Source organism: Salvelinus fontinalis, chromosome 20 (assembly GCF_029448725.1).
Source record: "Salvelinus fontinalis isolate EN_2023a chromosome 20, ASM2944872v1, whole genome shotgun sequence".
In the NCBI taxonomy this organism is placed as follows: Eukaryota; Metazoa; Chordata; class Actinopteri; order Salmoniformes; family Salmonidae; genus Salvelinus; species Salvelinus fontinalis.
This window is the reverse complement of record NC_074684.1, coordinates 4,730,993-4,781,814: the sequence shown is the minus strand read 5'-3', so window position 1 is coordinate 4,781,814 and position 50,822 is coordinate 4,730,993. Positions and strand designations below refer to the sequence as shown.

Below are 50,822 nucleotides of genomic sequence, written 5' to 3'. Positions count from 1 at the left end.
CAGCCTGTTACCAACCGTTAGTAAAGTTTTGGAAAAAATTGTGTTTGACCAGATACAATGCTATTTTACAGTAAACAAATTGAAAACAGACTTTCAGCACACTTATAGGGAAGGACATTCAACAAGCACAACACTTACACAAATGACAGATGATTGGCTGAGAGAAATTGATGATAAAAAGATTGTGGGGGCTATTTTGTTAGACTTCAGTGCAGCTTTTGACATTATTGATCATGATCTAATGCTGGAAAATGTATGTGTTATGACTTTACATCCCCTGCTATATTGTGGATAAAGAGTTACCTGTCTATCAGAACACAGAGGGTGTTCTTTAATGGAAGCCTCTCCAACATAGAATCAGAAATTCCCCAGGGCAGCTGTCTTGGCCCCTTACTTTTTTCAATCTTTACTAATGACATGCCACTGGCTTTGAGTAAAGCCAATGTGACTATGTATGCGGATGACTCAACACTATACACGTCAGCTGCTACAGCGACTGAAATGACTGCAACACTTAACAAAGAGCTGCAGTTAGTTTCAGAATGGGTGGCAAGGAATAAGTTAGTCCTAAATATTTCTAAAACTAAAAGCATTGTATTTGGGACAAATAATTCAATAAACCCTAAACCTCTACTAAATCTTGTAATAATTCATGTGGAAATTGAGCAAGTTGAGGTGACTAAACTGCTTGGAGTAATCCTGGATTGTAAACTGTCATGGTCAAAACATATTGATACAACAGTAGCAAAGATGGGGAGAAGTCTGTCCATAATATCTTCTTAACAGAACTATCAACAAGGCAGGTCCCTAGTTTTGTCGCACCTGGACTATTGTTCAGTCGTGTGGTCAGGTTCCACAAAGAGGGACTTAGGAAAATTGCAATTGGCTCAGAACAGGGCAGTACGACTGGCCCTTGGATGTACACAGAGAGCTAACATTAATAATATGCATGTCAATCTCTCCTGGCTCCAAGTGGAGGAGAGATTGACTTCATCACTATTTGTATTTGTGAGATGTATTGACATGTTCAAAGCACCGAGCTGTCTGTTTAAACGACCAGCACACAACTCAGACACCCATGCATACCCAACAAGACATGCCACTAGAGGCCTCTTCACAGTTCCTAAGTCCAGAAGAGACTATGGGAGACGCACAGTACTACATAGAGCCATGAGTACACGGAACTCTATTCCACATCAGGTAACTAATGCAAGCAGTAGAATCAGATTTAAAAAACATAAAAATACATCTTATGGTACAGCCGGAGACTGTAAAGCAACACAAACATAGGCACAGACACAAGCACAAGCATACAAAACACACACGGTAACATACACACTATACATACACGTACAGATGGATTTGGTGTTGTAGATATGTGATAATGGAGTAGGGGCCTGAGGGAACACAGTTAGTGTGCTGTGAAATCAGTTATGAATGTATTGTAATGTTTTAAAATTTGCCAGAACTCAGGAAGAGTAGCTGATGCCTTGGAAGCAGCTAACGGGGACCCATAATAAATACCAATACAAATTACAGTACTTTAATTTCTGAGCTCCAAATTCAAGTTCAAGTAGAACCCTTGTATTGTCTGAAAGTTGTAACATGGAAAACAAAATATATTTGTCATGTTATTTCAATACTAGATCATAATGTGAATAAGCCCACATGTTTTGTCATTATATCCAGAATAATTTAAATTAAATCACATTTTATTGGTCACATACACGTACAGTCACAGTCGAAAATTTGGACAAACCTACTCATTCAAGAGTTTTTCTTTATTTTTTACTATTTTCTACATTGTAGAATAATAGTGAAGACATCAAAACTATGCAATAACACATATGGAATCATAGATAACCAAAAAGTGTTAAACAAATCAAAATAGATTTTATATTTGAGATTCTTCAAAGTAGCCACCCTTTACCTTGATGACAGCTTTGTACACTCTTGGCATTTTCTCAACCAGCTTCATGAGGTAGTCACCTGGAATGCATTTCAATTAACAGGTGTGCCTTGTTAAAAGTTAATTTGTTGAATTTCTTTCCTTCTTATTGCATTTGAGACATTCAGTTGTGTTATGACAAGGTAGGGATGGAATACAGAAGATAGCCCTATTTGGGAAAAGACCAAGTCCATATTATGGCAAGAAAAGCTCAAATAAGCAAAGAGAAATGACAGTCCATCCATCATTACTTTAAGTCAATCCAGAAAATGTCAAGAGCTTTTACATTTTTTTCAAGTGCAGCGCTATGATGAAACTGGCTCTCATGAGGACCGCCACAGGACTGGAAGACCCAGAGTTAGCTCTGCTGCAGAGTTCATTAGAGTTACCAGCCTCAGAAATCGGCAATTAACTACAGTTCAGATTGCAACTCACAGAGTTCAAGTAACATCTCAACATCAACTGTTCAGAGGAGACCGTGAATCAGGACTTCATGATCGAATTGCTGCAAAGAAACTACTACTAAAGGACACCAATAATAAAAAGAGACTTGCTTTGGCCAAGAAACACGAGCAATGAACATTAGACCAGTGTAAATTTGTCTTTTGGTCTGATTTGTCGTCCAAATTTGAGATTTTTGGTTCGAACCACCGTGTTTTTGTGAGACAGAGTAGGTGAACAAATTATCTCTGCATGTATAGTTCCCACCGTGAACCATGGAGGAGGTGTGATGGTGTGGGGGTGCTTTGCTGTTGATACTGTCTGTGATTTATTTAGAATTCAAGGCACACTTAACCAGCATGGCTACCACTGCATTTTGCAGCGATACACCATCCCATCTGGTTTGCACTTAGTGGGACTATCATTTGTTTTACAACAGGACAATGACCCAAAACACACATCCAGGCTGTGTACGGGCTATTTGACCAAGAAGGAGAGTGATGGAGTGCTGTATCCGATGACCTGGCCTCCACAATCACCCGACCCCAACCCAATTGAGATGGTTTGGGATGAGTTGGATGGCAGAGTGAAGGAAAAGCAGCCAACAAGTGCTCAGCATGTGGGAACTCCTTCAAGACTGTTGGAAAAGCATTCCAGGTGACTAACTCACGAAGCTGGTTGAGAGAATGCAAAGCTGTCATCAAGACAAAGGGTGGCTACTTACATATTTAGATTTTGTTAATGCTTTTTTGCTTACTACATGATTCCATATGTGTTATTTCATACTTGTGATGCCTTCATGTAAAAAATAGTAAAAATAAAGAAGAATCCTTGAATGAGTAGGTGTGTCCAAACTTTTAACTGAGGGCCCTGGTGGAGTGGTGCCAGGAAAAATCTAATTTGAGTAAAATGCTACCGGATTTCTATCCACACATGTAGTACTCACGCTACAAAAACTCTCGACCATTGTTACCCCCCTCCCAGGATGGCTGCAACCCGTCCTCCCTTTGGCAAATCAGATCACGACTCCGATCTGCTCCTCCCTTCCTATAGGCAGAACCTCAAACAGGAAGTACCCATGCTAAGGTCTATTCAACGCTGGTCTGACCAGTCAGAATCCATGCTTCAAGATTGTTTTGATCACGTGGACTGGGATATGTTCTGGGTTGCCTCTGAGAATAACATTGACATACACAACCGTTCAAAAGTTTGGGGTCACTTAGAAATGTCTTTGTTTTATAAAGAAAATCATTTTTTTGTCCATTAAAATAACATCAAATTGATAAGAAATGCAGTGTAGACATTGTTAATGTTGTAAATGTCTATTGTAGCTGGAAACGGCAGATTTTTATGGAATATCTACATAGGCGTACAGAGGCCCAATATCAGCAGCCATCTCTCCTGTGTTCCAATGGCACGTTGTGTTAGCTAACCCAAGCTAATCATTTTAAAAGGCTAATTGATCATTAGTAAACGCTTTTGCAATTATGTTAGCACAACTGAAAACTAATGTCCTGATTAATGAAGCAATAAAACTGTCCTTCTTTAGACTAGTTGAGTATTTTGAGTATCAGCATTTATGGCTTAGATTACAGGCTCAAAATGGCCAGAAAGGAATACCTTTCTTCTGAAACTCGTCAGTCTATTCTTGTTCTGAGAAATGAAGGCTATTCCATGCGAGAAATTGCCAAGAAACTGAAGATCTGGTACAACGCTGTGTACATCTCCCTTCACAGAACAGCGCAAACTGGCTCTAACCAGAATAGAAAGAGGAGTGGGAGGCCCCGGTGCACAACAGAGCAAGAGGACAAGTACATTAGAGTGTCTAGTTTGAGAAACATACGCCTCACAAGTCCTCAACTGGCAGCTTCATTAAGTAGTACCCGCAAAACACCAGTCTCAACGTCAACAGTGAAGAAGCGACTCCGGGATGCTGGCCTTCTAGGTAGAGAAATGACCAAGAAACATGAGTAGTTAATTATGAAACACACACCACAGCCTTTCTTCTTCCCGGAGAGTTTTTTATTGCTGTCTGTGCAATGTACTGAGAACCCAGCTGGCTGTATGGACAGGGACAGTATATCTGGGGAGAGCCATGATTCCGTGAAACAGAATATGTTACAGTCCCTAATGTCTCTCTGGAAATAGATCCTCGCCCTGAGCTCGTCTACTTTATTATCCAAGGACTGAACATTTGCGAGTAAAATACTTAGAAGTGGCGGGTGATGTGCACACCTCCTGAGTCAGACTAGAAGTCCACTCCAAATACCTCTTCTCCACCGGCTGCGTCTTGATGTGCCCATGAAAACAGCTTTCACCCGTAACATAAGGAGACACGAAATGTTACCTAGATACACTGCATGTCTGAGATTTCTATACAAAGAACTGTCCAAACAGTTAGATCCAGGATTCTTAAAGGGTTCAAGTTCAATGTCTAATTTAACTGAGTAATACTTAATAGGCCTATATAACTTACACTGACATAAATGCAAGGACAGAAAGGGACTTGTGAATTTGATTAAATAGAGCTATTTTCCCCCTTATAACTTAATGTAATGACATTTAAAAAAAAATTGGTAGATTATTGTCAAGTAAGAAGTTGTCCAGCATAGGAAATCCTCACTGGTAACCTAGTTTATAGAAAGATCTTCATGCATAATTTGTATGGGGCTATGAGTTCTATTTTTCCTCAACCATACCAATGAACCAGACCCTCCAATGCAATATGCATCAAATACGAACCCTGTTCAAAATGTTTTTGATAAAATTACTTGGCTAATAGGGTTTTACAGTTTTAGATTAATAACAAAAAGAAAAGATGGTGCAACAGTGGATATTTTGTGTTATTTTTTTACGCTGATAACTTTTTTGTACATACTGTCTCCACCATCATTTCCTAAAATGGAAAACAGCTTCTGGACATCAGAACAGCAATCACTAACCTCGATTTGGACAAAATGCTCTGGATGTTCTGCTTACTCCAGCCAGGCCTTAATCCCCGCGGCTCGAAAGAGGAAGCGGCAGCTAAAGAGAGGCAGGCGAGCAGGCAAACTGACAAAACTATGTTGGCGAGCAAATAGACCATCATTCTATTGGCGAACGTGCAATCACTGCAGAACAAACTGGATGAGCTCCATTCGAGACTATCCTATCAATGGGACCTGAAAACTGTAATATCCTATGTTTCTCAGAGTCGTAGCTGAACGAGGATATGGATATACATCTTGCTGTTTTTCTATGCATTACCAAGACCGGACTGCAGACTTGGGTAAGATGAAAAGAAGGAAGGGCGTGTCTTTCTTAACAAGTAACAACGGCTTGTACGCAATCTCTAATGTTAAGGAAGTCTTGGGTGCAGACCATACTATTTATCGTTTATATACCACCAACAAACCAATGCGGGCACTAAGATCGCACTCAACGACTTGTATAGGGCCATAAGCAAATAAGAAAATATACATTCAGAGGCTTCTCGTGGTCGGTGATTTTAATGCAGGGAAACTGAAATCCGTTATACCTAATTTTTATCAGCATGTCACCTGTGCAACTATCGATGACAAAACTCTTAGTCATCTTTACTCCACACATACAAGTCCATCCCTTGTCCACCCCTTTGGCAAGTCAGACCATAACTCTATCTTCCTGCTTACAAGCAAATACTCAAACAGGAAGTACCAGTGATGCACTCAATACGGAAGTGGTCTGATGACGCGGTTGCTAAACTAAAGGACTGTTTCGGTAGCACAGATTGGAATGTGTTCGGGGATTCATCCAATAACCTTGAGGAGTTTACCACATCAGTCACCGGCTTCATTAATAAGTGCATCGACGACGTCGTCCCCACAGTGATTGTACGTACCAGTGGAGGCTGTTGAGGGGAGGACGGCTCATAATAATGGCTGGATTGGAGTCAATGGAATGGTATCAACCACATGGAAACCATGTGCTTGACACTCCATTCCAGACATTATTATGAGCGTCCTCCCCTGGTACGTACATACACCAACCAGAAGCCATGGATTGCAGTCAACATCCGCACAGAGCTAAAGGCCACTTTCAAGGAGCGTGACTAATTCGGACGCTTATAAGATATCACGCTACGAACTCGGACGAGCCAACAGGCAAAGCATCAATACAGGACTAAGATCGGATCCCACTACGCTGGCTCTGATGCTCGTCAGATGTGGTATGGCTTACAAAAATCACAGATTACAAAGGGAATCCCAGCTGCTAGCTACCCAACAACACGAGCCTACCAGACGAGCTAAATACCTTCTATGCTTGCATCGAGGCAAGCAACACTGAACCATGCATGAGAGCACCAGCTTTTCCAGAGGACAGTGTGAACTTGTTCTCTGTAGCCGATGTGAGGAAGACCTTTAAACAGGTCAACATTCACAAGGCCAGACAGAATACCAGGATGCATACTTAGAGCATGCACTGACATCTTCACTGACATTTTCAACCTATCCCTGATCCGGTCTGTAATACCAACTTGTTTCAAGCAGACCACCATAGTACCTGTGCCCAAGAACACCAAGGTAACCTGCCTAAATGCCTATCGCCCCATAGGACTCACATCCATGAAATGCTTTGAAAGAGAGACTGGAGGCTCTCACTGGCCTACCAGGACCCAGAATACAGGTAAGGCACCACATTTCAAGTCGGTTAAGACACAAAACAGTTTCCATGACAACAAAATGGTCTTGGACTACTAGCCACTAAACCACAACTTTAAAATGCAATAAGGTGTGGTTAAAAAACCGACGAGCCAAATCCCATCACCAGGAAGGGTTGCCTTTGTCCATGAATCTCAACGGTGTTGCTGCCAACACCCCTGTGGCCCCGTTCACACAACCCAATAACCTAATGCCCCAAGAGATTCAGTAGGGGGCAAATTCCGACCACCACTTCACACCCGGTTGGAAGAAACCCACGCGAAGGCAACACTACCCAGGAAAACGGGCAACTACATACACTCGACTATCGTTTGTGTTTACGATGCATCCGGGGGGGGGGGGGGGGGGGGGGATAGGAGCAAAGCTGAGCAAATGAGACTCGACGAGTTGAGCGTTGCGGTTCCGTGCGACAACACTCATCTGTATCACAAGGAAAATGGACATTACATCAAGTCTTTAAACAACATAAGCGTTAGCACAGGGCCAAAACATGTCCTGGTTGAATATGACAACTTTCCTTCAAATGAAACCATCGGTCCCGAGACGAGTTGTAATCCCTCAGAACAACTTCGGCAGGTCCTCTCCAAAGCATGTCAAGTCCAGCATCCTCAAGTGAAGACCAGACACATTTGGCCACTCCTTTCCTATTTGTGCCAGGGAGGAGCAAGAGTTTTCTGATCGATATTCAGAGTGGGAAAATAGTGCCATGTCTGGCTTTTGAAATTTTATGGGAATTTTCTGTCACAGCAACAACAAAAAAAGTGGTGGGTTCATAATTTCAAAATGAACTGATGTCAGTTTGTTATAAAGAAACACTTTTGTATATTTCCATAAATATTTTAATTGTCTTTGTTTGTAAACATGCAAAATATATACGACATTTAATGTACCAGTGCTGTGTAGTATTTGTTTTACCTATCCTTATCAAATTGTCACAATTGCATGTAATCAGTTTGCTTTGCTATATGTTTAATACAAAATGACAGCAAGGAATATGTACAATTGCCCTGGGCATTCCCATATACAGATTTACAAAACCAATGGTGAAATGGAGAAATTCTGGTAACAAACTTTACCGACTCAGTTTTATGTTTGAATTTCGGTTACGTCAGTGATGTAGGCCTGAGCTTTCAGCAACAGCAATGCCCTGTTTGAGACTGTCAAACCGCCTTTTACAAAAATACAAAAATCTCTTCTCAGTGCACACAAAATTACAAAAGCCATCTTTGAGTATGTTACAGAAATGTTGATGATAAATCCTAGTAATCATAAAGGTATTTTACATATATCTACAATAAAGAAAATGTACAAAACATTCTTTAGCCTCCCCTGTGCTTACTACCAGTTGAGTAAAGGAACACAAAACATTGACTCAAAGGGAAGCGCCAAATGGTAAATATTGTTATGTCACTCAAAAATAAATAAATATGGATTATTATAGAAACTGCTTAACGTACTGTTTGGCCCATGAGACTATAGAATCATCTACAACAGGACATTTTTTGACATTAAAATGTCAGTTTTCATTATAGTAAGCAAATAATTTTCAAAGACATCCACAATAAAAGTGGATGACAGTGGATGACATTTCTCCACAACCTAAAAGTGGATGACATTTCTCCACAACCTAAAAAATACATTGATCCAGATCATTTCAGTGGGGCCTTTTTTGGAGGGAAGTTAGGGGATCCACAAAGGACATCTTTTCTTTCAGTCATTCGAGATGGTGTGTGTGTATGTTCCACTTAATTGGTGCTGACCAGTCTGCTCTCTGTGTGTGGTAATGATGCCGGCTTCAGACCGTGTTGGTGTTGTTGGCTGCAAAGGCATGGAGGTTTCCCAGCTGACTCAGGCCACTCTGGATGTGTGCTACGTGGATCTCTACGTTGTTCTGGAAGCAACTGCACAGACAAGACACACATTTTGACCATGTGAACATGCACCTGTCATCTTGGCCATATTCATAGACCTTTCCCTGAAGACATCTATCACCGCCATCCATCTCCCTGCATAACTCTAAATAGGACAACACATTGGGGCAGAGAATGGGTGTGATATCTAGAGGCACTCACCTGAGGTTGGAGGGGTCTATTGAGCTCTTTATGTCATTCAGAGAGTCCGTCAGTGATTTAAATTCAAAGGAGTTCAGGTCTCCTCCCTCAGCCAGACACTGGAGCGCAAACAAATACATGATCAGGCAAACAAATAACTTGAGCAGGGCTGTGAGGCTGTGAGTGTATCTTACACTAACCTTGATCTGAAGCAACAAGGCGGTGAGGCCTGAGATGAGGCGTGTGAGGCTGGGGTTAGAAACACACTGCTGGTCGTCGCGGAGGGAGTTGCTCTGCTGCACTATCTCCTTGGCCTCTTCCTCACAGTGATGACGCAGCTCTGTGGGCCGGGCCGCAGGCGCCATGCCCTGATCTGGGGCCAGCTGGAGAGGGCGCAGGGACATACATACTTAGATTCATGTTGTTGCAAAACTGTTCTGGGAGCAGCCGAAGAGAAAGAAGTTCATATAAGCTTTGGAAACATTTTATTTACATTATTATTAAGACGCCATTTCGCTGATGACAAATCTAAAACGACTATTGCTGATGTTTTGCTAGTCTTCGGTATGTCTTCTCACTAAGTACCCTCACAAGAGGCAAGGCTACATGTTACACATCTAGCTGCAAAACGATCAAATATAGCCCACTTATTTGATGAGCCCGAAAGAAGTCGTCACCTCGCAGCAGAACTGCTGGACCTCGTGCAGCACCTTGTTCAGGTCCTTATTGAGCTGCTCCAGCTCCAGTACTGTGGTGGCATAACGCTTCTGGAACTCCAGGCCTATAGGCATGGAGTGTGACTTCTACAAAGACAAACAACACACACATCAATGTCAAGTGGTATACATTTACTTTTTGTCACTTATTTCCAATTTCTTTGACTGAATATACTGTCATGAAAATATTCTGTTATAATATTGTTATAGAATTATCTATGACCATACCAGTTTTTCAGCCTCTGAGTTCATATCTTTCAAGTGCTTGATGTGTTCCTTCTTGATCATAAGGATCTTGGAAAGCCTCGTCTAGGAGACAGAGGAGAGGGAGAGATTTTAGTGGGACATATTTACACTATGATACATGATCCTAGAGGCAAAGCCAAGACAGGAACTCACCACTTGAACGAGGAACTTGACAGGGAATTCGCCGAGTGTGTCCCCTTCCGCTCCGGAGAGTTTTCTTTTCCATGGAGACTGGCCGATGAGGGGGTCGTTGTCCTGTCACAGGACGCGTCAATTCCAAATAAACAAAACAATATTCAATTTAAGTGTCCGTCATAATCATCTTATAGCAATAGAAGTACATGAAGTGCTCACCGTAATCTCACATGATCACAAATAAAACTGGAAAGGCAACTATAATGTGCACTGAAGCCCTTGTTTCACGCTTACCATGAGGACGGGTGTGGTGGCAGAGGGGTACGTTTCCCTAGGTGGGGTCATGAAGTTCTGGAAGCGGGAGGGTCTCTGTTTCTGGGCAAAGGCTGAGATGGGCATGGTCTCGTTAGGCTCGTTACTCTGGAGAGAGAAGAAACACAACAGATATTTTAAATAAACTCTAGCTGGTAATGCAATAAATCACCATGGTATTGGCAATATCTTGTACATGTTCCCTCCCTTGCTGCTGATTTTCCGAAAGCATATGAGCGTGATCGAGGAAGAAAAATGTATCGTCTTCTAGGTTGGTAATGCTTTCTTGGGGTTGACAGAACTGCTCGTGATGGCCAAAGACTTATGTGTTCATGTCTGTGATGTCTGATGAGGTTAGAATCCCAGTTCTAACATATCAATGCTGAATGAGTGTTATGAAGGCTAGGCAGGCATACCAACACTTCGTAGTCAGGCACAGTGTGTGTGCCCAGCCTATTCTGGTCAAAGGTCACACGGTAAGTGGCAGCGCCTGTATCCACAGCATCAATCTGCCCAGTGAACAGGCCGTCATGGACTCCCCTGAGACATGCTGGAATACACACAGACATTATCAATACTCAAAGCTGGCTGCACATACAAAAACGAGGAAATCTAATCTGGAGATATTTGCAGGTGACTTTGGCTACAGGATTGTGGATATTTTACCAGTGACTATGATAGCTACTTCTAGGGTAAGGGCTGCTGATATTTAACAAGTCACTTTGGTTGCCATGACAACAGTGTTGTACCGGTGACTTTGGTTCCTATGACGAGCGGCAGGGGAATCTCATCGGGGAGGTCTTTGCAGTGTGACACGTCGGCAAGCTTCCTCTGCTGCAGCAGACGCATCTTCTGCCTCTTCTGTCTCAGTGCAGTCCGCTCCTCCGAAAAGAATGCAGACGAACACCTAGAGGGGAACATTTAAGTTAATTTCATTATCTACACACAGTATTGCATAAATGGAGCATGTGCATGGTTAGGCTCCGTATCCATCATCTTGTGCTAATTCATGCATTGGTTGTTACGTCCTGTATCATCTGCACATAGTCGTTATGGCATGGTTGCTATTATTGCTATTGCCAATAGCACACGATGTTGTGGTGACAGATGCCAACACTATCTACCCCTTCAATAGCATCTGCTTATAGCATCTGCTTGGAGCATCGCAGTACGATGGCACACATTTTTAGGATAGTGGTAAGCAAGTTTACGTGCATTTTCACACATGCTTGTACATGGTGCGTACGCAAGGCATCTAATACCCTGATGCAGCTCACACTGCTAGTCATTTTAGTGGAGCGTGACTCATATCTACCACCATTGTGCTGGCCCAAATGCTGCGGGCCGCTACACACACTGTTCAGCACTCGAGCAGCGTGATATCTTGTGCTACTCGGATGGCGTAAGTCTGTCGTCGGCTAAACTTTTCTGGGTCTTTCCATCATTAAGAATATATTCACAGAAGTACAGCTTCATTTGAAATAGTTACTACTGCCTAACCCAAACCATAAGCTTTCTTCCTCAGATTTCAAGTTATCACCGTGTACCTTAGTGGGGAAGCTGACGCTTTATAGCTGTGAGATGACCAATCAAGGCTTGCTATATTTTCAGCTGTGTTGGATGAGCAGTTGATACTAGCATTACCTAGCATGCGGTTGGCTTGCTAAACACCCATATGGCGATTAGCTGTTAGCGATCAAGCAAAATCCAAATAACTTCACAGATCTTCATTGTAAAGGGTTTAAACACCGTTTCCCATGCTTGTTCAAGGAACCATAAACAACTAATGAACATGAACCTGTGGAACGGTCGTTGAGACACTAACAGCTTACAGATGGTAGGCAATTAAGGTCACAGTTATGAAAACTCGGGACACTAGAGAGGCCTTTCTACTGACTCTGAAAAACATCAAAATAAAGATGCCTAGAGTCCCTGCTCATCTGCGAGAACGTGCCTTAGGCATGCTGCAAGGAGGCATGAGGACTGCAGATGTGGCCGGGGCAATACATTGCAATGTCCGTACTGTGAGACGCGCAAGACAGCGCTACAGGGAGACAGGACGGACAGCTGATTGTCCTCGCAGTGGCAGACCACATGTAACAACAACCGCACAGGATTGGTACATCAGAACATCACACCTGCGGGACAGGTACAAGATGGCAACAACAACTGCCCGAGTTACACCAGGAACGCACAATCCCTCCATCCGTGCTCAGGCAGGCCTACAAGCCCTATTGCGGACAGTTGTAAGGCAGGTCCTCACCAGCAACGTCGCCGCCCATGGGCACAAACCCACCGCTCTTTACTGACGAGTCGCGGTTTTGTCTCACCAGGGGTGATGTTCGGATTTGCATTTATCGTCGAAGGAATGAGCGTTACACCGAGGCCTGTACTCCGTAGCGGGATTTGGAGGTGGCATCATCGGACTGAGCTTGTTGTCATTGCAGGCAATCTCGACACTGTGCGTTACAGGGAAGACATCCCACCTCACGTGGTACCCTTTCTGCAGGCTCATCCTGACATGACCCTCCAGCATGACAATGCCACCAAGCCATACTGCTCATTCTGTGCATGATTTCCTGCAAGACAGGAATGTCAGTGTTCTGCCATGGCCAGCGAAGAGCCTGGATCTCAATCCCATTGAGCACGTCTGGGACCTGTTGGATCGGAGGGTGAGGGCTAGAGGTCGACCGATTAATCGGAATGGCCGATTTCAAGTTTTCATAACAATCGGAAATCTGTATTTTTGGACACCGATTTGGCCGTTTTTTTTGTTTTGTTTTTTTACACCTTTATTTAACTAGGCAAGTCAGTTAAGAACACATTCTTATTTTCAATGACGGCCTAGGAACGGTGGGTTAACTGCCTTGTTCAGGGGCAGAACGACAGATTTTTACCTTGTCAGCTCGGGGATTCAATCTTGCCTGTTACGGGAATGCAGTAAGAAGCCACAGTAAGTTGCTAGCTAGCATTAAACTGATCTTATAAAGAACAATCAATCATAATCACTAGTTAACTACACATGGTTGATGATATTACTAGTTTATCTAGCGTGTCCTGCGTTGCATATAATGGATGCGGTGCGTATTCGCGAAAAAGGACTGTCGTTGCTCCAATGTGTACCTAACCATAAACATCAATGCATTTCTTAAAATCAATACACATAAGTATATATTTTTTTTTAAACCTGCATATTTAGCTAAAAGAAATTCAGGTTAGCAGGCAATATTAACCAGGTGAAATTGTGTCACTTGTCTTGCGTTCATTGCACGCAGTCAGTGTATATGCAATAGTTTGGGCCGCCTAATTTGCCAGAACTATACATAATTATGACATAACATTGAAGATTGTGCAATGTAACAGGAATATTTAGACTTAGACACCCGTTAGATAAAATACGGAACGGGTCCGGATTTCACTGAAAGAATAAACGTCTTGTTTTCGAGATGATAGTTTCCGGATTCGACCATATTAATGACCTAAGGTTCGTATTTCTGTGTGTTATTATGTTATAACTAAGTCCATGATTTCATAGAGCAGTCTGACTGAGCGGTGGTAGGCACCAGCAGGCTCGTAAGCATTCATTCAAACAGCACTTCCGTGCGTTTAGCCAGCAGCTTTTCGCTGTGCTTCAAGCATTGAGCCGTTTATGACTTCAAGCCTATCAACTCCCGAGATTATGCTGGTGTAACCGATGTGAAATGGCTAGCTAGTTAGTGGGGTGCGCACTAATAGCGTTTCAAATGTCACTCGCTCTGAGACTTGGAGTGGTTGTTCCCCTTGCTCTGCATGGGTAACGCTGCTTCGAGGGTGGCTGTTGTCGATGTGTTCCTGGTTCAAGCCCAGGTAGGGGCGAGGACTTGGGACGGAAGCTATACTGTTACACTGGCAATACTAAAGTGCCTATAAGAACATCCAATAGTCAAAGGTATATGAAATACAAATCGTATAGAGAGAAATAGTCCTATAATTCCTATAACAACTACAACTTCTTACCTGGGAATATTGAAGACTCATGTTAAAAGGAACCACCAGCTTTCATATGTTCTCATGTTCTGAGCAAGGAACTTACCGTTAGCTTTCTTACATGGCACATATTGCACTTTTACTTTCTTCTCCAACACTTTGTTTTTGCATTATTTAAACCAAATTGAACATGTTTCATTATTTTTTTGAGGCTAAATTGATTTTGATGTATTATATTAAGTTAAAATAAGTGTTCATTCAGTATTGTTGTAATTGTCATTATTACAAATACATGTAAAAAAAAATAATTAAAAAAGCAGATTATTCGGTATCGTTTTTTTTTTTTTGGTCCTCCAATAATCGGTATCGGCGTTGAAAAATCATAATCGGTTGACATCTAGTGAGGGCTAGGGCCATTCCCCCCAGAAATGTCCGGGAACTCGCAACTGCCTTGGTGGAAGAGTGGGGTAACATCTCACAGAAAGAACTGGCAAATCTGGTGCAGTCCATGAGGAGGAGACGCACTGCAGTACTTAATGCAGCTGGTGGCCACACACCAGATACTGACTTACTTTTGATTTTGACCCCCCGTTTGTTCAGGGACACATTATTCCATTTCTGTTAGTCACATGTCTGTGGAACTTGTTCAGTTTATGTCTCAGTTGTAGACTCTTGTTATGCTAATACAAATATTTACACATGTTAAGTTTGCTCAAAATAAACGCAGTTGACAGTGAGTTTAGAAACAGTTGTGATAGGCACGGAGATTAAATTGACAACCATTAGAAAATAGACACACATGCACACAACCTGTCCATAGCCTAATGATCAATTTTAGTGAAGCAGTGGGTGGCTATGATGACACTACATTTTAATTTAAGTGAGCGCTTTATCTAAAATAACAGACTTGGTGAGAAAGGGCCTTTACTGAGAAAAGGCATTTTACAAGATTAAGCCATGATAGGAGCATTTGATTATTTCAGTCCGGAAAGGCTACTTTAGGACACATGTGACTCGTTTCAGTTAACTAGGCGTATGTCGCAGGTCACAACTTCACAGGGGATTCAATATAAACATACATTTTTTATCTAAATCCTTTTTTGGCAGAAATGCCTTTTGGAACATGTGAACTTTCATGTACCTTAATAACAAACTTGTATTCCATTGATAAATACAATTGTTAAATTACGACCCTAGTTGGTTAAGCCATGGAAAGACAGGATCATTCCCCACTAGCCATGATTGGCTGAGAGAATGTATGGGCTGGACATGTTTGGGAGATAAGTTCGGATTGGTCTGCTATGTAGCCGCTTCTGTCTATAAAGTGAGCTGTTCAGTATGTGTTGACAGTCCATTCTACCGCCCTGTTTAACTATATAACGTTAGCCATCGAGAACCACAAAAGATTAGCATTTGTTTTCAATAACATAGATGCCCTGAATTTAGCAGGCACTATCGACAGATAAGGAAAAAGTGATGGGCTACTTTCTGCACACGCCACAGTCAGTGTGAACCGGAGTGACTTGACACAAAGCTGACCAAACAATTTGTACCTACAATGGTTCCAGTCTGCCGTGAAGCATTCATCCATGTATACGGTAAGAGTAGCTATATTTTCCAGATATACTTTTCTAATACTGTTAGTTAGCAGGCAAACGTTAGCTTGCTGGCACGCTAGCTAAAGTTACGTGTATGATCCGTGTAGTAATATTATATGACTCAGAAACACATTTGCATTGCTAGTTAACATGGAACCTAGTTTGTTAGCTTTAGCTACCTTCAGATTCGTACTACAGCTATGACAATGTTTGTATTAATAGTAGTATGAGTTGTGGTTACGCCGGTTCATTGTTTAGCTAGCTAGCTACATGTTTAAAACAACAGACTCCACTTCGGCCGGATTATTACATGACCCATCAAGTTAGCCAGGTGTGTCTGGGGGTGATTACGGCCATCTATTGTATTTCATGAACATGTATACATGTCTAGACAATAGTTACCCATCCACTTAGCTAGATGTGGGTGGGGGTTATAGCATTTCCTTCACATGACCGATCAATTTAGACAAGCGAGTCGGGTAAGCGTCATCTAATAACAATCAAAAATATTTTTATCTTGACACTTTCTGTTTTTGAGATTGCTACTACGCAAGTACCATCACTGTACGGTTTACACCTTCTGTATCCTGTGCCTCTGACAAATATATACATATATTTTTTGATCTAGCGCGTGTTAACCACATGACCACACATATGAATCCTTAAAGAGATGGGTTGGACTAAGGATTAAGAGGGTGGGAACGATCCTGACTGGGTGTAGACAAAGAAGAGCTCTCTAGTAGGTGTAACAAAACATTCAAGGGCCATTTTCTCAAAAGTGGGGTTACAAGTTTATCAACTTTCAAAGCAGAATTACATTCCCATTGTTCCTCAACTACAGTGTATGATATACCATTTTCTAGAGTCTCTACTTTTATTCAATGTAAAAAACACCATTACAAATGTTGATACATAAGACCGAATCGAGGCAGTTGGTCACATACAGACCTATATAGAGAATCTGCTAACTCACACACCTCTGTAAAAGGACATGTCAATCAAAGCCACCAGCTTATGTAATACACACAAGCAAATATTTATCCTTTCCTTAAAAAGTATTTTAAAAACCTAGGCCTGCCTTAGGCTCTGAAAGTAGGCTACAAGATAATGAATTGACAAGTATGAAGGGGAGAGACAGCTTTGCGATAATATGACATTGATAATCATTGAAGTGCCATAGCCAATAGGCTAGTGCTTCTACATCCCGTGCATTAGCTGCTCGAGCATCAAATTACAGAAAGAGGAGATGTAGACAGACTTTTGCTTATAATCATTAGTAAACACTCCTGCTATTAGGTAAAGTGTATCTACATGAAAATAAAATTCATAAAAATAATGAATGTAGGGCTATTTAAATGGTTTTGAAAGTTATTTTTGTTTAATGGTGGTCTTCATCCATTACCAACAGTTACATAGTTATTCAATTACAGTCACAGCACTAATCAAGCGATCATTGCTTATAATGGAAACGGCTTGCCTTAAGCGGGGGTACCTGGCAGTGCGTCATTAGAAATAAGACATACGTTGCACAGCTCATGGTTAATATTCAGAGTATACAGTTGTCGTGACGTTATCGTGATGACATGCTATTTATCGAATAAATAACTGTTTATAATTACGTGATTAAATTAATCATGTAACCATTAACTCAATAGCCTGGGGCACCACGGGAAAAGTTTGTTTAATGAGTTTCCCGAACATTTCCCGAATTAACTCAAAGAATATCGATTTCAGAGCAGTCACTAATTAATTTCCTCAGTCTCATTCTGAACGTCGCATAATTTGTAAATCTGCACAAACCCGGGTCTCATTAATCATTCCATACCACACAAATTGAGTTGATTATTTATTTACTAACATGCTAAATGAACCTAGACTGTTTGTGTATGTGTCTTGATTAGAACTTAATTCAAGGCAACAGGTCCCTAGCAGACCAGCACAATATGACACGTTACACAAGATGGAGCTTTAAAGCAAGAGAGAAAAGCAACACTTGGATGCATTTGTAAACTATCCTTAGTGTGGCCTAACACCTTTCCCCGAACTAACGCTCTTATGGGTCAGAATTGTAACGCATGTATTTACGTGTTGAAAGTGTCCGTTGGATATTTCTGATGGTCTGGTCTTCCGTCTTCAGGTGTAAGTCTCCGATTGTGACATCTTGTGAACTATGTCCTTTCTCTTCATTTTTTTTTTACCCCAATTTCGTGGTATCCAATTGGTAGTTACAGTCTTGTCTCATCGCTGCAACTCCCGTACGGACCCGGGAGAGGCGAAGGTCGAGAGCCGTGTGTCCTCCGAAACACAACCCAACCAAGCCGCACTGCTTCTTGACACAATGCCCACTTAACCCAGAAGCTAGCCACACCAATGTGTCGGAGGAAACACCGTACACCTGGCGACCGTGCACCCGACCAGCTACAGGAGTCGCAAGTGCGCGATGGGAGGACATCCCTACCGGCAAAACCCTCCCCTAACCCGGAAGATGCTGAGCCAATTGTGCGCCGCCCCATGGGTCTCCCGGTCGTGGCCGGCAGCGACAGAGCCTGGAGATGAACCCAGAATCTCTAGTTGCACAGCTAGCCTTAGACCACTGCGCCACTCAGGAGAGCCATGTCCTTTCTCTTAGTTGTCTGTTTCCTTGTACTTGTTCTGTGAGAGTGAGCTTCTGAGGAGGCTAATCAGCCATGTCGACACTCCCATCGTGGGTAGGAGGGCCGTGTAGACAACCAGTGACTTGAAAAGAATAACTGGGTGGTCCTGCTTGAATTCACCTTCCTAGATACAGTAATCAACCGTAGCATTGATTGTTAAGAGGTTCCTTTGTCTTCCTCAAACTCGTGTTGCATTTCACGGCTGCAGCGCATGGTCAACTTAGTCTGATATGTAAATTCTTAGCGCACATGTTTTATACCCTCAGGTCAAAAGAGGTGTTTCCGTCTTTATGAAATGCTCTCTGGGTTCCCTGGGGCGTAGCTAGTTAGAAGGCAAGGTATTAGAACTTACTATGATCTCGTTTAGACAACTAAAAACAGTTCTCTTTGATCTGGATATTTTCTACACAACAAAAATGATGTAAACATCATATACACATGATAACTCTTCAAGTTACAATGTTTTCGTTATAACGTCTTCATTTAAGTTAATGACATCACAAAAATCGACATTAATTTTCATATTCCATCCATGATTGTTTTACCACCATTTTAGCTGAAATATAATGTCCAAAAGTCAATTTATTTGATGTTCTGGAGTTTTGGGCTGTAAACTCTTCCTAAGGCACACAGACATTCCAGTCTCTCACGTTACTGACCAGAAGGGAGTTGGCTGCTGCCTTAAAATGTACGATGGGCGTGAGGTCATAAACCCCCCGACCAATCCCTCTATACCTCACCCCCTGTACGGGAGGAAGAGATCTCTCTGTAGAACAATGATCCACTGTAACCTGATCCTCATAGGCCAGTCAGGACACAGCCTTGTAATGGTAGAATGACTTAGCTGGATCATTTGACAATATCTAAACTGTGCTTTCTGCCGTAGCTACACAGTAGTCTGGTTCTGCTGTTTTGGGGAATTTGTATAGCTTACCACACTCACTGCTTGTAGTTAATTGTATATATTGATGCTGAAGGAGCAGAGCCTATATCGCCAAGACCTGCATTATTCAATAAATGGTTAAACATGTTTCTATGTGGTGTTTCCTTTCTGAAATAAGATGTATCATTGGTGGCTAGGGATCAGTGTTTTCCACAAGTACATAACCAGCCAGGCCACCCCCGGGTTAAAATTTTTAGCAGAAGGAGCTCTATTTTGGTGGCCTCTGGTACATTCTAATGCCTTGATTCCATCTGAAATACACAGCTAAATGATTGAATACTTTATCAAGTTTACCTCCCAGATTGGATACATTAGTAGTGGTATTGTGTAGAAAGACATGACTTTACAATTTAAAATGACAGAAAATGTATGAACTTAGTGTATTTTTTTGTTGTTTTAGACATGGTCTAGGCCTATATGATCAGGACAATGTTCTATGTAAGAGAGCTTTGAAATAAAAATCTGATTTGGAGGGCCAGGCTTTGAAAAGAGAATATGCTGTAATAATAAACAATACCGTCTGGGTTTTCCCATCAGTCTCCTGATTGTCCCCCACTCCACACGGATCAACTTCCTGGTCTTCAGGTTAGGAAAGGACTCTTTCAGACACAGGCAGAAGTCATTGTCCCCTTCAAATAAAGGTCTGGAAGGAGAAAAAGTTGGCAGAGCTCAATGGAATAAAGAACTTAGAATAACTCACTGTGAAAGTATGTAATACAGCTTACCTGTCTATGTTAGAGTAAAACCACTCGTAGATGCACCATTTGTGTGCTTTAGGCAGTTTGAGGAGGTTTCTCAATCGCTGACGGATTCTCTGAGACACTTTCTTATCTGGGGTTGTCACAGCAGTAAACTTCTACAAGAAAACATACCAAACAAATTAACAAGAATTAAGTTAGAGACATCTAGGTTAATCAGATCCTGACAAGTTGATAAATGATAGGCAATGATTCACGTTACTTCTTTATGGTTTAAAAAGACATGCAAATATACTAAAATGGTGTTGGAGAAGGCAGACGTTTTACGTGTCCAACCGATTGTGTTTTTTTGGTCGTTTATTTGCGTTTTCTGTAACACATTTTTTAAAACTTATTTTGTACAGTTGAAGTCAGAAGTTCACATACATTTAAACTCAGTTTCACAACTCCTGACATTTAATCCTAGTAAAAATGTCCTGTCTTAGGTCAGTTAGGATCACCATTTTATTTTAAGAATGTGAAATGTCAGAATAATAGTAGAGAGAATGATTTATTTCATATTTTACTTCTTTCATCACATTCCCAGTGGGTCAGAAGTTAACACACTCAATTAGTATTTGGTAGCATTGCATTTAAATAGTTTAACTTGGGTCAAACATTTTAGGTAGCCTTCCACAAGCTTCCCACAATAAGTTGGGTGAATTTTGGCCCATTCCTCCTGACAGAGCTAGTGTAACCGAGTCAGGTTTGTAGGCCTCCTTGCTCACACAAGCTTTTTCAGGTCTCCCCACAAATTTTCTATAGGATTGAGGTCAGGGCTTTGTGATGGCCACTCCAATACCTTGACTTTGTTGTCCATTTTGCCACAACTTTGGAAGTATGCTTGGGGTCATTGGCCATTTGGAAGACCCATTTGCAACCAAGCTCTAACTTCCTGACTGATGTCTTGAGATGTTGCTTCAATATATCCACATAATTTTCCTCATGATGCGATCTATTTTGTTTAGTGCCTCATGATGCTGCCACCCCCGTGCTTCACGGTTGGGATGGTGTTCTTTGGTTTGCAAGCATCCCCCATTTTCCTCCAAACATAACGATAGTCATTATGGCCAAACAGTTCTATTTTTGTTTCATCAGACCAGAGGACCTTTCTCCAAAAAGTACAATCTTTGTCCCCATGTGCAGTTGCAAATCGTAGTCTGGCTTTTTTATGTCGGTTTTGGAGCAGTGGCTTCTTCCATGCTAAGCAGCCTTTCAGGTTATGTCAATATAGGACTCCTTTTACTGTGGATAAAGATACTTTTGTACCCGTTTCCCCTAGCATCTTCACAAGGTCCTTTGCTGTTGTGCTGGGATTGATTTGCACTTTTCGGACCAAGGTATGTTCATCTCTAGGAGACAGCACGCGTCTCCTTCCTGAGCGGTATGACGGCTGCGGGGTCCCATGGTGTTTATACTTGCGTACTATTGTTTGTACAGATTAATGTGGTACCTTCAGGAATTTGGAAATTGCTCCCAAGGATGAAGCAGACTTGTGGAGGTCTACAATTATTTCAGGTAATCAGGTCTTGGCTGATTTGTTTTGATTGTCCCATGATGTCAAGCAAAGAGGCACTGAGTTTGAATGTAGGCCTTGAAAAACATCCACAGGTACACCTCCAATTGACTCAAATGATGTCAATTAGCCTGTCAGAAGCTTCTAAAGCCATGACATCATTTTCTGGAATTTTCCAAGCTGTTTAAAGGCACAGTCAACTTAGTGTATGTAAACTTCTGACCCACTGGAATTGTGATACAGTGAATTATAAGTGAAATAATCTGCCTGTAAACAATTGTTGGAAAAATGACTTGTGTCATGCAAAGTACATGTCCTAACCGACTTGCCAAAACTATAGTTTGTTAACGAGAAATTTGTGGAGTGGTTGAAAAACCGAGTTTAAATGACTCCAACCTAAGTGTATGTAATCTTCCGACTTCAACTGTACATAATGTTGCCGCTACCGTCTCTTATGACCGAAAATAACTTCTGGACATCAGGATTGTGATTTCTGCCAGTCCGTGGTGAGTAACCTTTTTTCCCCTTTAACGAGCCCGACGTGAATGATACACTGCGTTCTCTGAACAGGCACAGATCCCCGTGATTTGCGTGAAGAGGAGGTGGAGAAATAGGGGCCAAATGGTTGGCTGCCTTCTGAGTAATCGTAGGCGATCGAAAAAACTTCCTTCCATTTTGATAGCAATCTTTGGAGAATAAAATCAATGACCTACGCACAAGATTAAAATACCAACAGGACATTAAAAACTATAATATCTTATGCTTCACGGATTCGTGGCTGAACGACGACATTATCAACATACAGCTGGCTAAAAAAGTGGTCAGATGAGGAAGATGCTAAGCTACAGGAATGTTTTGCTAGCACAGACTGGAATATGTGCCAAGATTCCTCCGATGGCATTGAGGAGTACACAACAGTCACTGGCTTCCTCAATAAGTGCATCGATGACGTCCTCCCCACAGTCCCCGTACGTAGATACTGCAACCAGAAGCCATGTATTACATGCAACATCCGCACTGAGCTAAAGGCTAGAGCTGCCGCTTTCAAGGAGCGGGACTCTAACCAGGAAGCGAATAAAAAATCTTGATATGCCCTCCGACGAACCATCGAACAGGCAAAGAATCAATACAGGACTAAGATCGAATCGTACTACACCGACTGACACTCGTTGGATGTGGCAGGGCTTGCAAATCATTAGACTACAAAGGGAAGCACAGCCGAGAGCTGCCCAGTGACACGAGCCTACAAGATGAGTAAGGGTGTGTTCACACTCTCCGAAACAGATGTGAGTAAGACCTTCAAAACAGGTCAACATTCACAAGGCCGCAGGGCCAGGCGGATTACCAGGACTAATACTGCGAGCAAGCGTTGACCAATTGGCAAGTGCCTTCACCGACATTTTTAACCTCTCCCTGTCTGAGTCTGTAATACCAACATGTTTACAGCATACCACCATAGTGCCTGTGCCCAAGAACACCAATGTAACCTGCCTAAATGACTACCAACCCGTAGCACTCACATCTGTAGCCATGAAGTGCTTTGAAAGGCTGATCATGGCTCACATTAACACCATTATTCCAGAAACTCACTCCAATTTGCATACCGACCCAACAGATCCACAGATGATGCAATCTCTATTGCACTCCACACTGCCCTTTCACACCTGGACAAAAGGAACACCTGTGTGAGAATGCTATTCATTAACTACAGCTCAGCGTTCAACACCATAGTGCCCTCAGAGCTCATCACTAAGCTAAGGATCATGGGACAAAACACCTCCCTCTGCAACTGAATCCTGGACTTCCTGATGAGCCGCTCCCAGGTGGTGAGGGTAGACAGCAACACATCCACCACGCTGCTCCTCAACACAGGGGCCCCTCAGGGATGCGTGCTCGGTCCCCCCGTTTCTCCCTGTTCACTCACGACTGCACGGCCAGGCACGATTCCAACACCATCATTAAGTTTGCCGTTGAAACAACAATGGTACCCCTGATCACCGACGACGACGAGACAGCCTATATGTACATATTACCTCAACTAACCGGTACCCCCGTGTATATAGGTCTCGCTATTGTTATTTTACTGCTACTCTTTAATTAATTGTTACTTTTATTTCTTATTATACTTTTTTTACTGCATTGTTGGCTAGTAAGCATTTCACTGTAAGGTCTACACCTGTTGTATTCGGCGCATGTGACTAATTTGATTTGAAGAGAGATTGCATTGCCCAGCTGTGTGAGCTGGAGCCCTTACCTGGGGCACAGAGGTGACCCTTTGGCTCCTTCTAGGGGATCTGGATGGGAGGCGCTGCTCCTCCTCTTCCCTGAACAGTCTGCTTCTCTTGGAGCTCCGCGTCGGCTGGACACAGGGAGGGCAGGGTCAGCATATAGGTAATAATGTTTTAACATGTGCAGATAGTTTTTCTTATTAAACTTTCCTACCCCATCTAAGATGAAACTGGGGCACTGATTTGTTGAAAATACAAATGAAGTGTCAACATGGTAGAATTGATTGTGCAAATCAGACCAATGATGGTTATTTGAACAGAAAGACAAACTGCTCAAGGGTAGTAAAAAAACTAAAAGTGATAGTTAAAGTGATATTATTTGACAATTATATAGACAATATCACATTCTTGCGCTAGTTGGCTATTTTTCCTTCATAGCTTGTTCCCCATCTTTTTAAAAAAGGTAGCCAATTTGTTTTCAGCACTTTGAATTCCATGACTGATAAAAAAAGTGTTCTCTCATGGCTATCTTGTCCCTCTGCAGCAGAGACATGGTGACCAATATGTTTGGAACATTGAATCGCAATAAAATCACAGCATCAAATTGCAATACATACAGTATACAGTTTATTACTATTTCCTACATTGTAGAATAACAGTGAAGACATCAAAACTATGAAATAACATATGGAATCATGAGGTAACTTAAAATTATAAATATTTTAGATTCTTCATAGTAGCCACCCTTTGTCTTGACAGTGTCGCACACTTTTGGCATTCTCTCAACCAGCTTCACCTGGAATGCTTTTGCAACAGTCTTGAAGGAGTTCCCACATATGCTGAGCACTTGTTGGCTGCTTTTCCTTCACTCTGCAGGCCAACTCATCCCAAACCATCTCAATTGGGTTGAGGTCAGGTGATTGTGGAGGCCAGGTCATCTGATGCAACACTCCATCACTCTCCTTCTTGGTCAAATAGCCATTACACAGCCTAGATGTATTTTGGGTCATTGTCCTGTTGAAAAACAAATGAGTGGGACTAAGTGCAAACCAGATGGGATGGCGTATTGCTGAAGAAAAGTGTGGTTGTCATGCTGGTTAAGTGTGCATTGAATTCTAAATAAAATCAGACAGTGACACCATCAAAGCACCCCCACACCATCACACCTCCTCCATGCTTCACGGTGGGAACTACGCATGCGGAGATCATCCGTTCACCTACTCTGCGTCGCAATTTGTACTCAGACCAAAAGGACAGATTTCCACCGGTCTAATGTCTATTGCAGGTAGCCTAGTGGTTAGAGCATTGGGCCAGTAATCGGAAGGTTGCTGGATCGAATCACTAAGCTGACAAGGTAAAAATCTATCGTTCTGCCCCTGAACAAGGCAGTTAACCCACTGTTCCTCTGTAGGCCGTCATTGTAAATAAGAATTTGTTCTTAACTGACATGCCTAGTTAGATGAAGGTTAAATAAAAAATTGCTCATGTTTCTTGGCCCAAGCAAGTCTCTTTCTTATTGGTGTCTTTTAGTAGTCGTTTCTTTGCAGCAATTCAACCATGAAGGCCTGATTCAAGCAGTCTCCTATGGACAGTTGATGTTGAGATGCGTCTATACTTGAACTCTGTGAAGCATATATTATAATATGTGGGCTGCAATTTCTGAGGCTGGTAACTAATGAACTTGTCCTCTGCAGCAGAGGAAACTCTGGGTCTTCCTTTCCTGTGGAGGTTCTCATGAGAGCCAGTTTCACCATAGCGCTTGATGATTTTTGCGACAGCACTTGAAACTTTCAAAGTTCTTGAAATTTTCCGCATTGACTGACCATGTCTTTAAGCAAAGAGAAACAGTCCATCATTACTTTTTTGAGCTTTTCTTGCCGTAATATGGACTTGGTATTTTACCAAATAGGGCAATCTTCTGTATACCACCCCTACCTTGTCACAACACAACTGATTGGCTCAAACGCATTGAGGAAATAAAATCCACAAATTAACAAGGCACACCTGTTAATTGAAATTCATTTCAGGTGCATACCTCATGAAGCTGGTTGAGAGAATGCCAAAACTGTGCAAAGCTGTCATCAAGGCAAAGCGTGGCTATTTGAAGAAACTCAAATGTAAAATATATTTTGATTTGTTTAACACTTTTTTGGTTACTATATGATTCCATGTGTGTTATTTCATAGTGTTGATGTCTTCACTATTATTCTACAATGTAGAAAATAGTACAAATAAAGAAAAACCCTTGAATGAACAGGTGTGTCCAAACTTTTGACTGGTACTGTATATAAATCGTGAGAATCGCAATACATATCGTACCGGCACCAAAGTATTGTGATAATATCGCATTGTGAGGGCCGTGGCAATTCCCAGCCCAACTCATGGGAAGTGCTGATAAGAGTATCAGTGCCGACTTAATCAATAATGGTTGAATTACCAGAGATAAAATCCATAAGAGCCCTAAAGAGTTCCAAGGCATAGATGGGAGGAAGGGCTACATTGGCCATCTCACCGTTTCCATGGACACCAGGGTGTGTCGTCCTCTCGTGTTGTGAGCTTTTGTTTGCTTCTCATTCAAAGTATTTGACAGACTGCCCTCTGGAAATGTACAACATATGGCGTTATCAAAAATAGATTAAATTCACAATACCCTGACAAGTCACAACTGCTCCCTCATTGTTTAGGTAGTCTATTTTCCCAAACTTTGAAGTGTCCTCCTTTCCCAGTCTCCTTCTTTCATGACCATTGATACAGTGGCTTGCAAAAGTATTCACCCCCTTGGCATTTTTCCTATTTTGTTGCCTTACAACCTGGAAGTAAAATAGATTTTGGGGGGGGTTTGTATCACTTGATTTACACAACATGCCTACCACTTTGAAGATGCTAAATATTTTTTATTGTGAAACAAACGATAAATAAGACAAAAAAATCTGACACTTGAGCGTGCATAACTATCCCCCCCCCCCCCCAAAGTCAATACTTTGTAAAGCCACCTTGTGCAGCAAAAACAGCTGCAAGCCTCTTGGGGTATGACTCTATAAGCTTGGCACATCTAGCCACTGGGATTTAAGCCCATTCTTCAAGGCAAAACTGCTCCAGCTCCTTCAAGTTGGATGGATTCCGCTGTTGTACAGCAATCTTTAAGTCATACAACAGAATCTCAATTGGATTGAGGTCTGGGCTTTGAGTAGGCCATTCCAATAGATTAAAATGTTTCCTCTTAAACCACCCGAATGTTGCTTTAGCAGTATGCTTAGGGTCATTGTCCTACTGGAAGGTGAACCTCCGTCCCAGTCTCAAATCTCTGGAAGACTGAAACAGGTTTCCCTCAAGAATTTCCCTGTATTTAGCGCCATCCATCATTCCTTCAATTCTGACCAGTTTTCCAGTCCCCGCCAATGAAAAACATCCCCACAGCAAGATGCTGCCACAACAATTCACTGTGGGGATGGTGTTCTCACGGTGATGAGGTGTTGGGTTTGCGCCAGACATAGCGTTTTCCTCGATGGCCAAAAAGCTCAATTTAAGTCTCATCTGACCAGAGTACCTTCTTCCATATGTTTGGGGAGTCTCCCAACTGCCTTTTGGTGAACACCAAACGTCTTTGCTTATTTTTTTCTTTAAGCAATGGCTTTTTTCTGGACACTCTTCCGTAAAGCCCAGCTCTGTGGAGTGTACGGCTTAAAGTGGTCTATGGACAGATACTACAATCTCCACTGCGGAGATTTGCAGCTCCTTCAGGGTTATCTTTGGTCTCTTTGTTGCCTCTGATTAATCCCCTCCTTGCCTGGTCTGTGAGTTTAGGTGGGCTGCCCTCTCTTGGCAGGTTAGTTGTGGTGCCATATTCTTTCCATTTTTAAATAATGGATTTAAATGGTGCTCCGTGGGATGTTCAAAGTTTCAGATACTTTTTTACAACTCAACCCTGATCTGTACTTCTACACAACTTGGTCCCTGACCTGTTTGGAGAGCTCCTTGGTCTTCATGGTGTTGCTTGCTTGGTGGTGCCCCTTGCTTAGTTGTGTTGCAGACTCTGGGGCCTTTCAGAACAGGTGTATATATACTGAGATCATGTGACACTTAAATAAAGTCCAACTGTGTGCAATCTAACTAATTATGTGACTTCTGAAGGTAATTGGTTGCACCAGATCTTGTTTAGGGGCTTCATAGCAACACATGCACACACCACTTTTCATTTTTTTTTTTTTTTTTTTTTTTTTTTTTAACAAGTTATTTTGTTTTCATTTCAATTTACCAATTTGGAATATTTTGTGTATGTCCATTACATGAAATCTAATAAAAATATATTTAAATTACAGGTTGTAATGCAACAAAATAGGAAAAACACCAAGGGGGATGAATACTTTTGCAAGGCACCGTAGGGGACAGGACTAGTTTCCACACTATTGCTTTATCAAGTCTCCTGCGATCATTGGTCATACAGGAAAGGAGACAAGAAGAGTAAACTACTTATTAACAGACTTTCACCACATCATACAATGAGGATGACATAAGTTAATGAAGTCCATCAACTTAGTTACGGGTCTATGACACGTCCCTTGCGTGTTGCATTTATAAGCCAGTCATTCGTAAATCTACTAAAGACGCCTAATCCAATGAGGTACTGACATCTCCAACCTCTCAATCTCCGTGGGGTCTCAGAAAGTGGATGTTTCCGGTTCTCAGGGATACAGTATTTTCAACTTAACTTCCGTTTCCCCTGAAAAACGGATGTGGGAACTCTACTCAAGTGTTGTTTTACGCCTGCTACGTTTGTTTGCCTCTTGAAGAGGTTGGTAACCTCAGTTCAAACACATATGCAATACATACAGTGCTTTCAGAAAGTATTCACATCCCTTGACTTATTTCGTTTTGTTAAAGCCGAATGTAAAATCGATTAAATTGAAATTGCCTCTCACTGGTCAACACCACATATCCCATAATGTCAAAGTGGAATTATGTTTTAAAAAATATGCAATTAAATGAAAATTGAAAAGCTTAAATGTCTTGAGTCAATAAGCATTCAACCCCTTTTATGGCAAGCCTAAATAGTGCTGATTTAAAAAAAAGTCCCATAAGCTGCATGGACTCCCTCTGTGCAATAATAGTGTTTAGCATGATTTTTTTATGACTAACTCATCTCTGTACTGCACACATACAGATAATTGTAAGGTCCCGGAGTCGAGCAAAGAATTTCAAACAGACACAACTACAAAGACCAGGGAGGTTATGCAATGCCTCGCAAAGGGTACCTATTGATAGATGGGTAAAAAATAAATAAAAGCTGAAATGTTATATTCCCTTGAGCATGGTGAAGTTATTAATTACACTTTGGATGGTGCATCAATACACCCAGTCACTAAAAAGACAGGCGTCCTTCCTAACTCAGTTGCCAGATAGGAAGGAAACAGCTCATGGATTTCACTAGGTCAATCAATTGTGACTTTAAAGCAGTTTTCTCCTGAGGATGGATCAACAACATTGTAGTTACTCCACAATACTTATCTAAAAGAGAGTTAAAAGAAGGACGCCTGAACAGAATAAAAATCTTCCAAAACATGCATCCTGTTTGCAATAAGGCACTAAAGTAAAACTGCCAAAAATGTGACAGAAAGATGTCTGGGGAAAATCCAACACATCACTAAGTACCACTTCATATTTTAAAGCATGGTAGTTTCTGCATCATCTTATGGGTATAATTGTCATCGGCAAGGACTAGGGAGTTATTTTAGGATAAAAAGAATAGAGCTAAGCATGGGTAAGATCCTAGAGGGAAACTGGTTCAGTCTGCTTTACAACAGCCACTGGGAGCCAAATTCACCTTTCAGCAAGAAACTAACCTAAAACACAAGGCCAAATCTACACCGGAGTTGGTTACCAAGAAGACAGTTCCCGAATGACAGAGTTACAGTTGACTTAAATGTGCTTGAAAATCAATAGCAAGAAAAATGTCTGTCTAGCAATGCTCAACAATGAACTTGACAGAGCTTGAAGAATTAAAAAAATAATCTGCAAATATTGTACAATCGAGGTGGGCAAAGATCTTAGACTTACCCAGAAAGACTCTCAGCTGTAATCACTGCCAAAGGTCATTCTGTATTGACTTAGGGGTGTGAACACGTATGTAAATTAGATTTGTATTTAATCATCAATCAATAAAAAATAAAAATAAATCAAATGCGGAATACTCAAGTGGTATGAATTCTTTCTGAAGGCACTGTATACATACACACAAGGAAAATCAATGCAATGTGTTACGATACAGTACCTTTCAGACTGACAAGTGCCTCGGCTGAAGAGCATACAATCAAGAGAAGAGAGGGAATTAGGCTAGACTTTACCATGGAACTGAACATATACATATATTTTTTTAAATGCAGTAGGGTTGTGCGTCTTTCCCTTTCAAGACGATTCATTACGCATATGGGCTCCGATAAGTACAGGAAAAATCTATTTCAGTTTGAAACTATTCGGTGCAATCAGAGAACGAGTTGTGCTTGGCTACGCAGTCATCGGTGAACAGAGAGTACAGCAGGGGACTAAGGATGCACCCCAGTAAGGCCCCGTGTTGAGGATCAGCGTGGCAGGTGTGTTGTTGCCTACCTTTACCAACTGGGGTAGCCAGTCAGGAAGTCCAGGATCCAGTTGCAGAGGGGGGTGTTAAGTCCCAGGGTCCTTAGCTTAGTGATGAGCTTTGAGGGCACTACGGTGTTGAATGCTGAGCTGTAGTTAATTAGCAGCATTCTTATGCAATAGAGATGGCATCCTCTGTGGATCTGTTAGGGAGGTATGCAAATTGGAGTGGGTCTAGGGTTTCTAAGATGACTGCGTTGATGTGAGCCATGACCAGCCTTTCAAAGCATTTCATGGCTACAGACATGAGTGTAACGGGTCGGTAGTAATTTAGGTAGTTTACCTTGGTGTGCTTGAAACATGTAGGTATTAAAGACTCAAACAGGGACAGGTTGAAAATGTTGTTGAAGACACTTGCCAGTTGGTTAGCGCATTCTAAAAGTACACGTCCTGGTAATCCGTCTGGCCCTGCGGCCTTGTGAATGCTGACCTGTTTAAAAAAAAAAGGTCTTACATCGGCTACGGAGAGAGTGATGACACAGTCATCCGGGACAGCTGGTGCTCTCATGCATGCTTCCGTGTTGCCTCGAAGCACGCATAGAAGTCATTTAGCTTGTCCGGTAGGCATGTGACAGTGGGCAGCTCGCGGCTGGACTTTTTGTAGTCCGTAATAGATTGCAAGCCCTGACGCATCCGACAAGTGTTGGAGACGGTGTAGTAGGATTCAATCTCAGTCCTGTATTGACATGTTGCCCATTTGATGGTTTGTCGGAAGGCATAGCGGTATTTCTTATTAGCATCTGGGTTAGAATCCCGCTCCTTTTAAGTGTCAGCTCTATCCTTTAGCTCAGTGTGGATGTTGCCTGTAATCTCTGGCTTCTGGTTGGGGTATGTACGTACAGTCACTGTGGGGAAGAAGTCATTGATGAAGCCGGTGACTGATACTCCTCAATGCCATCGGATGAATCCCGGAACAATTTCCAGTCTGTCCTAGCAAAACCGTCCCGTAGCTTAGCATCTGCTTCATCTGAGCACTTCGTATTAAGCGAGTCACTAGTGCTTCCTGCTTTAGTTTTTGCTTGTAATTATGGTCAGATTTGCCAAATGGAGGGCAAGGGAGAGCTTTGTACGCGTCTCTGTGTGTGGAGTAAAGTATTTTCCCCTCTACATGCTGGTAGAAATTAAAGTCCCCGGCCACTAGGCCTCTAGATGAAAATGTTCTTGATTCTGATGGCCTTATTCAGCTCGTTGAGTGCGGTCTTAGTGCCAGCATCAGTTTGTGGTGGTAAATAGACAGCTATGAAAAATATAGATGAGAACTCTCTCTGTAAATAGTGTGGTCTACAGCTTATCATGTGATACTACCTCAGGCGAGCAAAATCTTGAGACTTCCTTAATATTAGATTTTGCGTACCAGTTGTTATTGACAAATAGACACAGACCGCCACCCCTGGTCTTACTGTAGTTAACTTTTCTGTCGTGCCGATGCATGGAAAACCCAGCCAACTGTATATTATCAATGTCGTCGTTCAACCACGACTCAGTGAAACATAAGATATTACAGTTATTATTGTCCCATTGTTAGGATAGTCTTGAACAGAGCTCATCCAGTTTATTCTCCAATGATTGCACGTTGGCCAATAGGACGGATGGTAGAGGCGGGTTACCCACTCGCCAAATAATTCTCACCAGGCACCTGGACATGCGTCTCCTGTATTGGTGTCTTTTTTTTAATACGAATTACAGGGATCTTGGCCTGTTCCGGTATCAGCAGTAAATCCTTCGCGTCCGACTCGTTAAAGAAAAAAAATCTTTGTCCTGTAATCGCTGTTCTGATATCCAGAAACTCTATTCGGTCATAAGAGACAGTGGCAGAAACATTATGTACAAAATAAGTTTTTTTTTTTAAAGAAGTGAAAAAACACAAACTAGCACAATTGGTTAGGAGCCCGTAAAACGGCAGCCAACTCCTCCAATATCCTACTATTAACCCAGCAGCGTTACAGTTATTGACACAAACCGGTGCGCCTGGCACCTACAACCATACCCCGTTCAAAGTCACTTAAATCTTTTGTCTTGCCCATTTACCCTCTGAATGGTACACATACACAATCCATGTCTCAAGGCTTAAAAATCCTCCCCATACTGATTGATGTCACTTGTTAAATCCACTTCAATGAGGGATCATAGCTTCCACCTGGATTCACCTGGTCAGTCTATATGTCAAGGAAAGAGCAGATGTCCTTAATGTTTTGAACACTCAGTGTATATACATATAATGTATATAAATATACACAGTGTACAAAACCTTAAGAACATCTGTGGGGCCCCGTGTTGAGGATCAGTGTGGCAGAGGTGTTGTTGCCTACCTTCACCATTCTCCAAAATTCAGTGATTTTCACCGTTTGGAAGTTTTTACAGTGATCTCTTGCGCGTTTGCCATGTAGTGCGCCTAGGAAAATAGATTACTGTCATCATTATGAAATGATCAATTTTACCCGGTATACCTAAAAAATGACCATTAACACTGATTGTTTAAAGTACAAAACTGCTCCATACCCAATCAGCAGGTAGGCTATAGCCAGATGAGTTGTTTCCAGTAGCTTAATTTTATATACCATTTAACTTGGTAGTATGACAAGTTTTTTCTATTGGTCGCAAGAGTGCCAGCGGAATGTGTGTGTTGTTGGTCAACTTAGTTTTTGGTTCACAATTTGCTTTTTTATAATTTATTCACACCAAAATGTGCAATTAGGCAAAAATAAACCAATTTTCTGAAGAGCCAACAACGGCACAGAAATGCCCCAGCCTGTGTGCGTCAGGGATTGACATACTGGGGAGGTTGTGGAAACCCTAACGGCCAGTAGATCATCCCTGTCAGTGGCCCGCTTGGGCCAGTGGGAAAAAAATATTGTAATCATGCTATTTTTAATCTAGGCTAGAATTTAGTTAAAATAACAGACGGATACCCGAAGCTGTTCGTTATGTCGATTATTTATCACACGTTTGGTGCACACATACAGCTTATAGATAATCTGTCAGGCAGAGAGATCGTGCAGCTCTCAAACAGCTGGTTTTAGCATGAAGCAAAGACCGACAGCGGTAGGGGTAGGAAAGTTGTTCCATGTTATGATTAGTGGTGTAGTATTCTTCTTCTTTTTTTAGGTGAGGGAGGGCACACTTTAAATGATGTATCATGATAGGCCCATAAACAATACCTAGTAATGTGCATACTCCAAGAAAGGTTAAAATCTCACCTTTCTGGTAAAAATAGTTCGAAAATTGCTGAGGTGTACTCACTTGAGGACAAGCTCAAGTACACAGTACAAATATGACAAAGAAAATATTTAATTTGATCCATTTCCTATTCAACAAAACTGTATGAATAAGGTTTGAAATGACTTAAGCTTTCTAAATAAAAACAATTATATTAAAATATTTAAAAAAATAAATATATATATTTTTTAATTTAACTAGGCAAGTCAGTTAAGAACAAATCCTTTTTTACAAAAACGGACTACCCCGGCTAAACCCAGTCGATGCTGGGCCAATTGTGCGCCGCCCTATGGGACAATCACGGCCAGATGTGATGCAGCCTGGATTCGAACCCGGTACTGCAGTGATACCTCTTGCACTGAGATGCAATGTCTTAGACCATTGCGCCACTCAAACCATGAGCAGTTATTACGGATGTAGGCGCTTTCGTTTGTTTCCCACAGCTTCAATTGAAGGGTGTTGTCTGTTGCAGGAAAACCATTTGCAGTTATTATGAGCGAACCCAGTTTTTGGTCGCTTTCTAGTTTTAAAAACATGATACAGTAACTCCTCAATAACTCTAAAACATCTCAAATGGCAAGACTGACTGCAGTAGCTACCATATGGACAGACTTCATTAGTGTGTTTGTGTCGGGACCATGCAGTCTATTTAGTCAGGCAAGGCCCACATTCTTCTGATATATTTTAGAATGTACAAATTATGTGAATGTTAACGCATAATTATAATTATTCTTAAAGTGGTAATGCATACATTTGTGGGTGCATTTTTTCTATAGGCTATTACAACAATTGAATAATATGTAGGTCCTTAAATTACAATTAAGTGGTGGGAAAACTTGTTGATTTTGATTTGCCAATGTCTGTATAAACCCTTGCTCAGCCTGCAAACAAAGCATTAAAACACCTGCTATTGAAATTATGCACGCTTCATTCACTTTCCGGTTACATTTTGACCCTGGCCAGTATTTTCCTCCCCATTCGTGCCAGGATCTTTCAGTTGGCACTAGCCCGGTGTGATACTGGCAAATTTACCTGAATGTCGAGCCCTGCTGTGTGTGGTGCGCGTAGGGCCTATACCAATGTGTAGCCGTTAGCGATCCTTACAATAACCTAACCCAGTGGTCGCCAGCCGGTCGATCGCATTCCTAGTCGATCAACAAATATTTCTGTAGAACGCCATCGAACGATAAAGGCTAACGCTCCTTTTTTAAAATCGTGTTGAGCTGTTGCCGGTAGGTGCACTTGATTCAAAAGTCCTGCGCACCGGGTAAGCAGTGTTCCCATGAGCTTCCATGACCCTGGCCACAGCCAAATTGAATAGGTTACTAGCCTACGTAAGATTTAATAACTTTTAAAACCATGACCACAGAGAGACTGTCAACAAATACAGCAAAGAGCTGCTGTTTTTATGAGTGAGTTCATGTTAAAGTTTATATTCAGCACTATCACTGTTTTTATTCAACACTATTACAAAACACTCTTCTCCGTACTTCTGCTCGGGCTGCAGCTGCAATGAATGAGCAGCCAAGTATTGATAGCCCAGCGTTTTGTTATTAGCAGCTCGTCGTGTTGATTTTAATATTAAGGAATATTGAACTTTCTCTGATCATAGGAACAACGAATTTGTGCATGAGACATGCGGTTCGACTTTTCGAACATCACTGACTTTGTGATTTGACCTCGTTGACCATCAGATGCAGGTACCATCAGTCCAGTAAAATAAAAAAGCTAATAATTTCAATTCATGTTCCACAGTGCCTCACAAGTGCTAAACCAACTGATAAATTTCATCAAAGCTCGAGTTTTGAAAAATAATATGGTCTGATTTACAATATTGGCAGGCCAATCATAAACCCAATATGCTGTGATAATGTATTAGGCCTACTGCCCAAACCTCATTCCTACAAAACTGTTTGTGTGAGGTTAAGGTAAAACTGCGAAAGTGATCTTGACTCAGAAAAGGTTGGTGACCACTGGCCTAACACTTTTCGGGCAATTGAAAGGTATCAACAACGTAACCTATGCCTACCTGGCAGAATCACACATACTTGCATTAATCCAGTGGCCATTTGTGTAGAAAACTCCATCACAAGTGTGCTACAACACACAACAGTCTGGATGGTTCGCACCTGAACTAAAAAGGTAACTACACAAAAAAAAGACCTCAATGTGGTTTAAGCATTGTTGTTCACTTAGAAAGACAACAAAATTGGATGTTCTATTAAATAGTGATTGAGATTTTTTTTTGTCACAACTGGTGTAGACTTCACAGTAAATGCTTGTTTACGAGCCCTTCCCAACATGGCAGAGTTTAAAGATAAAAATAGTAAGGAACGGGAAGAAAATAAAATACACAAGAATGGAGCTATTCGTAGTTCATAGTCCACACACACATGGACCTTTTCCACATTATTGTGTTACAGCCTGAATTAAAAATAGTATAAATTAAGATGTTTGTGTCACTGGTCTACACACAATACCCCATAATGTCAAAGTGGAATTTTTTGTTATATTTTTTGTTCTGTTTTGTATATATACATAGTGGGGAGAACAAGTATTTGATACACTGCCAATTTTGCAGGTTTTCCTACTTACAAAGCATGTAGAGGTCTGTAATTTTTTATCATAGGTACACTTCAACTGTGAGAGACGGAATTTAAAACAAAAATCCAGAAAATTACATTGTATGATTTTTAGGTAATTCATTTTATTGCATGACATAAGTATCTTATAAAAAACAATCAATCGATCATAATCACTAGGTAACTACACATGGTTGATGAAACTACTAGTTTATCTAGCGTGTCCTGCGTTGCATATAATCGATGCAGTGCGTATCGTTGCTCCAATGTGTACCTAACCATAAACATCAATGCCTTTCTTAACATCAATACACAGAAGTATATATTTTTAAACCTGCATACTTAGCTAAAAGAAATCCAGGTTAGCAGGCAATATTAACCAGGTGAAATTGTGTCACTTCTCTTGCGTTCATTGCACGCAGTCAGTGTATATGCTACAGTTTGGGCCGCCTAATTTGCCAGAACTTTACGTAATTATGACACAACATTGAAGGTTGTGCAATTTAACAGGAATATTTAGACTTATGGATGCCAACCGTTAGATAAAATACGGAACGGTTCCGTATTTCGCTGAAAGAATAAACGTCTTGTTTTCGAGATGATAGTTTCTGGATTCGATCATATTAATGACTTAAGGCTCGTATTTCTGTGTGTTATTATGTTATAACTAAGTCTATGATTTCATAGAGCAGTCTGACTGAGCGGTGGTAGGCACCAGCAGGCTCGTATGCATTCATTCAAACAGCACTTTCCTGCGTTTTGCCAGAAGCTCTTCGCTGTGCTTCAAGCCTATCAACTCCCGATATTAGGCTTGTGTAACCGATGTGAAATGGATAGCTAGTTAGCGGGGTGCGCGCTAATAGCGTTTCAAACATCACTCGCTCTCAGACTTGGAGTAGTTATTCCCCTTGCTCTGCATGGGTAACGCTGCTTTGAGGGTGGCTGTTGTCATTGTGTTCCTGGTTCGAGCCCAGGTAGGGGCGAGGACTTGGGACGGAAGCTATACTGTTACACTGGCAATACTAAAGTGCCTATAAGAACATCCAATAGTCAAAGGTATATGAAATACAAATCATATAGAGAGAAATAGTCCTATAATTCCTATAACAACTACAACCTAAAACTTCTTACCTGGGAATATTGAAGACTCATGTTAAAAGGAACCACCAGCTTTCATATGTTCACATGTTCTGAGCAAGGAACTTAAACGTTAGCTTTCTTACATGGCACATATTGCACTTTCACTTTCTTCTCCAACACTTTGTTTTTGCATTATTTAAACCAAATTGAACATGTTTCATTATTTATTTGAGGCTAAATTGATTTTATTGATGTATTATGTTAAGTTAAAATAAGTGTTCATTCAGTATTGTTGTAATTGTCATTATTACAAATACATTTCCCCCCCCAATCGGCCGATTGATCGGTATCGGCATTTTTTGGTCCTCCAATAATCGGTATCGGCGTTAAAATCATATTCGGTCGACCTCTACTGGTAAGTAATGAACTTATGCTCGGCAGCAGATGTAACTCTGCGTCTTCCTTTCCAGTTTCATCATAGCGCTTGATGGTTTTTGCGACTGCACAAAAATTTGCCGGATTGACTGACCATGTCTTAAAGTAACGATGGACTTTTGTTTCTCTTTGCTTATTTGAGCTGTTCTTGCCATAATATGAACTTGGTCTTTTACCAAATAGGGCTATCTTCTGTATACCACCCCGTACCTTGTCACAACACAACTGATTGGCTCAAACACATTAAGGAAAGAAAATCCACAAATTAACAAGGCAATTAATTGAAATGCATTCTAGGTGACTACCTTATGAAGCTGGTTGAGAGAATGCCAAGAGTGTGCAAAGCTGTCATCAAGGCAAAGGGTGACTACTTTGAAGAAACTTAAATATGAAATATATTTAGATTTGTTTAGCACTTTTTTTGGTTACTACATGATTCCATATGTGTTATGTCATAGTTTTGATGTCTTCACTATTATCCTACAATGTAAAAATAAAGAAAAACCCTGGAATGAGTAGGTGTCCAAACTTTTGACTGGTACAGATAGAGATATACATACACATTTTTTAAAATATATTTTAAACTAACCCTTCCACCCATTCCCCTACTTGTAGTAAACTAATAAACAATACATAGGCTCCTACTTCCAGCTTATACATACTATACACATTTTATGGACACAATCTATTTTTACAATAGTTATATTTTATTCGTTTTTAGTCCCGTCCTTCCTCTACCCTCAACCTCATCTATTTGTGATGTCTATACAGTTTGATTTATATTTGCCATATTTTTAACTGCTGTTTCACAAAAGTTCTGAACCTATATACATTTTACGGTCACAGTATATTTTACATGAGTTATCTTGCTATTAGTCCCACCCTTCAGCTCCATTCAAACCCTTGCTATTTATTTCTTAACACCATCCATATTGGATTTCTATTTCCCATATATTTTTCAACTGTGCTGTTTCAGAAAAGTTCTGAACATTTCTATTCTCCTAGTTTCTACAGATTTTAAATTAAAGATAAACATTTTTGCTAAAAGTATTATATTATTGATCGATTGACTATAACTTTTCAGATCACCCAGTAGTGCTATCTGCAGGGTTAGCTCCAGGTAAATATTGCAATTCTTCAGCCATTCCTGGACCTGACCAAAAGCAAGCTACATATGGACAGTAACAAAATAAATTATCTAATGACTGTCTCTTCGCAGAAAAATCTGCAGCGCTGGGAAGGTTGTATCCCCATATATATAACATTCTATTGGTTGCAAGAATTTTGTATAATAATTAAAATAGAAAAATTCTACGTTATGCGTATCAGTTCATAAACCATGTAATGTTTATATCGAAAATATCTACCCAACTATTTTTGCAATCTATATGGCACAGCTGTCAATATTTTGGGCCTTAAATGAAACTGGTATGCTTTATCACAATTTTGGTCTTTAATGCAGGGCAGACAAGTTCCTTACTTTCCCCCCCAACTATTAAATCCAGTTTTTAGATGTTAACCACCGCACCAAATCAAAATCTAATATGGATGGTATTGTTTTGTTCTGGCTTTGCACACACACACACACACACACACACACACACACACACACACACACATTTCCCCTACTTCCCATCCGGGGCAGCATGCAGGCCAATTTGCGAGGCTTATTAGCTATACAAACAGTTGTGAAACACAAAAAAAGGTGTGTGCGCAAAGTAGAGCTGGGCGATATGGACAACAAGAAATCTGTCCAGTTTGAGTGTTTGTTGCAGCTCGTTCCAGTCACTAGCTGCAGCGAACTAAATAGACGAGTGACTCAGAAATGTGTGCGCTTTGGGGACCTTTAACAGAATGCGATTGGCAGAACGGGTGTTGTATGTGGAGGATGAGGGCTGCAGTAGATATCTCATAGAACTGCAATACGTAACTTTTTGGGCGACCACACCAAATTCACATCGAAATGTGAGTTATAGATCTGTCATTCTTATTGAAAGCAAGTCTAAGAAGCAGTAGATCTGTTCTGTGTGCGCTATTATTCACTATGCACCGCAGTGTTCTAGAATATTGAACCATTGGCTTACATACTTTTCAAATTCTCAGCCCAGCTCAAGGAATTTCTCCAACTTTTAACACATTCAAATTAATAGGTTGAGAATTGTGGGGAGGTGCGCAGATGGTGGTCTCAGAGCCTCGTAGCCATGTCACAATGGAACTTCGGAGTAAGAGTCTGTGGACTATGATTTACACTTTAGCCCAGGGACATCTGTATGCAAATACTAAAAGTGTTGTGACACAAAACAATGCTTATTGGAGAGAATGTCATCTTTATTAACCCAAGTAAGGGTCAATTATTGAGAAAGGCTACCTTGAACAGACAAAGGTAGATACACAGATGGAAAGAATAGCAGGTCGTCTGATAGATTGTAGAGAGTTAAATTATAATGTTAATGTTAAAGAGGCAATCTGCAGTCAAACATCAATTTTTGGGACTTAATTATATTTACCCATCAATTATTGAATATAACTCATAAATGCCTCATGAGCTAACTGTCTTTCCCCCATCAGAACTCAAAATATGCCTGTTTTAATGCAACATTTGTAAACATAGTAAATGTACAAAACAAAAACATGTATTGCCCGAGTAAAAAATAGCTTAAAACAATTATTTTTATATCATGGATGGTCATTCCTTGCATCCATAGCTAGCTCTATGAATTTGAGATTTTATATTTATTTCACCTTTATTTAACTAGGCATGTCAGTTAAGAACAAATTATTTACGATGAAGGCCTATCACGGCCAAACGCTGGGCCAAATTGTGCGGCGCCCTTTTAACACCGAACCCAAACCCGCGTGCGCCATCGTGCATACATTTATTTTGCCCCCCCACACCAAACGCGATCACGACACGCAGGTTAAAATATCAAAACAAACTCTGAACCAATTACATTAATTTGGGGACAGGTCAAAAACCATTAAACATGTATGGCAATTTAGCTAACTAGCTTGCACTTGCTAGCTAACGTTAATTTGTCCTATTTAGCTAGCTTGATGTTGCTAGCTAATTTGTCCTGGGATATAAACATTGAGTTGTTATTTTACCTGAAATGCACAAGGACCCCTACTCTGACAATTAATCCACACATAAAACAGCCAACTGAATCGTTTCTAGTCATCTCTCCTCCTACCAGGTTTTTTCATCTTTGAACTTATATGGTGATCGCGTCTAAACGTTCATTGTATTACCACGACAACCGGCAACAAAGTTCGTCTTTCAATCACCCACGTGGGTTTAACCAATGAGGAGATGGCACGTGGGTACCTGCTTCTATAAACCAATGAGGAGAGGACTTTCAGCGCGATCTGCGTCAGAAATAGGAACGACTTCTATTTTAGCCCTTGGCGTTGCAGACGCTCTTCGGCGCGCGCGAGCTGTGTGAGTGCAATAATTGAATAACATGGATTTCTACATTTATTTATTTTTTTTTATACTCCCAATCACAACCGGATGTGATAGTCTGGATTTGAACCAGGGACTGTAGTGATGCACTGAGATGCAGTGCCTTAGACCACTGAGCCAATCGGGAGCCCACAAAATAGTTGATACAGTCCACCCCATCCCTCAGCATTTTACCAGTGGCGTGCCGTGGGCCTGGGCCTTCAGTGAGGTACTACACAGTCCCACCCGAATTAATCCACCTCTTATTACCATCATTATGATGCCATGGCTCTAGAAACTATACATTTAGACAGAAACGCAGTATAACCAGGCGTTGCGTCACCTTGAAATTGACAAATTGACATTTTTGGGTAAACAGTGTTTACCCAAAAACATGACACAATCAATGAGTCTTTTCAATATTTCCCTTCACCTTTTCATTGTGCAGCTCTGTTGCCCTGCGCGCTTGTTCGTTGAGCTGTAGATCCACTCCGGTGTCCCCAAAAGTTTTCAAAAGCACCATTGCTTGTAAGTGCCCAGCCGTACTTTGGTGTCTCGTTGCTGCCTTGGTTAGACAACTCAAGTTCGCAAAGCCAGTGTGGCTCCAAACACCAAATCGATCCCTTGCAAATAATAGGCATTCCCAGCAGTACAGTTTGCAGTGCTTCTCGGAGCCTGTGAGCCGTTGATAGCGCTCGTAGTTGAAACTTTGAAAGTGGCGGGCGACCTCTCCTTACAATGTCTAACTTTTCTTGAAAAGTTAGTCTTGAGAATGGCGTTATAATTATATCCTCGACCAAATCGATATCTTCTCCTCCTTCTGCCATTGTGGGTTGAAAAAACAGCTTAGTAGTACGCGAATTAATTCATTTATCAAATTCAGTTTCCTAGATCTGCATAGACCTGCCCATAGGACCTGCCTCTCAATATTGGTAATCCAATCAAAAGACGTGCACGCACTACGCCTGCTAGCAGGCGTACAATAGCCAACTCTAAAGCTGATTGGTTGACACTAAATTTTCATTTCCATTCACTATAAGCTACAAGCGCCCGCACTGTTGATTCTGAAGGCCTGAGGGCAGATTTTAGACGCCTGGCAACACATGATGGCTGAATATGATTGGATAAAAGATCTAACATAAAGACCAGCCCTCCAAATCTCAAACTGGGGCTGGAAGCAGTGCAACCAAGAGGAAAGCTATGAAATGAAGAGTATAACTCTTACTCTGGGGAATAATTTTATACATATTTGTGGGAAAATATATTTAAAAAAATATATATTCTGATGATGTTTAGGCCAGCAGAGAAGGCCTTGCTGGCCCTGACGGCCCACCACTGCATTTTACCAAACACGGGCAGGGAATTTGCTTTGTTATTGTTCAACTGCAGATATACCCTCTAAATAATACCTAGGAAACTGGCAGCCATTGTGGCTTGGACAGGTTACCAGAAAAATATGTCAGATGACAGCAAGCCAACACAGTATGACGCCTCACATCACCCACTAGACAGCTGGTCTGTCAGTGTCTTCAGATAAGACTGCTGAATAGGCAGTTTGTTTATAGATGATAGCAGCAAGAAACCTAACTATATATTTTAGGGAGCAGTGGATAATGTAAGCAACTAGCTAACTAAATGTGTTATTACAACAACAGTAAGTTAGACCTCTCATCGTGGTTGGGTAATTATTATCCCATAATTTAGCGTTAGTTACACACTTGGCTCAAAAATGTGAGTGGATAAAGATTCAGAATTGAACAAATCAACAAAACTCAGCTAGCTAACATTAGCTAGTTTAGTCTTTAGCTAACGGACTACAAGGTTTCTATACTTTAGCTAGCCATTATGACCATCTCCTAATTATGTTTAGTGTAGCTAGCTAACGTTAGCAGATAACTAGCTAGCTAACCTTAGTAACTAACAAGCATTAGCTCACTAGCTAGCTTTTGAGTATATAAATCGTGAGCTTACAAACACTTCATGGGGGGTGCGACAAGTATTCAGTGAATAATAACCTATCAGGTTTTAAACAACAAATGACCTCATAGAATGGCATTGGTAGCTTAAACGTGTTGTAAAATTCGTGTTATTACTTACTCTCATCTAACAGCTGGTCCATCTCCGCCATCTTGAATTAGCCGCGCCGCTTTTTCAAAGATGTTTTGTCAAGATGCATTCTGGGACAGAGGGTGTCTGGAGCATACAGCGAACTCAGCGGTCATCTTTATAATAAACCAGTACAATATTATTTTCAGGTATATAGTTTATGGAAAGGGATGTTCAAATTGGGTTACAATGAAATTCATGTATTTAGCTATAGTTGTACAGATCTTTGAGAAGACGGGAACAGACCTCAAACGTCCTGTCTGAAGGGGGAAAAAATACTCCAATGATCCTTGTTGTATAATTCATCCAGACAAATAATAAGACAAAAATACATTAATGAGAGTGCTGTTTAAATTGTCTGACCACGCAGAGAATCTCCCCTTGTGTCACACAGGGTTCATAGGATACCCCCAAATGACAGACATGCAGTAAGTGGGCCACCTGGGGATGTTTGACATATTAGGTGTAGACATTAATTCTCCAGACATACTGTACATGTAACCCCAGAGGTTATCATTAAATCATGACAAGATTGATATAACACCAACAATCACTCCAAGTAAATTATTTATTTTACAGAATGTGGTCTAAATGCTGTCAGCCCAAACTAATACCTTAACTGTGCAAAATTGCAGTTAAGAGTAAATAACAGAGCATTGCTTTTACCTCAAATACTACCTAGGACTATGGGTACACATGTACAATTTTACAGACAAGTATTTTTATATTGTTTTCTAATGAGAATCTCTTTCCACAGGTACCTCAAAAATCCAGTCTTAGTAACTTAGTAAAGACTGAAACAGGTACGTACTGAGTTCCATAAAACCAAGGCATCAAACCAATTTATGGCTATCTGCTATTGCAATAAGCCATGTATATAGTGGCAAGGATTTTAAAACTACTGAATGAAAATATAACATGGTCTTATGCTGGGAAGATGGTAAAGGGGGACAAAGGTGTCCTTTGTTGTGGGGTGTGGGCTGGAAGCGGTGGGGTTGCTACATGGTCAGCTGGATCTTTTTGGAGGGGTGGTGGTGGGCTACTACGGCCCCCTTTACCACGGGGACGTCTGGTAGTTGAACTTGATCTTCAGCAGGTACTTCAGGTTCACCTGTGCCACATACATACGTCATACATAATGTATCTGGAGGAGGGGAGGTTAAGGGAAATAGGGACTAGGGAGTACAGTATGGGGGCATGGCACAATATTAAACGCAAGTTATGTTCCTGGAGCAAAAAACTAAAATTGAAGTCTTGACAATATGACACGTGTAAACTCAGCAAAAAAATGAAACGTCCCTTTTTTAGGACCCTATCTTTCAAAGATAATTTGGAAAAATCCAAATAACTTCACAGATCTTCATTGTAAAGGGTTCAAACACTGTTTCCCATGCTTGTTCAATGAACCATAAACAATTAATGAACATGCACCTGTGTAACGGTTGTTTAGACACTAACAGCTTACAGACGGTAGGCAATTAAGGTCACAGTTATGAAAACTTGGGACACTAAAGAGGCCTTTCTACTGACTCTGAAAACCACCAAAAGAAAGATGCCCAGGGTCCCTGCTCATCTGCGTGAACGTGCCTTAGGCATGCTGCAGGGAGGCATGCGGACTGCAGATGAGGCCAGGGCAATAAATTGCAATGTCCGTACTGTGAGACGCCTAAGACAGAGCTACAGGGAGACAGGACGGACAGCTGATCATCCTCGCAGTGGCAGACCACGTGTAACAACACCTGCACAGGATCGGTACATCTGAACATCACACCTGCGGGACAGGTACAGGATGGCAACAACAACTGCCCGAGTTACACCCGGAACGCACAATCCATCCATCAGTGTAACAGTCCTGACCTGTTTTATGTTGTTTTTATGTGTTTATGGTCAGGGCATGTGTTTTGGGTGGGCAGTCTATGTTATCTGTTTCTATGTTGGTTTTGTTTGCCTGGTATGGCTCTTGATTAGAGGCAGGTGGTTTGCGTTTGCCTCTAATTAAGAGTCATATTTAGGTAGGGCATTCTCACTGTTTGTTGGTGGGTGATTGTCTCCTGTGATGTCTTCGTCGTTGTCGATGTTATTCACTTTCGGAGCTGTTTGGCTGTTCGTGAGTTTACGTTTGTGATGTGAGTTTATGTTCAGGTTCCGTTCTACGTCGTTTTTGTTATTTTGTAAGTTTGTTAAAGTGTTTGTTTTTTTCGTATTGCCATCTTCATCAGTTCATCGTTGTTATAAAATAAAAGATGGCTTATTTCCCTGACTCCGCATTTTGGTCTGAAGATCCTTCTCTCCTCACCTCATCTGAGGATGAGGAGAGCGACAGCTTTACCTGTTATGGCTGCACGCTGAATATTGAAAAAACTGGAAAATGTGTGCACATTTTCAAACGGCCTCCTAAGAAACTTTTTATTTTCCAATATGCATATATTTACTACTGTTGGATAGATAACAGTCTGTAGTTTCTAAAAAGGTTTGAATTGTTTCTCTAAGTCGAACAGAAATATTTTTACAGCCATTTTCCCAGCCGAATTGAGTTTCCCAAAATGCGATGTGTCTCTTTAAGACCTTCTCTATAAAAGGCCATTTGACTTGTGACCATAGGGACACGTCAGAGGCGTTCGTCAGACTGTAATGCGGAAGTGAGAATTGAAAGGAGTCGAATATCTCGTCCCTGGACTGAATAACACAACTTCTTGTGAGACCTGCGCAGTTAAAAAAAAAATCCGGGCGCGAAGGATAATTTGATCTCGGCTTCTGGAACAAGGTAGATAACGTTGAATATGATGCCTGACTACGATATTATTTGATACATGTCACAAAATCATCCTAAAGTATGTTTTTTCAATATACTTTAATTATATTATTGCAATTTATTCTGGACTTTAGATGTGAAACGACGGAAGAATTTTTTGAAGAAAAGCTTTCTAGCGCAGCAATGCTATCGTGCTAGCTAACCAAAGAGGGAAATAATTCGTTCTGGAACCCAACTAAAGACTCTACTGGACATTGGACCCCGTTACAACATTCTGATGGAGTACCAAGAAAGATAAGACCCAATTTGGGATGCTTTTTCATATATATGTCGAACTGTTGAATGCTAACTCTGCTAACTGTGCTAGGCTAGCGCTTGACTAGAATCAATGCTGCCTTATGCTAGCTTATGATGTTAGCTAATATAACGATATATTGTGTTTTCGCTGTAAAACACTTCAAAAATCGGAAATGTTGTCTGTATTCACAAGATATCTGTCTTTCATTAGTTATCCACCATATGTTTTTCTGAAATGTTTTATGAGGTGTAATTAGTAGCCGACGTTGGTGTATGTATTTTCTCTGGCTACTCCCGGCTGGATTCAGACTGTAGCTATGTATTAGCATTTTTGGGTAGCATCAATGTAAAACTGATTTATAGCTAAAATATGCACTTTTTATGAACAAAACATAGATTTATTGTGTAACATGTTATATGACTGTCATCTGAGGTCGTTTTTTCTGGGCTCTTTAGGTTGGTTTTAGTTTATTTCGGTTGGTTGTGCATGCTACTTCAATCATAATTCATACTTCATAATCATAATTCATACGTGTCTGTCCACTTTTGTATTTGGTGGTGAGCTAACATAAATATATGTGGTGTTTTCTCTGTAAAACATTTAAAAAATCGGACATGTTGGCTGGATTGACAAGATGTTTATCTTTCAAATGCTGTATTGGACTTGTTAATGTGTAAAAGTTAAATATTTTAAAAAAATAGATTTTGAATTTCGCGCCCTGCAGGGGTGTCATTTTCGGTCCGAGGTCGGGCTTGCACCCCAAACAGGTTAACAGAATCACCCACCAACAAACAGAGACCAAGCGGTATGGGAATGCTCGACGGCGCAACAAGAACTTCTGGACTTGGGAGGAGATCTTGGACGGTAGAGGACCTTGGGCTCAACCAGGGGAATATCGCCGTCCAAAGGAGGAATTGGAAGCAGCGAAGGCTGAGCGGCGCTGGTATGAGGAGGCAGCGCGACGACGCGGTTGGGAGCCTGTGAGTCAGACCAAAAAATTTCTTGGGGGGGGGCACACGAGGAGTGTGGCAAAGCCGGGTAAGATACCCGAGCAAACTCCCCGTGCTTACCGTGGAGGTAGAAGGCGTCGTACTGGTAAGACACCGTGTTATGCGGTAAAGCGCACGGTGTCCCCAGTACGCGTGCTTAGCCCAGTGCGGGCTATTCCACCTTGCCGCACTGGGAGGGCTAGGTTGGGCATCGAGCCGGGTGCCATGAAGCCGGCCCAACGTAGCTGGTCTCCAGTACGTCTCCTCGGGCCGGTGTACATGGCACCAGCCTTACAGGTGGTGTCCCCGGTTCGCCTGCATAGCCCAGTGCGGGCTATTCCACCTCGCCGCACTGGCAGGGCTACGGGGTTCATTCAACCTGGTAGGGTTGGGGAGGCTCGGTGCTCAAGAGCACGTGTCCTCCTTCACGGTCCGGTAGACCCGGTGCCACCTCCATGTACCAGTCCTCCGGTGGCAGCCCCCCGTACCAGGCTGTCTCTCCGGGTTCTCTCTCCTGCTGTTTCCTCCTCTCCAGCGCAGCCGGTGCCTAGACCACGCACCAGGCTGTCTCTCCTTCTCCTCCCTACAGAGCCATCCGTCTCCCCAGCGCCATCTGAGCCATCCGTCTCCCCAGCGCCATCTGAGCCATCCGTCTCCCCAGCGCCATCTGAGCCATCCGTCTCTCCAGCGCCATCTGAGCCATCCGTCTCCCCAGCGCCGTCTGAGCCATCCGTCTGCCATGAGCCTGCAAAGCCGCCCGTCTGCCATGAGCCTGCAAAGCCGCCCGTCTGCCATGAGCCTACAGAGCCATCCGCCAGACAGGAGCCGCTAGAGCCGTCAGCCAGACAGGAGCCGCTAGAGCCGTCAGCCAGACAGGATCTGCCAGAGCCGCCAACCAGACAGGATCTGCCAGAGCCGCCAACCAGACAGGATCTGCCAGAGCCGCCAACCAGACAGGATCTGCCAGAGCCGCCAACCAGACAGGATCTGCCAGAGCCGCCAACCAGACAGGATCTGCCAGAGCCGCCAACCAGACAGGATCTGCCAGAGCCGCCAGCGAGCCATGAGCAGCCAGAGCCGCCAGCGAGCCATGAGCAGCCAGAGCCGTCAGAGAGCCATGAGCAGCCAGAGCCGTCAGAGAGCCATGAGCAGCCAGAGCCGTCGGAGAGCCATGAGCAGCCAGAGCCGTCAGAGAGCCATGAGCGTCGAGAGCCGTCAGCCTGCCATGAGCGTCGAGAGCCGTCAGCCTGCCATGAGCGTCGAGAGCCGTCAGTCTGCCATGAGCGTCGAGAGCCGTCAGCCTGCCATGAGCGTAGAGAGCCGTCAGCCTGCCATGAGCGTCGAGAGCCGTCAGCCTGCATGGACCTGCCAGAGCCGTCCAGCCAGGACCTGCCAGAGCCGTCCAAACAGGACCTGCCAGAGTCCTTCAGCCGGGATCTGCCCCTTGTCCCGGTGTTGCCCCTTGTCCCGGTGCTGCCCCTTGTCCCGGTGCTGCCCCTTGTCCCGGTGCTGCCCCTTGTCCCGGTGCTGCCCCTTGTCCCGGTGCTGCCCCTTGTCCCGGTGCTGCCCCTTGTCCCGGTGCTGCCCCTTGTCCCGGTGCTGCCCCTTGTCCCGGTGCTGCCCCTTATTCCGGTGCTGGTCCTTATCCTGGTGCTGCCCCTTGTCCCGGTGCTACCCCTTGTCCCGGTGCTACCCCTTGTCCCGGTGCTGCCCATTGTCCCGGTGCTGCCCCTTGTTCCGGTGCTGGCCGTTTATTTAGGGGAGGGTAGTGTTAGGGTGGTCATTAGAAGGGGTAGACAGAAGAGGGGAGTGACTATGGTGGTATGGGGACAGCGTCCTGAGCCGGAACCACCACCGTGGTCAACTGCCCACCCGGACCCTCCCCTGGACTTTGTGCTGGTGCGCCCGGCGTGCGCATCTTGAGGGGGGGGGTACTGTAACAGTCCTGACCTGTTTTATGTTGTTTTTATGTGTTTATGGTCAGGGCATGTGTTTTGGGTGGGCAGTCTATGTTATCTGTTTCTATGTTGGTTTTGTTTGCCTGGTATGGCTCTTGATTAGAGGCAGGTGGTTTGCGTTTGCCTCTAATTAAGAGTCATATTTAGGTAGGGCATTCTCACTGTTTGTTGGTGGGTGATTGTCTCCTGTGATGTCTTCGTCGTTGTCGATGTTATTCACTTTCGGAGCTGTTTGGCTGTTCGTGTGTTTTGATGTAACGTTCCTGTTCGTGAGTTTACGTTTGTGATGTGAGTTTATGTTCAGGTTCCGTTCTACGTCGTTTTTGTTATTTTGTAAGTTTGTTAAAGTGTTTGTTTTTTTCGTATTGCCATCTTCATCAGTTCATCGTTGTTATAAAATAAAAGATGGCTTATTTCCCTGACTCCGCATTTTGGTCTGAAGATCCTTCTCTCCTCACCTCATCTGAGGATGAGGAGAGCGACAGCTTTAACAATCAGTGCTCAGACTGTTCGCAATAGACTGAGAGAGGCTGAACTGAGGGCTTGTAAGCCTGTTGTAAGGCAGGTACTCACCAGACATCACCAGCAACAACGTCGCCGATGGGCACAAACCCACCGTCGCTGGACCAGACAGGACTGGCAAAAAGTGCTCTTCACTGACGAGTCACGGTTTTGTCTCACCAGGGGTGATGGTCGGATTCACGTTTACCGTCAAAGGAATGAGCGTTACACCGAGGCCTGTACTCTGGAGCAGGATCGATTTTTAGGTGGAGGGTCCGTCATGGTCTGGGGCAGTGTGTCACAGCATCATTGGACTGAGCTTGTTGTCATTGCAGGCAATTTCAATGATGTGAAAACCACCAAAAGAAAGATGCCCAGGGTCCCTGGGCAGGGAAGACATCCTCCTCCCTCATGTGGTACCCTTCCTGCAGGCTCATCCTGACATCACCCTCCAGCATGACAATGCCACCAGCCATACTGCTCGTTCTGTGTGTGATTTCCTGCAAGACAGGAATGTCAGTGTTCTGCCATGGCCAGCGAAGAGCCCGGATCTCAATCCCATTGAGCACATCTGGGACCTGTTGGATTGGAGGGTGAGGGCTAGGGCCATTCCACGAGTAATGTCCGGGAACTTGCAGGTGCCTTGGTGGAAGAGTGGGG

At 42.2% G+C, this 50,822-nt stretch overlaps 1 protein-coding gene and 1 pseudogene across 2 annotated transcripts; one reads left to right on the top strand and one right to left on the bottom strand.

The window, feature by feature from the left end:
* The first annotated feature begins 6,985 nt into the window (after positions 1-6,985).
* LOC129817093 (uncharacterized) lies at positions 6,986-7,855 on the top strand (annotated as a pseudogene).
* A 161-nt stretch (positions 7,856-8,016) lies between these two features.
* On the bottom strand, positions 8,017-43,742 carry LOC129817169 (protein lin-9 homolog). Of its 2 annotated transcripts, XM_055872142.1 has the most exons (14): positions 43,656-43,726; positions 26,683-26,768; positions 24,197-24,301; positions 20,415-20,545; positions 20,207-20,332; positions 11,278-11,435; positions 10,945-11,078; positions 10,511-10,636; positions 10,235-10,336; positions 10,064-10,144; positions 9,797-9,922; positions 9,320-9,502; positions 9,141-9,238; positions 8,017-8,969 (listed from the first exon to the last, which is right to left on the bottom strand). In XM_055872142.1, exons 1-14 carry the CDS (start codon positions 43,684-43,686, stop codon positions 8,864-8,866), a joined length of 1,593 nt encoding a protein of 530 aa, XP_055728117.1. In that variant the 5' UTR covers positions 43,687-43,726; the 3' UTR covers positions 8,017-8,863. The 2 variants fall into 2 exon arrangements, with proteins under 2 accessions (XP_055728117.1, XP_055728118.1); XM_055872143.1 differs by lacking the exon at positions 26,683-26,768 and having other exon boundaries at positions 43,656-43,742.
* Between the last annotated feature and the right edge of the window lie 7,080 nt (positions 43,743-50,822).

What these genes read in the sequence shown, in the direction of transcription:
- LOC129817169 (XM_055872142.1), bottom strand. Translation starts at nt 43,686, where the DNA reads ATGGCGGAGATGGACCAGCTGTTAGATGAGA. An exon ending in GGACCAGCTGTTAGATGAGA is followed by an intron (nt 26,769 to 43,655) that starts GTAAGTAATAAC and finishes GTACATTTCCAG; the next exon opens with AGGGCAGTCTGTCAAATACT. An exon ending in GGGTCACCTCTGTGCCCCAG is followed by an intron (nt 20,546 to 24,196) that starts GTAAGGGCTCCA and finishes GTTTTCTTGTAG; the next exon opens with AAGTTTACTGCTGTGACAAC.